The sequence below is a fragment of the Bos indicus genome, chromosome X (assembly GCF_029378745.1).
Source record: "Bos indicus isolate NIAB-ARS_2022 breed Sahiwal x Tharparkar chromosome X, NIAB-ARS_B.indTharparkar_mat_pri_1.0, whole genome shotgun sequence".
NCBI lineage: Eukaryota > Metazoa > Chordata > Mammalia > Artiodactyla > Bovidae > Bos > Bos indicus.
This window is the reverse complement of record NC_091789.1, coordinates 10,480,211-10,552,299: the sequence shown is the minus strand read 5'-3', so window position 1 is coordinate 10,552,299 and position 72,089 is coordinate 10,480,211. Positions and strand designations below refer to the sequence as shown.

Sequence of the window (72,089 nt, the reverse complement as noted above, 5' to 3'; positions counted from 1 at the left end):
AAAAGCATCAATTCTTCAGTGCTCAGGTTTCTTTATAGTCCAACTCTCACATCCATACATGGCTACTGGAAAAACCATAGCCTTGACTAGAGAGACCTTTGTTGGCAAAGTAATGTCTCTGCTTTTTAATATGCTGTCTAGGTTGGTCATAACTTTCCTTCCAAAGAGTAAGCATCTTTTCATTTCATGGCTTTAATCACCATCTGCAGTGATTTTCGAGCCTCCCAAAATAAAGTCAGCCACTGTTTCCACTGTTTCCCCATCTATTTCCCATGAAGTGATAGGACCAGATGCAATTATGTTAGTTTTCAGAATGTTGAGCTTTAAGCCAACTTTTTCACGTTCCTCTTTCACTTTCATCAAGAGGCTCTTTAGTTCTTCTTCACTTTCTGCCATAAGGGTGGTGTCATCTGCATATCTGAGGTTATTGATATTTCTCCTGGCAATCTTGATTCCAGCTTGTGTTTCTTCCAGCCCAGGGTTTCTCATGATGTACTCTGCTTAAGAGTTAGATAAGCAGGGTGACAATATACAGCCCTGACATACTCTTTTTCCTATTTGGAACCAGTCTGTTGTTCCATGTCCAGTTCTAACTGTTGCTTCCTGACCTGCATACAAGTATCTCAAGACGCAGGTCAGGTGGTCTGGTATTCCGGTCTCTTTCAGAATTTTCCACAGTTATTGTGATCCACACAGTCAAAGCCTTTGGCATAGTCAATAAAGCAGAGAAAGAAGTTTCTGGAGTTCTCTTGCTTATTCAATGATCCAGCGGATGTTAACAATTTGATCTCTGGTTTCTCTGCCTTTTCTCAAACCAGCTTGAACATCTGGAAGTTCACAGTTCATGTATTGTTGAAGCCTGGCTTAGAGAATTTTGAGCATTACTTTACTAGCGTGTGAGATGAGTGCAACTGTGCAGTAGTTTGAGCATTCTTTGGCATTGCCTTTCTTTGGGATTGGAAAGAAAACTGACCTTTTCCAGTCCTGTGGCCACTGCTGAGTTTTCCAAATTTTCTGACATATTGAGTGTAGCACTTTCACAGCATCATCTTTCAGGATTTGAAATAGCTCAACTGGAATTCCATCACTTCCACTAGCTTTGTTCGAAGTGAAGCTTCCTAAGGCCCACTTGACTTCACATTCCAGGATGACTGGCTCTAGGTGAGTGATCACACCATCGTGATTATCTGGGTTGTGAAGATCTTTTTTGTACAGTTCTTCTGTGTATTCTTGCCACCTTTTCTTAATAACTTCTGCTTCTGTAGGGCCATTCCATTTCTGTCCTTTATTGAGCCCACCTTTGCATGAAATGTTCCCTTGGTATCTCTAATTTTCTTGAAGAGACCTGTAGTCTTTCCCATTCTATTGTCTTCCTCTATTTCTTTGCATTGATCGCTGAGGAAAGCTTTCTAACCTCTCCTTGCTATTCTTTGGAACTCTGCATTCAAATGGGTTTATCTTTCCCTTTCTCCTTTGCTTTTCACTTCTCTTCTTTTTGCAGCTATTTGTAAGGCCTCTGCAGACATCCATTTTGCTTTTTTGCATTTCTTTTCATGGAGATGGTCTTAATCCCTGTCTCCCATACAATGTCACAAACCTCCACCCATAGTTCATCAGGCAATCTGTCTACCAGATTTAGTCCCTTAAATCTATTTCTCACTTCCACTGTATAGTCATAAGGGATTTGATTTAGGTCATACCTGAATGGTCTAGTGGTTTTCCCCATTTTCTTCAATTTAAGTCTGAATTTGGCAATAAGGAGTTCATTATCTGAGCCACAATTATCTCCCAGTCTTGTTTTTGCTGACTGTATAGAGCTTCTCCATCTTTGGCTGCAAAGACTATAATCAATCTGATTTCAGTGTTGACCATCTGGTGATGTCCATGTGTAGAGTCTTCTCCTGTGTTGTTGGAAGAGGGTGTTTGCTATGACCAGTGCATTCTCTTGGCAGAAGTCTATTAACTTTTGCCCTGCTTCATTCCGTACTCCAAGGCAAAATTTGCCTGTTACTCCAGGTGTTTCTTGACTTCCTACTTTTGCATTCCAGTCCCCTACAATGAAAAGAACATCTTTTTTGGGTGTTCATTCTAGAAGGTCTTGTAGGTCTTCATAGAACCATTCGTCTTCAGCTTCCTCACCGTTACTGCTAGGGGCATAGACTTGGACTTGGATTACTGTGATATTGAATGGTTTGCCTTGGAAATGAACAGAGATCATTCTGTCGTTTTTGAGATTGCATCCAAGTACTGCATTTCGGACTCTTTTGTTGACTATGAGGGCTACTCCATTTCTTCTAAGGGATTCCTGCCCACAGTAGTAGATATAATGGTCATCTGAGTTAAACTCACTCGTTTCAGTCCATCTTAGTTCGCTGATTCCTAGAATGTCGATGTTCACTCTTGCCATCTCCTGTTTGACCATTTCCAATTTGCCTTGATTCATGGACCTAACATTCCAGGTTCCTATGCAATATTATTCTTTACAGCATCAGATCTTGATTCTATCACCAGTGACATCCACAGCTGGGTGTTGTTTTTGCTTTGGTTCCATCCCTTCATTCTTTATGGAGTTATTTCTCCACTGATCTCCAGTAGCATATTGGGCACCTCCCGACCTGGGGAATTTATCTTTCAGTGTCCTATCTTTTTACCTTTTCATACTGTTCCTGGGGTTCTCAAGAAAAGAATACTGAAATGTTTTGCCGTTTCCTTCTCCAGTGGACCACATTTTCTCAGACCTCTCCACCATGACTCATCTGTCTTGGGTGGCCCCACACGGCATGGCTTAGTTTCATTGAGTTAGATAAGTCTGTGGTCTGTGTGATCAGATTGGCTCATTATCTGTGATTGTGGTTTCAGTCTGTCTGCCCTCTGAGAGGGCATCAGAGGACCACCATGGAATTCCCCATAATAAGTTTTTTTTTTTTTTTTTTAAGTTTTAGATTAAATATAAATTCCAATATTTTCTTCCTACATTCCAGCTGATCATCTTCACTGGGCCCTGAAATGCCTTCAAACCAAATAGAAACCCAAGGGGATGTGTGTGTGTGTGTGTGTGTGTGTATCCCCATCTTCCCCTTATCCCCCAATCCTCAGCAGCTTACAGCTAACTTCCTCTTGTACACCCAGCCTGGTCAAAGCATTTCCTCCAAACTCTGCCCTTTCTCCCCTCCAACCCTTTATTTTGCAGTCTACTTCCTCCTACTCTGATGATAACATACACCCCTACTCCAGTGCTACTAACTCAGCCCCTACAGTCTTTCAAGCCAAGTGTGCAGCCTTACACCCTCAGAGCCCACTGATAGGCTGCACATCCCCCAGCCTCAGAGGTGAGCATCCCTCCCCATTTCCTGAGTCTGTCAAGGCTGGGGTCCAGGCCAGGCCTCCTTCAGGCTGCATCCCTTGCAGAGAATGAGGGAAGTTGCCTCCATGTTCACTTGAGTCCTGACTGGGCCTTTGTTGGCATTATCCAGCATTGGAGACTTGAGGAAGAAGCTATACAGCATGCTCTATTGGGACACAGGGACAGTGTAGGCCAAACACTCTGCCCCAGTGAGTGACTAGAGAGAGTCCGGGCATCTTGACTCTTTCTGTAAGTCTCTCAGTCTGTTCCCAGATAGTGGGCCTAGAAACGAAAAATAACTGGTAATTGTGACTCTCAGGCCTTTCAGACTAAGTCATATACTGGAATGGCTCTTCATAGGACTTGTTCCTATTGATATACCTTGACAATCTCCAAAAACATATGCAATTTTAAAAATCTGTTGTATCCAGGTTAGCCTTTGTAGATAACGGTTTTGAATGGGCTAACATTGTGTATCACTTGTATGTTTGAATTCTGGTGTGTTCTTTAAGAAAACCACACTCGTTTCTTTATCTCTGTTCACTCTACCTCCAGGTCCATACTACTACTACTAAGTTGCTTCAGTCGTGTCCGACTCTGTGCGACCCCACAGACGGCAGCCCACCAGGCTCCGCCGTCCCTGGGATTCTCCAGGCAAGAACACTAGAGTGGGTTGCCATTTCCTTAAGCCTTATATATTCTCAGAGGAATCAATGGTTGGTTAGGTGTATTAATTAGTCAAGAACTAATGGCTTAGTGGCTACCAATAGCATTTCATTCATTGGTTACATCAAAAGAATACCTGTCAGACACCGACTCTCAGAAGATAAGCACAGTACAAGAATGACTGCCAAGGTGAACAAATATTTCATGGATGTCACTAGCTTACTGACTGGCTGCCTGCCTGCTTTTCCCTGGATTCCTTTTTCACCTATGAAATTTTTAAAAATGCACCAGCCAGAGTTAAACAGACTCAAATTGTAACTACTCAAATGTATGGGACTACTGAATATGTGAATATGTTTAATGCTGCCACAGGGTCACAGCTATGTACAGAGCATCCTTTGTTTGCACCCTTGTCCCCTAAAACCAGAACTGCATAAATATAATTTTTATTTTTATTCTAGAAGTAGAAAATAAATAAATAAATATATAAATATATATATATATATATATATATATATATATAATTCTGGGGGAAATAATGAATATTTTTAAGATTATATGTATGTATACACACACACACACACACACACACATTCCAAGATGAATATACCAGTGGCATAAACACAGGTTATATAATCAAGGAAACAGTATACAGAAAAGAGAGTGAAGATTGAAAACCAAACCAAATCAATCGATAATTCCCTGCAGTAACTGGCAATCAGTTCTTAAATTCTACTCTTCTTGTATCCTTGAGCCAAAAATAACTCCCAGGGCAGGAAACTAAAGATTTTCCTTTTTCCTTTTATTTTCTCATGTTGTATTTTCCTGTTTCTGGGCCAGAACTGCTACTAAGAATCATTGACTGAAAACACTGAAGGGCAGCCATTACAATCCTTCCATCCACTAAACTGTTCTTCCCTTGGATCCCCAATGGTTCTTCATTAGTTTATTAGTTTCCTAGGGCTGCCATAACAAAATACCACGAACTGGGTGACTTATAAGAGAAATATATTGCCTCGCAGTCTTGGAAGCTAGACGTCTGAAATTAAGTTGTTGGCTCCTTCTGAAACCTGTAGATAAAGGAGCCTCCCTTTCTTCTTATAACTTCTGTAAACCCCAGAAGCCTCTTAGCTTCAGAAGCTTAATCTCAATCTCTGCCTCCATCTCCATCTCAGTCTCTGCCTTCATCTCCTTCAAAGATAACTTTTTCACATGGCTTTTCCTCTATGTGTGTCTGATTTTTTCTTTTTATAAGGACATCAGTCACACTGGGTCCACCCTAATGAACTTGTTTTAACTTGATTACCTCTGCAGAGACCCTACCTCTAAATAAGGTTACATTCTGTGTATGGCTGGGTTAGGACTTCAGTATGGCAAACTTCATTTTATTGAGCTTTGCAGATACTATGTTTTTTATTGTGTTTCTGGCAACCCTGCTCAAGCAAGTCTATCAACACTAGTTTGTTAACAGCATTTGCTCACTTTGTGTCTGTGTGTCATATTTTGGTCATTTTGTAATATTTCAAACTTTTTCATTTACTATTATAATTGTCATGGTGCTCTGTGATCAGTGATCTTTGGTGTTCCTACTATAACTTGCTGAAAGCTCAGATGATGGTTAGCATTTTCAGCTGTAATTTTTTAATTAAGGTATATATATTATTTTTTAAGACACAATGCTGTTACCCAGTTAATAGACTACAGTATAGTGTAGACATAACTTTTACATGCACCGAGAAACCAAAAAATTCATGTAACTCACCTTATTGTGGATTTCATGTAACCTTATTATTGCAGTGGTCTGCAAATAATATCTCCAAGGTATGCCTGTACGTCTTTTTTTTGAAGGGAGACACAGTTCAACACATAACAAGTGGTGCCACCAGGTTCCCTTCACCATTCACACCACCCTTGTCAAATGTCCCTTCTACAGCACGATGTCCATGACTGAGTACTCTACTACACAGAAGTTTAGCCCATACAGTGGACTGATGCCCAACCCACTTTAGTCTGAACATTACATATTTATTTTAGTCTGGACACTACATATTTATCAGTACAGGCAAGGATGGTACTGACTTATCTTTATCAGTTTGTGTTTTTGAATCTGAGGTCTTTTGCACAGACTACTGTCAAGCTAGGCCTTTTCCACCAAAATACACGACGTTCACTTTTTCATTCTTTTTTTTTTAAACGTTTTTCCTTGTGAAATTGTCTTTTAGTGTTATTTTTGTCTTTAATTTTTAGTCCATCACTCTAGCCCCTGAAAAAAAGTGATGAAAGTGCTAGTCATTCAGTAGTGGCTGACTCTTTGCAACCCCATGAACTATAGCCCACCAGGATCCTCTGTCCATGAAATTCCAGGCAAGAATACTGGAGTGGGTTGCCATGCCCTCCTCCAGGAGATCTTCCTGATCCAGGGATTGAACCCAGGTCTCCTGCATTGCAGGCATATTCATTACCATCTGAGCCACCAAGGAAGCCCTGTGGGCTAGCCTCTGAAGTTACACACAAATAGTGTATGTATAAAAGTATCTCTTTCATCACCTAATCAGAGGATTTTGACAGCTTTGTAAATATTCAGTCTATCATTTAACATCTAGTTACCACTCCAGGTTTGTGTGGAGATTAGATAAACTGGATTCTGTTAGCTCACTGAAATTATGATACAAGTTTTGACCAAGATAAGACCAAATTCAGAATGTGGCAACATGGGAGGAGACCTCCCCATAAACTGACACTGATCTATTGATCAGCACATATGAAAAGGAATACAAATTTACCTTATTCTACTACCAAGCATTCATCATGGTAACTATTCCACAAACACCTGTAAAGGAGCCACATGTTCCAGTCACTGTGTTAGCTATTCAGAAGCACCTTATTGTGAAAGAAGACAAAAATAGCACAGTAAGCGTGAACAAACCAGACAAATGCAGTAAGATACAAGCAAGACAACAGATTTTAAGAGGTGGGATATGAGAGCGAAGGGAAACAAAAGCAAAGATTTGAGAAAACATCAAAGTCATCTTTTAGTATTTTGAACAGTAATCTTTTCAAAAAAAAAGTACATCTCTTGCCTCATTCTCTTCACCTAATGATCACTTCTTCATTGCTTACAACCAGTCTCCCACTCTTTACAACTCTGGTGGATGTGTGTTAAAGGAGGTCATGAAGTATCTCTTCTCCATCTTTGAGATATTTATAGCTAAACTTATCCTTCATTATCAAATCCCCTCTTTCATTCACCTCTTAAACCCTTGGTTCTCTTCCCACTTCTGTGACCACATCTTACATGTTTGCTTTGTTGCCTGATATTCCTCCTTAACATGGGCATTGACATGCTCTACCCTCAATTTTCTCTAAAGCTGATAATGTATGGGGAGGGAGGTGGGAGGGGGGTTCAGGATTGGGAACATGTGTACACCCGTGGCAGATTCATGTTGATGTATGGCAAAACCAATACAATATTGTAAAGTAATTAGCCTCCAATTAAAATTAAAAAATTAATAAATAAAAGATGACAGGAAACCTATAGATCATCTTCAATCTCCTCATGAAGAAGAAATAACTTTCCCAGCCAATCTTTCCATCAGGAAAAATCTGTTTCCTCTTTTGCATATCAAAATATTATATGCTGCACAACTCTACTCTGCCTTCTTCAAATGGATGTGGATCATTCACAGGCTTCAGTTTATATATATATATATATATATATAAACTGGAGTGGAGGCAACCCCACTCCAGTACTCTTGCCTGGAAAATCCCATGGACGGAGGAGCCTGGTGGGCTGCAGTCCATGAGGTCTCGAAGAGTCGGACACGACTGAGCGACTTCACTTGCACTTTTCACTTTTATGCATTGGAGAAGGAAATGGCAACCCACTCCAGTGTTTTTGCCTGGAGAATCCCAGGGATCGGGGAGCCTGATGGGCTACCGTCTATGGGGTCGCACAGAGTCGGACACGACTGAAGCGACTTAGCAGCATATATATATATATATATTTATATTTATATTTATATTTACCATATATATATATATGGTAAATTGGTATATATTGGTATATATATATACCAATATATATATATATATATATATTTACCATATATACATATATGGAAATTACTTTCCAAAATTTGTCTCTAGTCTATGTCTTTCCAACATCCAGTCTCACATTTCTGTTCCCATGGGAAGTTCTTATGTATCATCTCTTAATCCCCAAGTGTCTTAGTCTTTAAAGACTTTTCAGGCTGCTATAACACCATAGTTCACACATGTTAGCTCATAAAGAACAGAAATGTGTTTGTTAAAGTTCTGGAGTCTGCGAATCTAAGATCAGGGTGCCAGCATGGTCAAGTTCTGGTGAAGGTCCTCTTCTGGGTTCCAGGCTGCCAACTTATCTCTGTGTCCTCACATGGTAGAAGAGGAAAGGGATCTCTCTAAGGCAGGAGCCGCCAACCCCCAGGCCATGGGTCAGTACCAGTCCATGGCCTTAGGAACCAAGCAGCATAGTAGGAGGTGAGTGGCAGTCTAGCAGCAAAGCTTCATCTCTATTTACAGCCACTCCCCATCACTTGCATGACTGCCTGACCTCTGCCTCCTGTCAGACCAGAGGTGGTCTAAGAAATGTAATGCATTTGAATCATCTGGAAGCCACTCCCCACTCCTGGCCCTCCATGGAAAAATTGTCTTCCCTGAACCTGGTCCCTGGTGCCAACAAGGTTGGGGACCACTGCCCTAAGGTTTTATTTATAAGGGAACTAATTCCATTCATGAGGCTCCTACCCTCATGACTAATCAACTCCCAAAGGCACACCTCCTAATACTATCATGTGAGGGATTAGGACATTAACAAATGGATTTTAAGGGACACAAATATTCAGACCATAGCATTAAGATTAGTTCTTCCTTTTGAAGAACCTATCTTTGTCTACAGAGAACTGACTAAAGCTGCCAATTAATCAGGAACAAAGCTTGAAATTATTTTGAATTATTTAATCTCCCTTATTTCCTATATCTAGTAATCATTGTTCCTTATCTTTATCTGGATGGTTCTTAATCTGAAGTTTAAAAGCCCATGGATAATAGAAATGGAAATAATAAGTATATATTTTCACTAACTTCTAATTGAGCATTTTCTTCAATAATGAATGTAAGTGGCTTCTCTGTAGTATTTCAAATATCTAGTCCACAAAATCTGCCAATTTGTTAGTCCACAAAATCTGCCAATACTTTCCTCAGGACATTATTGCTATAATATGGGTTTACAAATATCTGTTCAAGCCTCTGCATTCACTTCTTTTGGGTATAGATGCAATATTGGAATTTCAGGATTATAATTCTATATTTAATTTTTTGAGGAAATGCCATAATGCTTTCCATAGTGGCTACACTATTTTACATTCTCACCAGCAGTGTACAAGAGTTCGAACTTTTCCACATTCTCACACACATTTCTTATTTTTTTGTTGTTTGTTTTTTTTTTTTTCTTTTGGAATAATAGCCATGCTAATGGGTGTGAATTGGTATCACACTGTGGTTTTCATTTGCATTTCTCTAATGATTAGTGGTACTGAGCATATTTTCATGTGTTTTTGACCATGTGTATATCTTCTTTGGAGAATGTTTATTCAAGTCATTTGTTTACTTCTAATAGAGTTTTTTTTTTTTTTTTAAGTCTTGAGTTATAGGTACTAAATATCAATCTCATTTTGAAATGGGATATTAATCCCATTTCAGATACAAAATTTGCAAATATCTTTGCTCATTTCATGGGTTACTTTTTAACTCTGTTGATAGTGTATTTTGATGCATGGAAGCTTTTGATGAATTTCAACTAATTTTTTCTTTTAGTGATTGTATTTTGGTGTCATATCTGTGAAATTATTGCCAAATCTAATGGCATGAAGCCTTTTTGCTGCTTTCTTCTAAGAGCTTTATAGTTTCAGCTCTTATATATATGTCTTTGATCCATTTTCAGTTAATTTTTGTCTATGGTATGTGTCCTATTTCATTCTTTTATACATGGATATCAATTTTCCCAATACAATTTGTTGAAGAGATTATCTTTCCCTGGTGAATGGTCTTAACACTCTTGTTAAAAATCCTTTGACCATATTCCTGGGCTGTGTATTCTATTCCATTGGTCCAAATATCTGTCTTTAATATAGTACCACTGTTTTAATTACGGTAACACTGTAGCAAGTTCTGAAATCAGGATGTAAGAGATCTCCAACTCTGTTCTTCCTTTTCAAGATTGGTTTGGCTATTTGGGGGCCCTTGAGATTCCATCTGAGATTTAGAATGAAATTTTCTATTTCTGAAAAAGCAGTCATTTGGATTTTGAGAGGGATTGCATTAAATCTGTAAATCACTTTGGGTAGTGTTGACATCTTAACAATATTGTCTTCCAATCCATGTACACAGATGTTTTTCCATTTATTTGTATCTTTGAAATTTCTTTTGGCAAAATTTTGCAGTTTTGTAGTTTTTAGTTTATAAAATTTTACCTCCTTGGTTAAGTTTATTCCTATTTTTTATTCTTTTTTGATGTTATTATGAATAGAATTATTTCTTAATTTCATTTTTGATTATTCATTATTAGTGTATAGAAATGGAACATGATTTTTAGTATAGATTTTTATATTCTGCTACTTTGCAGAATTCATTTATTAGTTCTGGCAGGTTTTTTCAGAATATTTATAGAGTTTTCTACATAGAAGATCATATCATCTGCAAATAGAGATAATACTTCTTCTTCTGTTCCAATTTAGATGCCTCTGCAGGTAACTTTTAGGGAAAGTATTCATCATTAATTTCTAGATTTCATCCTCAAATACCTTGAATACCTCTTTGTGGTAATGTGTCTACATTTGCTTCCACGCTGCTTTCCCACATTTATTTGCATTATCAATGTCTCATTCATTGAAGAAATATTTGGACTTAAAAGGCTACTATGTGCCAGACATTGGGACTCTCGGATAAATTAGGGTCCTCTCTCCTCTTCTGGAATCTACTGCACACATTCACTCCCTAGAGAACAGCAGCACAAAATTTGAACAATATGATCTTGCAGAACCTCAAGACAATAAGTTTTTCATGATTATTGTGTGATTGACAGCCAGCTTTTATTGACACTTGAATAATAGAAATACAGTTTTGTTTATTGTAAGAATGGCTTCCTGGTTATATCTAATTTTGGTGCTACAACATTACCAGTAATTTCATTTGTCAAACACAAACTGTATACTTGAAATGGATGCCTTATTATATCTCAATAAAGTTGAAGAAAAAACTTATTCTCAATAAAGAGAACTCCTTTAAGTGAAGGATGGTGCATACTAGAATCCTACTTAGACTGAATAATTCAAGCTAAAGTTTATTTGCATTAGTAAGAAAGACTGAATTATAGCAATTTGAAATGAAATATATATATATATATATATATATATATATATATACACACACACACACACACATATATAGATAGATATAGCTATATACAGATAGCTTTAGGTACATATACCAAACTGTTTTTATTAAAAAGATTTACCTATAAGCCCTATAAAATCTTAGTTCAAAAAGCAGACAAGATTCAGCTACAATTGACCTGTTTACTTGCAAATTAATGATCCACTTAAGACAACTGACTTTTATTTCAAGTAGAGTAAATAATTTTCTTTCTGTTTTATTCATACTTTTAGTTTGCTGAAATAGGGTCCTCATTATTGAAACACAATAGTAATTGATTTATTGAGATCAATTGAGATCTGTGATTAGATTAGTAACTGAGTCTATGATCTCAATTTGACCTAATAAAGTTGAAAAGCTCAAGTGCTGAATTCACCACTTGCCAGCTATTTGATCTTGAGTAATTTATTTACCTTGCTGTGTCTCCATTGCTTTCCTTATAGAATCAGGAAAATGATAGCATCTACTTCACTAGGTCTTTGAGATACTTAAGGGAAGGGATGAATGTGAAGCACTTCAAAAACAGTGACCAATACATAGTAAGTACTCAATAAATACTAACTGCTATTTCTGATGATTTCCCAGCTTTTTGAGATTTTCCAGCTTTTTGAGAGTAATTATTTGAGACTTATTTTTGGTTCTGTCCAGAGAGAGGAAACCGAATATAGTTTAATAATTTATTGTGCAAATAGCTTTAGAGTTATTTTAGATACTTTTTCAGTCCATGGAATGATGGAAAATGCAAAGATTATCAACTTTGTACTCATTTTTCCCTCAGTTATTATTTTAATATGTGGTGTATTAGTTTTGAAAATTAAGATTGTCTTGTCTTTTAATCACTTGAATAATGTGGTTAAGACATTCAACCAAATATCTTCACTTTGTTGGCTATAACGTTAATTTTTTTTTTTTTTTTTTACTGATGATCAAACTGGATTAGCTCTACTAAAAGACCTAAATAACTAGACTCAAACAGTCTAGTTACTACCTTTGGACTTTGGAAAGAACCAAGGTGATAAACAAGTTGGACTTCCTTGGTGGTTCGGACTTCCCTGGTGGCTCAGACAGTAAAGAATCTGCCTTCAATCTCTGGGTCGGGAAGAGCCCCTGGAAAAGGGATAGGCTACCCACTCCAGTATTCTTGGGCTTCCTTTGTGGCTCAGCTGGTAAAGAATCTGCCTGCAATGAGAGAGTCCTAAGTTCGATCTCTGGGTTGGGAAGATCCCCTGCAGAAGGGAAAGGCTACCCACTCCAGTATTCTTGCCTGGAGAATACCATGGACAGAGAAGCCTGGTGGGCTACAGTCCATGGGGTTGCAAAGAGTGGGATATAACTGAGCAACTAACAGTTTCACTTTCACTTTCAATGTGATAGACAAATTTCTTTGATAGGCATTGAAAGATCATATTTCCTTTTAAGTTTTAGTTATTTAGCTTAAAATTAGCAAAATTCAAATAAAAACATCACCTTTATAATTTAAAATGTTTTTCTGGCTCAGAGACTGGGCATTTCTATGAATCTTTAGAGTCACATTTCCCAGAATGTTAGAGCTGGAATCAACCTTAGATTCCAGTGGCACCCACTCCAGTACTCTTGCCTGAAAAATCCCATGGATGGAGGAGCCTGGTAGAGTCCAGTCCATGGGGTGACTAAGAGTCCGATATGACTGAGCAACTTCACTTTCACTTTTCACTTTCATGCATTGGAGAAGGAAATGGCAACCCACTCCAGTGTTCTTGCCTGGAGAAGCCCAGGGACGGGGGAGCCTGGTGGGCTGCCGTCTATGGGGTTGCACAGAGTTGGACACGACTGAAGTGACTTAGCAGCAACTCTAATTTATGTTTGAAACACTGAGATCTACAGAGGCCAAGAGCAAGTTCTAGACAAAATTTATGTCTCCCAGGAGTTAATTTTTAAAACATCTCTACCTTTATAGGTCTTTGATTAGGAAGCTGGAAAACATATATGTGTTTATGCATGTATGTCTGTTTTGTCTTCATAATCATTTTATAGGTTTCTCAAATTCTTATGACTCTAGTATCTAGATTCAGTTCAGTTCAGTCGCTCAGTCATGTCCTACTCTTTGGGACCCCATGAATCACAGCATGCCAGGCCTCCCTGTCCATCACCAACTCCCGGAGTTCACTGAGACTCACGTCCATCAAGTCAGTGATGCCATCCAGCCATCTCATCCTTTGTCATCCCCTTCTCCTCCTGCCCCCAATCCCTCCCAGCATCAGAGTCTTTTCCAATGAGTCAACTCTTCCCATGAGGTGGCCAAAGTACTGGAGTTCCAGCTTCAACATCATTCCCTCGAAAGAACACCCAGGGCTGATCTCCTTCAGAATGGACTGGTTGGATCTCCTTTCAGTCCAAGGGACTCTCGAGAGTCTTCTCCAACACCACAGTTCAAAAGCATCAATTCTTCAGTGCTCAGCCTTCTTCACAGTCCAACTCTCACATCCATACATGACCACAGGAAAAACCATAGCCTTGACTACATGGACCTTTGTTGGCAAAGTAATGTCTCTGCTTTTGAATATGCTATCTAGGTTGGTCATAACTTCCCTTCCAAGGAGTAAGCATCTTTTAAATTCATGGCTGCAGTCACCATCTGCAGTGACTTTGGAGCCCAAAAAAATAAAGTCTGACACTGTTTCCCCTGTTTCCCCATCTATTTCCCATGAAGTGATGGGACCAGATGCCATTATCTTAGTTTTCTGATTGCTTGTTTTAACTGAGATTAATAATTATTTGACCTATGAATAAAAAAAGCTGGCTAGGACACATAATCTGTATTTTTCTTATGTTTATGTGTGCTTCTTTTGAAAGACCATTTAGAAATTTAAAAAAAGTGATAAAATGTGTGTGTTAAAAAATGTGTCTGCTTAAAGCCAACACTTGGAGCTTCCCTGGTGGCTCAGAGGGTAAAGCGTCTGCTTGCAATGTGGGAGACCTGGGTTCGATCCTTGGGTTGGGAAGATCCCTTGGAGAAGGAAATGGCAACCCACTCAAGTACTCTTGCCTGGAGAATCCCATGGACAGAGAAGCCTGGTAGGCTACAGTCCATGGGGTCGAAAAGAGTCGGACACGACTGAGCGCTACAATCCATGGGGTCGCAAAGAGTTCAGACACGACTGAGCGACTTCACTTCACTTCACTTCAAAGCCAACACTCCTAGTTTTGTGACAATAAACCAAAAGGAAAAATAAGAAAAGAGCCTTTATACTTATGAATATTTCTTCATGAATTCTAATGAGTTATAATTCTGTCACACCTATGCACATGTGAACAAGAAGTACGATGAAAAATAGAGCATTTGTTTAGTAACAGGCTGATTCATGTCAATTGGTTATCTAGTGTGTTGTACAACCAACACTGAAGATACACAGTAATTTCAATATAGTTTAAGAATGGGGCTTCCCTGATAGCTCAGTTGGTAAAGAATCCACCTGTAATGCAGGAGACCCCTGTTCAATTCCTGGGTTGGGAAGATCCACTGGAAAAGGGATAGGCTACCCACTCCAGTATTCTTGGGCTTCTTTTGTGGTTCAGCTGGTAAAGAATCTGCCTGCAATGAGAGAGTCCTAAGTTCGATCTCTGGGTTGGGAAGATCCCCTGCAGAAGGGAAAGGCTACCCACTCCAGTATTCTTGCCTGGAGAATTCCATGGACTGTATAGTCCATGGGGTCGCAAAGAGTTGGACACAACTGAGCAATTTTCACTTTTTCTTCACTTCTTATAAACCGTATGGTTGTGGTTTCCTACCACATCAAAGCAATCAACTCTAGTCAATTCTGCCTCTTAATGTATCTTGAATTTGTCCCTATTTCCATTACTCGTACCAGTACTTTTAGGTAAGACCCTCATCAGTTTCATTTGGAATTTTGTAGTTGTCTAACAACTGTCCTCTTCATCTACAGGCTTTCTCCAATTACAATTAACCCTGTACTCCTCTACTAAATTAATTTTCTTAATAGATACAATCAAATCATCCTTGTACCCCAAAACCTTCACTAGCTCTCCACTGACTACTAAATAAGCCCAAGTACCTTATTTTGTCCAAGAATGTGGACAATATAGCCCTAAACTACGTCTGCACTCTTACGACTTACATTTTCCGTGTTACTATAGCAAAAATTGTTAATACACAAACAGTACACTCTTTATGCCTTCATGTCTTTTCTCTTATTCCTTTTAATTCAAATACTGCCCCTTAATTTGGTGAGTATTTCCTTATCTTTTAAAACCCAAGTCAGGTGTCGCTTCTTCTCAGAGTTATTCTCTGGTCCTGTTAAGAAGTATCAGGTGTCCCACATGTATGATTATATTAATCCAAACCTCAATGACTGAACTTTCCATATTTAATCATAATTTTCTATTACTGAGACTTTCCCCCTTATTAGACAATTAGCTCCCTGGAGCAAGGGACTGTGTAGTATTTACCTTTATACCTTTAATGTTTGGTATATCTTAGATGCTCATTAAATGTTAACTGAATGAATGCAGATGCTTCCCACATCTGTTAGCAGCCTCGAATTCTCTGGACACCAGTTACACTTTTCCATATGCCTGCAGTACGAATTTAAAATAAATCAAATTTACTTCCTATCCTCCTTTTTAACATCTACTAATTAATTTTCTTATATTTCTTATATTGTTAATGGCAATACTACCCTCCTGGTTCCCCAGGATCAGCATTTCAGAGACATATAGTTATTTGTGATGTACCTAGAAAAACATTTTCCACATCTGTTTCATCTCTTTAATTTCTCTTGCTTCTATCCTAATTCAGGTCTTATAATATCTCTCATACGGACCATCACAATAGCCTCCTAACTGCCTCCACACCTATCATCTATTTTCAACTTTTGAATTCATTATTCATGCTTCTGCCAGATTAATCTTTGTAAAACAAAATCCTATCACCTCATTCCCTTGCTCAGGAAAAACTTCAGCAAGTCTTACCGCTTAGGGAAACAAATTCCATTTCCTTAGGCTTATCCTTAAGTCTCTGCATCATCTGACAGTCATCTATCTTTCAGGCCTTACCTCTACCACCTCAATACAAGTTCCTTGTAATTCAGCTAAATAAAGCTGCTGACTAATTTCCAAATCTGCCCCTCACTTTCCCCTTAGACTCCTTTTCACATACAGTTTTCTCTCTACCAAATGTTTTGTATGACCTTTAATTGCTCAAATCTTTTAAAGACCTGCAGAAATGCCACACAGTCTACAGAATCTTCGTTGATCCTCACAGTTGGAAGCAAACTTTCCTCCTCTGAACTTGCGTAGCTTTTTTGCTCACTGTGTTTTTTCATGATATTCATCATCTTTTTTTAGTAATGAGTTGTCATCTCCCTTACTAGACTATAAAGTACCCTGAAGGAGTGATCATGTCTCTTTCACCTTTTTATTTTACTTCATTGTATTTTGTATGACACTTAGTAGAGTATTTTAAGTGGTCAATAAATATTTGTTGCAAGAATGGATCTGAGTGTGTTTATCAAAATGCAAAGTATTATTGGGTTATTAAAATAGTATATAAGAGACAGAAGATAGGAGCAGAGGAGAATTTCAATCCTGTTGATAATCTTTGGGCTACATATTCTCATCAGAATATGATAGAAAAAAGGCGGTAGAGTAGCAAGTTATAACTGATAGAATACACTTGAAAAATGTGTGGCCTTTGAAATGCCAATAGCATAGGCTTTGGATTTCTCTGCATTAAGGTTTACCAAGCAAATAAACCATTTGAAATCAAAGCAACAGGAGAAATAAAGATGATTTTAGGTGTTTATACTATGTATAATTTTTCATTGTTTATATTTACTACCAAATAGTAAAACGTGGTACATAAAAGTGACATGTGCATCTCTTTACAGAACATAGTATAGGAATGTAGTATGTATCTTACATATACACACTCATCTTAATACTTATAAAAGGGAGAAATGTGTTCTTTACAAAAATAAACTCCTACCCACTAAAACAGATTACTGAAGACAATTATATTGTGTGATAATATGCCATTTAAATGGTAAATCATTACCATAGAATCATTACCCCCAGTATATATATGGGTTAATCTGTACTTGTAATATTTGCACTTGGTTCCCTCAGCTAGATTTAAACTCTTTAATATGAACTATTTTTGCATTACTCTTAAGCAAAAGTTGGTCTACAGTTTCTCAATAGTTAGTTGACCAAATGCATAATGAAGTGTCTTTTAGATAGAAGCCTAAATCTTGTTCCTGCAATTTATCATCTGGATTTTTATTTATATAATGTGCCTCAGTCACATACCTGGTATAACCTATGACTCACTGGAAGATTGTTTTTAAGGTTTTCTTTAATGCGGACATTGTAATTAGTCTTTGAAAGTCTCTAGAGAAAGGCCATTTCACTCTAAACTTTCATCTATGTGGCAGATTGAATTGTTTAACACTGTGCCATGGTTTTGCCTGGGTCATATTGAAATACTTCTGTAGTACTTCCAGGATTGCTTTAAGTAATGAATGTACTGTAATACTGTAAGGAAACATGAGGATTAAGGTTGACATAAAAAATGCTAACGTTTGTAAAAGGAAAATTGTTATGGATTTCTTATTTATTTCTTGATATTGGGAACTTTGAAAGGGCTGGGATTTCATTACATAATCTTAATGTGGCATGGATAGTGAATTTTAGCTTTCACAAGTATGTCTATAGAATCTTATAGGAAAAAATAATGAAGGTTTCCTAGCATAACACATATCAACATAGAGTCTTCTGGGAAATACATTTTATTAATGATTTAACTTCTTATTTTTCCACAGGATTTGAGGTTCCAATTAAAACCCTGTTTGGACCATTGAGTTACTGTCTGCAAGTGCTTAATCTTCACCGAAAGCCTCATCGCTTATCTTAAAACAAAAGAAGAACGTGGTAAGGAGAAAAGTAATGAAATGCAGCATAACACATCTTTCAAAGTAAGGGGAAGTAGCTTTTTAAAAATGATCTAGGATCAGTGACATTCAGAAATTATTTGCTGTACACTAAATGTGCTCAAGTGTGGCATCTGAATTCCAAGGACTCTGTGTCTTCTATTATGAAATGAACCACACAGTGTTATTTTTTTCTCTTTGCTGTTGCAGTAGCCTAAGGTAATAATTATTAATGTCACTGATATACCACATATGGTAATATGGATTGCAAAATGAATATTCTTCTTTAATAGAGATTCTATGATGCTCTGATGTTAAAATGATAAGTATAACTGACAACCTTAAATGTTATTTTTTTTTAAGTTCACAATTCTAGTATTATTCTCAAAAACAGATGTCTATACTTACTCATATCTTGGGTCATATTTAACAGCTTTCTGTCCAATACATCATGATGTCTTTTAATTCTTATGTTGTTAATCCATCATTTTTGAAATACTTAGTCTGATGGTTCTTTGAAGTGTTATGTTGTACTCAGTAACATTGCCTATATCAGAGGAAAGATATAATCGAGATGTCATTGAAATATTCAATGAAAGTGAGTGTCAGTCACTCAGTTGTGTCCGACTCTTTGCGACCCCATGGACTGTAGCCACTAGGCTCCTCTGTCCATGGGGATTCTCCAGGCAAGAATACTGGAGTGAGTTGCCATTCCCTTCTCTAGAGGATCTTCCCAATCCAGAGATTGAACCCACATTTGCAGGCAGATTCTTTATCACCTGAGCCACCAGGAGAGGCAATATCAATTCCCAAATTTAAATCTAATGAAATATTTAGATATTAAAAGATAGTTGAAAAGTATTCACACTTCCCCCTAGTAGTCTCTAATAATGGGATGTTTTTCCTTACATTAAAAATTTGAATAAACAAATATTTGCCACCAAAGACAGATCACTCCCAAATGAATTGACATGAAACATTTATATTCACAACAATTGGAGCTGACTTATTGAAGATGACAATTATTAATTCTGGATTTTCAAAGTATAAACATGTTAGGTAGTTAGAATAGGAAAAAGGAGTCCAGAATGATGGTGGCTAAAAGACAAGGAAGGGAAAAGCCTGTGAAAACAGAACAAAGGAAGGTCCAAGGACCGGAGTGAGGACCTCAGGTAAAACAAACAGCACTCCTGGCTAGCCCAATTTACACAGAGCAGGCCCAGAGGTAGGAGAAAAAACGTATAAAAAGAGGAGCCAAAATTGGGCTGGGGGCCTCTCTTCTCTTTGCGTCTTTTGGGTCAGAATGCTCTCATGATTCCTGGATGTATTTTCCTTTACTTTCTAAATAAAACTGAGCTGTAACATGGAGCTGTAATACTGGTCCGTTCGAGGGCTGAAACGCTGGTCTGTCCGTCACTTCAAATTTTTGTTGCGATGAGACAGAACCCAGGAAATTACAAACTCCCCCTACAAAGAGGTAAAGTTATGGCTATAGTAGTGGCAAAGTTGCTAGTTTTGTTAGACCTGTTAGCCTTAGAATGAAGAATACTTTCAAGTGTCTCTAGAACTTTCATTATGGTTGATAAGATTCAGGAACTATGTATTAATCTCTGAATCTCAACCCTTCTTTTAGCGTTTATCAGGATGCCTATATTTGTTGAATGTTAGGAAGTAGAGAGCAAGGGAGCAAGGGAGATAAGAGTTATGTTTCATAGCAGCCAAGAAATTGGTCTACTGCCCTGTGTAAACATAGTTTGCTATTTGGTGCTAAGGATTTTTATAAAATACTTCATTTGGATTCTCTTTCTTATAGTGGTCTCCACTTAAGAGTTTATTAATGAGCTATGCCCATGGTCCTCATTAATTCATCAGCAGCTTCTTTAGTATATTTAGCTTTCTTTTAAGCCCCAGATCGTAGCTGCTGAGAACACCAATGGGAAAAGTTTAATAGCCAGCATAATATGCTAATCTCTTTTCAATAAGATTTTATTTTATTTTACTCGATTTGAATAGTTGACTTATGTATGAGATTCACCCTGTAAGTTCACTATAACCCTTTTGCTGCTGCTGCTGCTAAGTCGCTTCAGTCGTGTCCAACTCTGTGCGACCCCATAGATGGCAGCCCACCAGGCCCCGCCGTCCCTGGGATTCTCCAGGCAAGAACACTGGAGTGGGTTGCCATTTCCTCCTCCAATGCATGAAAGTGAAAAGTGAAAGTGAAGTCGCTCAGTCGTGTCCAACTCTTAGCGACCCCATGGACTGTAGCCTACCAGGCTCCTCCGTCCATGGGATTTTCCAGGCAAGAGTACTGGAGTGGGGTGCCATTGCCTATTAAAATACATCTCTGTGAAATATAATTTACTGTTATTGGAAATATCAGTGCTCATATGTTTATTAGGTAAATGGTAGCTGGCTTATGTGCTGCATTTTTGTATATTACCTAGTCTTAAGACCTCAAACTAATAGTTTGACTCACTAATTCTCATAGTTTTTTTTATAGTTACAAATAAGTAAGAGGAGACTGCCCTCCTTTTAGGATATGGTAAAGGAATACCCCAAGGTTACCTCTGCATTGAATCACCGTATAAGTTGTTTGTCAAATAAATATTGGTCACATTCCATTCCAGGCAATATCTCTAGGTTTATAAAAATTAATAAAACATGACCCTTGTTTACTCAGATCATATAATGATGGATGAAGCCAAGTATATACATCATTTAATATAAACTTTCTAGCATTCTGAAATATGTGTAGGATGATAGTAAAATCCTGAAGAGGGACATTCAAATCAGCTTGAAGAGGAGGTTAGGCCAGTGAAGAAATACTTAAAGAGATAATTCTTAATCTATCAAAATATGAGTAGAAGGCAGTTAGGCTAAAAAAAAAAAAAAAAGATGTGGAGTTTCATGGGGCAGCAGGGAGAGGAGGTGTAAAGTCACAGATCTGATTAAAATGAAGGTCACCTCTCAGTGGATGATATGACAGTGAAAAAAGAATGCTTCCTGAAGAAAAGAGGCTTCCTGAATGAGGTAAAGGTTGATAGAAGTCTGGAAGCATGAGTAAGTCCAATAAAGAATTGAGAAAGAATGTTTTCTAAGCAGAAAGGATAACATCCAAAGACTGTGTTCATAAGCTTGCTTGATGTCCATTTGCATGCCATCAGTGAAAATAAATTTAAGAATCAATGGTCCTTTTTCTCTCATTCTCTACATTGTTAAGTAGTCAGTGCATTGATTTCTACCTCTTTGAACTCTGAGAAAATCATATAAATATAAACATGAAATTACAAAACTGAAGGAAATGTAGTTTATACTTCATTCAGACTCTCATTTCCTAGATGAAGAAATTGAGGAAGCTCCAAGGAGTCTTACGACTCGTTCAAGGGTGAGCTGTTTTGTTATTTTCAGAGCCTCAGAAAAATCCAATACCCCCATATAAGCAGAAACTTAAAAACTGAAGTATTTTAGTATTGTTCCCCTCAATTCCAGCAGATTGCCATTAGGGGCAGTAAAATGTAGAGCTTAAAAGTGTCAGCTCTAGAGTTAAAATATTTGCTTTCACAATGTACACATTAAGTGACTTTAGGCAAGTGATATAATCTCTTTTTGCTTCAGATCTATCATCTATAAAATATGAAATAATAATGCAAAATGCTTAGATCAGTGCCTAGCTCATAATAAGCACTCCACAAATGTGCTATTATCTGTCATTAGGCAATCAAGCATTAGCATTCATGCACAGATTGTGCTATGGGCACTCTTGAAATTGATTTGATTATCCAAATCATTTTTAAAATTTTGTTATAATAACTGTCACATCACCAATTTTACCAAAACCTTTCTAATTTATGTTTTAGAACTGCCACGTACAAAAAAAAAAAAAAAAAAGAATCCAAATTATATGATTTTAAATTATTATCAATGGAAAATATTAAATTTTTATAAATTAAGCAATATGAAATACCTGTTAAGGGATAGTCAAGTAAGAATTGGAAATCTATTACTTTGAAATGTGAAAAACATTCTTATTCTAAGCAAAATTGTCCATGAATCCGTTTCTCATATGAGAATATAAGAATGGCTATATAACCTTGCATTTGATCACAATCTTATGTTCAAGTACCCCTACTATATAAAAAATACAACAGATTAAACCGGAAAGCAAAGAGTATAAATTCCATACTTCATGGAATAAAAAGATTGGTACTGTCCTGCATGTCAGAAGGATGATGGCCTTTGTTCCTTTGGCAAAATCACTTTAAGGACATTTTTATTCTTAAAATGTCTAATATAAATTTCCTACCCAGTGGATATTAGACTTTTGCTGCAAGGCTTTTGGACATTAGATAACTATTTATGACACGAGACACCTCAATGCTTCCAAAGTCATTATATTCAGTGCTAATGAATTGAAACTTTTAGATCTATAGTGTGGTTCATAAATCGAGACAACATTTTATACACATTTGTGTGATCTATCTTTATGCACAAAGAAATTAACTAAACAGAACTATTACCATCTTGGGAAAAACATGAATTTGTTTTGCAATTACAAAGATTTTTAAAAATAATTGTCTGTGTTTGGAGAAATAAGTAATTTATAAAATGCAGAGGATATGATTTTAAAAATAGAGGTTTACAGTACATGACCTACAAATAAAACTGTTACGTAAAATACGCAATGAGGAGGCAGTCACATTTCACAAATCATAGAATGCTGGGTTTTCTTAACACAATGATATCATCAGTGTTGCTGTATTATGGTATAAGTTTCTATATACTATTATGAGAAACATTTATTTTCTGCTATTTAAAAACTATAGTAGTAATAAATGTTCAAAGCTTACAAGTTTAGATTACATTCTTTAGGGAGCAGAATTTGACAACTCCTTTCTCTCCTTTTGGAGAAAGAAACACAAAGGAAACCAGATATTAAGAATCTGTTTTAAAAACATACTTTCAGATAAAAGCTGGAGTGTATTTTCTCCCTCCACACTGTTCTACTATGAGAGCTACTATGTAAAACAAATTTTCATGTAGTCCATGGTTTACATTTATGACCTGATTTATTTTATGTCCACAATAACTTAGCAAGGAAGGCAAAGAGGCTATACAATTCAGAAAGGTATTCATTAAAGGCGGGATAGAATCCACCAGGGAAACAAAATGGTCCTGAGCTTTTCTTTGCTGGAAGTTTTATTCAATGTCCTTTAATGCTCATTCACTGTCCTTACTCATCTGCTCAGATTTTCTATCTCTCCATAATTCAGTTTTGGTAGGATGTATGTTTCTGGGAATTTATCCATTTTATTTTCTAGGTTACCCAATTTGTGTGTAATTGTTCACAGTAGTTTCTTATGATCCTTAATATTTATGAGGTATCAGTGTCATATCTCCTCTTTCATTTCTGATTTTATTTGAGTCTTCCCTTTTTCTCTTAGTTTAGCTAAAGATTTGTCAATTTTGTTTGTTTTTAAAAACAAACTTTAATTTCATTGATTTTTTTCTATTGTTTCTTTAGTCTCTAGTTTGTTTGTTTTCATTCTAAACATTATTTGCTTCAGTGCTAATAACTTTGGGCTTAGTGTTTCTTTTTCTAGTTCCTGAAGTGTAAAGTTGGGCTTCCCAGGTGGTGCTAGTGGTAAAGAACCTGCCTGCCAATGCAGGAGCCACAGGAGATGTAGGTTCATCCCTGGATCAGGAAGATCCCATGGAGGAGGGCATGGCAACACACTCGAGTATTCTTGCCTGGAGAGTCCCATGGACGGAGGAGCCTGGTTGCCTACAGTTCATAGAGTCACAAAGAGTCAGACACAACTGACAAAGCACACATGAACGAGGTGTAAATTAGATATATTGTTTATTTGAAATCTTTCTTTTTGCCTAATGTAGGGGTTTGTCCCTCTCAGAACTGCTTTTGCTGCAGTTCATAAGTTTAGGTATGTCTTGTTTCCATTTCCTCAAGATATAGTTCTTCTTTGACCCATTGGCTGTTCAGGAGCATATTGTTTAATCTCCATATATTTGTCAATTTTTTCAATTTTCCTCATTACAGTCTGTGTAACATACATATATATAGTTGTATACTTTAAATTTATTATATTTTTGTCAACTGTACTTCATTAAAGCTGGAAAAAATACACTTCACCTTCTCGCATTAAAAATAGAAATAAAAATGGTATTTTTAAAAAGTTCTTCAACATCTGAGATTGAAACAGGAGATTTTCTTCTTAAGACTTGGTCAATAAAAACAAAAGCAAAAACCAGCAGCAAACAAAAACTAAAACCTGCATTCCTCAACCATTCTTATTAATTGAAGTTTTACTAAGTTCATTATATTTTAAAGATGTTTTAAGTGTGCATTTTCATATCAGAACTCAGCCTTCAATTTTAACCATCTATTGACAGCTAATTTTCTATGCCTATTATTCATGATGTTTTTACTTTCTTTTGTATCACTATATAATATCCTCCTAAAGCTATTCTGTCTCAAATTTTTAAGTTTAGACATGAAACTCTTCTTTATTTTGACCAAAAGTGACTAAGTATTACATAGTGTAAACATTGTCCTCACAGCAACTGGTTTCCTTGAAAGAATGGTACACATGAGTGTGTACGTGTGTGTTTCTGTCTGTGCCTGTGTCCATGTGCATGTGTGTGTCTGTAAACATGATAGAGGGAAGGAGAGAAAGAGGGAGAGATGAGAGGGAGAGAAATCACTAACTTTTATTGAGGAGAAAATTCAAGTAAGTTAAATAAGTGAGGTATACTAAAATTCAAGGAAGGGAAGTAAACAGTAATTCTTCATTCCTAGCCTAACCACCTTTCTCTCTCTCTCTCTCTCTCTACATATATATATACATATACATATATATTTTAATGAGACTTCATTAAATTTTAATTTGAGACTGGGTTTGGGAAAAAATTTCTATAGCAAACAATAAATTCATAGACATATTAAAAGTGTAGTTTATTTCAAGTATAACTGAATTCCTCATAAATGGAACAACTTTTGGAAAACAGTCTTTATTACAGCTGATATAATCCAAAAAAAGTTAATCAATTTTTAAGGAGTGCAAATTTTGTTTTTTTTTCCCTGACCTTTTATTCCATTTCAAAACCCTTATTTGGGGTTCTTTTGTTGTTGTTGTTGTTGCTTTGAGTTGACTAAAGATGCTTTGGGGCTTCCCAGGTGGCTCAGTGGTAAACATAACCCTGCTGATGCAAGAGACGTACATTCAGTCCCTGGGGATTGCCAATCAATAGATGCACATTTGATCCCTGGGTCAGGAAGATACCTTGGAGAAGGAAATGGCAACCCACTCCAGTATTCTTGCATGGGAAATCCCATGGACAGAGGAGCCTGGCGGGCTAGAGTCCATGGAGTCGCTAAAGAGTTGGACGCGACTTAATGACTAAACAACAACCACAAAGATTCTTTTGCAGCATTGTATTAAAGACAAAAGAACATTAACTTCCTTTCATTGGAAAATTAAAGTTATTCCTGCATTCAGAATTGTTTTATGGGAGCATTCTCTTACTTTAGCAAACGTGTTTTTGTTTGAACCATTAACTGTGAGTCATTTGGATCTATAGAAAATGAATTGAATGCCTGTAACTTACATATTTATTTTCACTAAGGCCTCATCAGTAAGATGGAAAAATAATGCAGAAAAAATTCTAGCTCCTGGATTTCTTCTCCCTCTCAGTAAATACAGCCATCTCTCAGTAATATTTTCCATTTTGGATGTACATCACCAAGAAGGTAATTTGTGGAAGGTAATTTGTCAGACTTTGTGGTTACCTATTTCTTAGACACATTTTATTTCCACCAAAGTCTTTCTCCCTGATTTTCTGGCTTTAAGATTTATTTTCAAATTCCTTTTGTATTTACAAATAACGTGCTTGACAGATATGTTACAAGGGTTGTTATACATGTAGTAGAGTGTTTAAAAAAATTACTCTCTTTGCTTATAAACCAATTTATTGTCCTTTGTGCAAAGTAACAAGCCATTCTGTCATGGATGAAAGATCTTGATTTGACTGTTTGCAGCGCACAACTCCTTCATGGCTGAAAGCTTCTAGTGATTTCAATCTTTCTGTCACCCATGCAAATCCCCTATCTACATACAGTTTGATTACAATAGATAAAGATTTATTTTGCAGTTACTAATTGCAATAGTTTCTTGATTAAATGTCTCTATTACTAACTGTTCCATCCTTTCATGACCTCTACCACCCCCTCCACCACCACTCTTCACCCAGCTGCCATCACAAAATTCATTGACAATAAAACACCATTTCAGATTTTTGTGTGAATCAGGGCTCTCTGTCAGCTTATTTTAAATTAATTCTTTGATTTTTAGCTTATCACTCAAGCTTAAAGACATTATCATGACAATTCTTAATGTCAATTCTACACGTAAATGATTATACATTTAGAGAATTTTAAGGTTCATACTTGGGTGTTATTATCATGAATGAATAAGTCAGATTCTTACAATGGAAAAGCTACTGCCTGGGAGTGAACTACTTTTATTGACATTTTGGAACTATGACAGTTCCATTTAATAAAATGTTAACATAGTATTATAGTTTAACAGCAGGGGAAACTCTGATTCAATGCCTTTCTTAGCCAAAGAAACAGATTGGATAATGAAAACTCCTTATTGACAATAAGAAACACCCTGTTACATTTGCAATTACAGTGTTTCTCTTAATTCAGTATCTCAGTATGTGTTATCACCCTTGAAATCCTTATATTAATCTGCACTAATTGGAGTAATTCTTGCTCCCATTTTGAGAACTAGGAAACGAAAAAGTAATTTTTTTTCAAGATCACGTATCACATCTGTGATAGAGACCGAAATAAAAATTTATCATTGCAGATCATGTGTGATGTGTTTCTTAAGCAATTTCTGTCATTATTCTCAGTCAATTCTCTTAACCATGAAATAACTGCTTCTGACAAATCAATGAAGACCAAGTCAAATCTAACACATGGAAGGTAGATTGTGGATCTTGGCACTTTACAAAGTATTTTCACACCCATTATCTCATTTTTTTTTTCCTTATAACAAACTTAGAAGCAGGTAAGGTAGGTATTTTATTCTCATTTTAGAGATGTGGAATGTAAAACTCAGAGAGGTGAAATTACAGAGTTAGGAAGTGGAAGAGCCAGGATTCTAATGTATATCTTTTGTTTCCAAACACAGCAATATCAATACTAAATATAGTGCCAGTCTTAACACTATAGTGCCATCCAAAAACTTATAATTTGTATCTAGACAAATATCTAAGCATTCTTGTCAAAACACAAACATCATTTATCAGATAATTGCATTTTAGTTAAGTATACCTTATTCACAAAACTATGAATGTTATGAAACAAAATATTCAAAAAACATAGATTTAAGAAACTGTTGTATCTAAGTATCTGTTCTATTCAACTATTTATACACCAAAGAACTTTCATATCTGTTATTTAGTTATATGAGTATGATTAACCACATTTCATATGTGAAGAAACAGACTCAGAAGAATTTAATAACTTACCTCATATTGCAGTTTGTAACTTGGTAGAGCCAGTATTCAAACCAGTAGATATCTTGTTCTCTAAGGCTTTGCTTTTTCCTAAGTCATGTAAACAATCAAGAAAGAAAAGAGCTATTTTATTGATGGCAGGAATCCTTTCTCAACATTCACATATATCAAATCATTTCCAGTTCAGTCACTCAACAAGTCTGACTCTTTGTGACCCCATGGACTCAAGCATGTCAGGCTTCCCTGTTCATCACAAACTCCCTAAGCGTGCTCAAACTCATGTCCATTGAGTTTGTGATGCCATCCAACCATCTCATCCTCTGTCATCCCCTGCTCCAGCCTTCAGTCTTTCCCAGTATCAGAATCTTTTCCAGTGAGTCAGTTCTTTGCATCAGGTGGCCAAAGTATTGGAGCTTCAACTTTAGCATCAGTCCTTCCAATGAATATTCAGGACTGATTTCCTTTAGGATTGACTGGTTTGATCTCCCTGCAGTCCAAGGGACTCTCAAGAGTCTTCTCCAACACAACAGTTCAAAAGCATCATTTCTTTCGTGCTCAGCTTTTTTATGGTCCAACTCTCACATCCATATACATGACTACAGGTAAAACCATAGCTTTGATAAGATGAAGCTTTGTCCGCAAAGTAATGTCTGTTTATTAATATGCTGTCTAGCTTTGTCATAGCTTTTCTTCCAAGGAGCAAGCCTCTTTTAATTTCATGGCTACAGTCACCATCTACAGTGATTTTGGAGCCCCCCAAAATAAAATCTGTCACTGTTTCCATTGTTTCCCCATCTATTTGCCATGAAGTGATTGGACCAGAGGCCATGATGTTAGTTTTCTGAATGTTGAGCTTTAAGCCAACTTTTTCACTCTCCTCTCTCACTTTCATCAAGAGGCTCTTTAGTTCTTCTTTGCTTTTTCCCATAAGGGTGGTATCATCTGCATATCTGAGGTTATTAATATTTCTCCGGGCACTCTTGGTTCCAGCTATCAAATCATGTAGTACACTTTAAATATAGTACAATTTTATTTGTCAACTATACTTCAATAAAGCTGAAAAAAGTTACTTTGATACTGTAGCCTTCCTTGTATAGGAATTATTTGTATATTTCACATATAAAAGTTTTTGTTAAATATATAGCCAACTATAACTGCGATGGACATCACCAGATGGTCAAAACTGACTATATTATTTGCAGCCAAAGATGAAGAACCTCTATACAGTCAGCAAAAATAAGACCAGGAGCTGACTATGGCTTAGATCATGAACTCCTAATTGCCAAATTCAGACTTAAATTGAAGAAAGTAGGGAAAACCACTAGAACATTCAGGTATGACCTAAATCAAATCCCTTGTGATTATACAGTGGAAGCGACAAATAGATTCAAGGGATTAGATCTGATAGAGTGCCTGAAGGACTATGGACGGAAGTTCATGACATTGTACAGGAAGCAGTGGTCATGACCATCCCCAAGAAAAAGAAATGCAAAAAGGCAAAATGGTTGTCTGCAGAGGCCTTACAAGTAGCTGTGAAAAGAAGAGAAGTGAAAGGGAAAGGAAAAAAGGAAAGATATACCCATTGGAATGCAGAGTTCCAAAGAATAGCAAGGAGAGATAAGAAAGCCTTCCTCAGTGATCAATGCAAAGAAATAGAGGAAAACAATAGAATAGGAAAGACTAGAGATCTCTTCAAGAAAATTGGAGATACCAAGGGAAAGTTTCATGCAAAGATGGGCACAATAAAGGACAGAAATGGTATGGACCTAACAGAAGCAGAAGATATTTAGAAAAGGTAACAAGGATACACAGAAGAACTATACATAAAAGATCTTCACAACCCAGATAATCATGATGGTGTGATCACTCACCTAGAGCCAGACATCCTGGAATGTGAAGTCAAGTGGGCCTTAGGAAGCATCACTATGAACAAAGCTAGAAGAGGTGATGGAATTGCAGCTGAGATACTTCAGATCTTAAAAGATGATTCTGTGAAAGTGCTGCACTCAAAATGCCAGCAAAATTTGGAAAACTCAGCAGTGGCCACAGGACTGGAAAAGGTCAGTTTTCATTCCAATCCCAAAGAAAGGTTATGCCAAAGAATGCTCAAACTAGCACACAACTGCACTCATATCACAGGCTAACAAAGTAATGCTCAAAATTCTCCAAGCCAGGCTTCAACAATACGTGAACTGTGAACTTCCAGATGTTCAAGCTGGATTTAGAAAAGGCAGAGGAACCAGAGAGTAAATTACCAACATCCATTGGATCATTGAAAAAGCAAGAGAGTTCCAGAAAAACATCTATTTCTGCTTTATTGACTATGGCAAAGCCATTGACTCTGGACTACAACAAACTGTGGAACATTCTTAATGACATAGGAATACCAGACCACCTGACCTGCCTATTGAGAATTCTGTACGCAGGTCAAGAAGCAACAGTTAGAACTGGACACGGAACAACATGTCCAAATAAGTTCCAAATCGGAAAGGAATACGTCAAGCTGTATATTGTCACCCTGCTTATTTAACTTATATGCAGAGTACATCATGAGAAATTCTGGACTGGATGAAGCACAAGCTGGAACCAAGATTGCTGGGAGAAATATCAATAACCTCAGATATGCAGATGACACCACACTTATGGCAGAAAGTAAAGAAGAACTAAAGAGCCTCTTGAAGAAAGTGAAAGAGGAGAGTGAAAAAGTTGGCTTAAAGCTCAATAATCAGAAAACTAACATCATGGCATCCAGTCTCATCACTTCATGGCACACAGACAGGAAGACAATGGAAACAGTGACAGACTTTGTTTTGGTGGGGGCTCCAAAATCACTGTAGATTGTGACTGTAGCCATGAAATTAAAAGAGGCTTGCTCCTTGGAAGAAAAGCTATGACCAATGTACACAGCATATTAAAAAGCAAAGACATTACTTTGCCAACAAAGGTCTGTCTAGTCAAAGAAGCTGAGCACCAAAGAATTGATGCTTTTGAACCATGGTTTTGGAGAAGACTCTTGAGAATCCCTTGGCCAGCAAGGAGATCCAACCAGTCCGTCCTAAAGGAAATCAGTCCTTAATATTCATTGGAAAACCTGATGCTGAAGGTGAAACTCTAATACTTTGGCCACCTGATGTGAAGAACTGACTCATTTGAAAAGACCCTGATGCTGGGAAAGATTGAAGGTGAGAGGAGAAGGGGACGACAGAGGATGACATGATTGGATGGTATCACGACTGAATGGACATGAGTTCGAGTAAGCTCCGGGAGTTGGTGATGGACAGGGAAGCCTGGTGTGCTGCAGCCCATGGGGTTGCGAAGAGTTGGACATGACTGAGCAACTGAACGGAACTGAACTGGGATTCCTCAAATACTTAAGAATTCAAGATCAGAGATATCTTGAAGAGGTTAAGGGTTGTAGGGAAGGACTTAAAGATAAGCTTGAGATGTATTCATACTTCTATTCTATATTTTAGAGTAAAGGTAGAATAAACTCTTGGCGAAGATTTCTGTCAAATAATGTCCTGAACTGTGGGGATAGAGAGATGTTTAAATCATGGCTCCTTTCCTTTAGAAGCTAATGGGAAATTCATTCATTTATTTATTCAAGAAGTATTTATTGAGCATCTAATAGAAAGATAGGAACAAAGAAAGAATTGTGTATACCTACTTAAACAGTTCAGTCACTCATAAAATAGGAGGCATTAACTTTCTGAAATTCTCCAATCATTCTAGTTTTTTCATCTTTAAACTTCCATGTCAACTTAAAAATATTAGTTAAAAGAATCACTTTCAAATGCTCCCAAATAACATTATTTATACTCATTCATGCTGCATAACAAATGTATATTGAAAGTCAGCATTTGCCCCAGTTTTGCTTAGTGACAAAGTGTTATTAAGACTGTTAATTATCAAAATCAGAAAGGTTTTTGGATAGTTGAACTTCAGTGTGATACCTTGGGCCAATTTACATATTATAGAAAATATAAGTGAGTCTTAATGATATAAGTATGTGGTCATTTGGACTTATCCAAATAATCTCGATTTATCTGGTCAAGCAAACAAAATAACTCTGTGAAATTGTCTGCCTTCATGCCCCAAGGTTCGTAAATCAATTAGTCAATAGCTCAAAGGGGATGAAATTAATCCATGATAAAAGCACAAAGCTAAAAAAGGCAAATAAATGCCTCTTATATCCCTCTGTCTGTATAATATTTTAACCTTAGTCCTCTTTCTCTATTTTGCTGGCAGAGTCTGTAAAATTAGATAATTCTTATCTTTATATGCTTCCAATAATAATACTTTTATTAGTATGAGAATTTCAAGACACAATGAGTAAACCTTATGACATCCTATCATCTTTTCTTTACCTTCGCTGGTGTCAATGTGTCAATAAAAGTTAGAATGTCTGATTCCTCCTAATCCTCAAAAGCTGATAAAGTGACACATTTTATTTACACTTTTAAAATGCATATTTAATTCTTTTCTTCTGTGAACATCAATATTTTTCTGCTCAGTGGATGAATATTGAGTAGGGCAACTTGCCAGCTCTCCATTGGAGAACTGGGATCTGGCACTCCCTCCACTTTCAAAACACGCTCAAGCAAGGCTCCTTGTTCACATAGGGCTCACATTAAAAAGCAAACTCAAAATATCTTCAAACAACACGAAACACCCTGCTTTATGTACTTAGAGAAGGTCAGTAGTCTTTCTCATGCCAAGGAAAGCATATGATTTAAATTTCAGAACATGATTTCATCTAAAACTTGCAAAAATGTTTTTATTTGACTGGAAAGTTAAAGAAGAAAGGAAAGTTGTTGCTGTTCGCATATGTTAACTCAATACCTTCAGTGACATTTCTCTAACAACCACAAATTGTTGCATTCTCTATGGCGGGCAAATGTAATTTTTTAGTTATTAGGCTTTCGAAATGACGTTTTGTACTTTTGTGATAAATTAGCTTGTCTACCAACCAAATAAAGAGTTTTTGAAACTTCATGGCAAATCACAGTAGGTGGGGTGGGGGGGAACAACTTAATGAACATATTCAAGAACAGCATGTTTAAGCTCTTAATTTTATTACTGTAAATTTATTTTGATTTGTCTCTGGAACACAGCAGGAACAGAAGGGGGAGATTGCGTGCAAGAGAACAAAAATAGCTCATTTAAGTGCATAAGTTCTGTAGATGTAAATTAAGCTCTCTTTAGTTTCAAAGCTTAGAAAGTTTTAAAATAAATCATTAGATCTCTCTCTTGTTACCAGTGACATGTTTCTATCTATTACCTTATTTTCATTCTTTGTACTCTTGAACATGCCAATTTGTACAAAGATAAAAGAGACTGAATCAAATTTTTAGAACTTGAAAGTTCTTGTCCAAGTCCCTTTGTGTAACCCAGGAGTCAATAGCTAGTCCAAACAGGAGGCAGGGTGTCCCAGGTTTTTCTTTTTTTTAATTTCTTTAAAATTTTCTTTTCTGTTATTTTTAAATGAAAAGTGTGTATGTCTAGCATGTGCAACATGATGATTGATAAATATATACACAGTAACAGGATTACTACTATATTCACTGCAGCACTCTTCACAATAGCCAATGCATGAAAACAAACTATTAGTTGATGAATAGATAGAGAAATTGTGGCATATATGTGCAATGAAATAGTATTCAGCCTTAAGAAAGAATGTGATCTTGTCGTTTCTGACAATATAGATGAACTTACAGGACATTACACTAAGTGCAATAAACCAAACACAGAAAAACTGTTCACTTGTATCTGAAATCTAAAGAAGTCAAATGCATACATCAGAGTAGAATGGTGAACACCATGGTAGGGAAGTGAATCAGATGTTGGTTAAAGATACAAAAAAAGGATTTTGGAGGTGACCAGTATAAACAATTAGAGTTGTCAATATTTTGCCCAATGGGTTATGAAGTTTAACATTTTATTAAACCACTAGCATCATTATTCATATTTATTGAATAGCTACTGTGTGCAGTGCATTAGAATCCACTCCAGTCAAATATAGCATCAAACTGGTCTGAACGCACTTTTATTGGAATTTTCAACCAGTAGTTTTGACGTAATATAGACATGAACCAAGTTCTAGAAGTTCAGATTTCTTGAGTTTTTTCTTATTTTTTTCTTCATGTTTTCTTGTCCCCTTAACAATTTCATAGAACATTTGGACATGAAAGAATACAGTATTTACCTTCAAGTTTCCCATACACATATATAGGATGCTTTTGCAAACCACGTCAACTCCTTGTATTGCCACTATCATTTGGGCACAAGTGAGATTATACACACCTGCCTTCAAAAAGCAATGATGCTGGGACTTCCCTGGCTGTCCAGTGGTTAAGACTCTGAGTTTGTAGTGCAGGGGATGGATGTGCGTTCAATCCCTGACTAGGGTACTAAGATCCCACATGCCACGTGGCAAAAGAAAGAGAAATGATGCTGAAGGCAGTTGTTTTTATAAGTAGAAAACAGTTTTCCTTTCCAAGATAAGAGAACATCTGGATGAGATGAAATGACAACCAGCACTCAGTCTACTTTTCACAATGCTCTCTCCACCATCCCTCAGTATTATCTTTTACTAAGTTTCTAAAGAATGGGAGTTATCATGGTGCTACAGCATTTTCTGTTTTCCCTAATACCTACCACCATATTTTGTTTAGGAATTCATAATGTGATTTTTAGCATTTAAAAATAACAAATCCTAAAATTTACTTTATCCTTTATACCTTCCAGTATAAGAAACCAAAGAATACTAAGGTCTTGTATTTGTGACTGCTATTATGAGGAAATCAGGAGAGAGAGATGTCTCAAAGGAACTTTTCAAGTTAAGAGGAGGATGTATTTCTTTCATTGCTTTTTTTTTTAATTGAGCCATCTTAAATTCACTTGTTCAATACTGAATTGATTCATTCAATACTGAATGAATCCACATCCTCACTTTCTTTGTGTTCTCCTTTAAAATTTTGTTTCCTCTGTCAACTCTCAAGCTCAGAATTTTGTAGCCACTTGACTACTTCTCCATCTCATCTGCCCAGGCAATACACAAGTCTTGTTAACATTATTTAGACATGTTTATACCTTAAATTTCATTTCCAGAAAATATGTCATTTTAAAACACTATTCCCCTGTGAATGGATTATTACAGCCTACTTGTCTGTACAGTCTTTTTTATCCCTGATTAAGCCCACTCATAAACCATGGCTAATCTAATTTCCTTTAAATGATATACCCTTCATCTCATTCATCTTCTCAAAAACCTATGGTATTTCCCTATTTACCAGTTCTACTCTGCATGACTTCCAAAGCCTTCTATAATTGGATGACCCTTAGTTTAATGTTCAAGTCAATTTCCCACTTTTCCATAACACAATTACTCTGCTTTCATCAGGCTATTTTATACACTGTGCTGCTCATGTTATCCAGATAAACTTCAAGGTTCAAGAAGGTCACAGCTCCTCCATGAATTCTTCTCTCTGTGCCCCAGCCTATACCGAGTAATTTTCTTCACAATTGTCCTATCAGTATAAGACATTTTATGACTCCTTTATGACTACTTATGTTGGTACTTAATTTTATACTTGTGAATTTTAAAAATTATTATAAATTTCATGCTATTTTCATCTTACCTTTCTAACCAAAGTAGGATGGCATGAGACATTATTTGTTATTTCTTGCAGATGTTCTACACAACCAAGGATATCATTACATATGTAATATATCCTCAATGAGTATCTGTTGATAAAGAGACTGTTAATATTTATTGATAAGGAGAGTTGAATGAGTTAAATCTCATTTCTGAATTTTTTACTTACTGCCATCACACAATCCACCCAGTAAATGAGAATGCTTGCCATACATACCTTCTTCCATCATTTAACAGGAGAACAAAAGTGGTTCTTTGTTTAACATAGCCTGTCAATTTATAAAACTTTACCAAAATCGAGCTAATAATTTATGCTTTAAAAAGATATTTTGGCAATTTTGTAATTCTGTATATTGTGTAGATAGACAGTAATCATGTATTTTGCACTGTGGTAGTCAACATTTCTGTAGCATACAGATCAGCCATTATTTTTCTTTTCATTGTCACATGTATAGCCTCCACATTCTGAAATTCACAGTTTACAAAGATGCATATATATATATATATATATATATATATATGTATATGTGTGTGTATATATATATATATATATATATATATATAAAACATACTTACATTTTTCAGTTAGTCTTAATCCAAAACTTTCAGAGCATGACAGAACCTTAGAGTTTATCTAGTTCAAATGACCAATCTAAAGCTTGAATCTCTTACATGAAATTTATTCAACATGTAGTCATTGAACACCTAATATGTACTAGTCACTCAAGCAGATACTACTTGACTACATGTAGTAATTTGCAACTCTCAACAGCATGAAGTCACCAATTCTATCAGATAATGTCTGACTGGAGACATCTCTCTTGCATTTCACTAAAATCTGCTGTCTAGAATTTTCTTTCTTTATCTCATTTTAGTTATTGGGACATCATAAAACAACTATAGTATCTGTTCTAAAGGACAAGGCATCAGTATTTAAAATAACTCTCATGCTGCTGCTGCTGCTGCTGCTAAGTCGCTTCAGTCAAGTCCGACTCTGTGCGACCCCATAGACGGCAGCCCACCAGGCTCCCCTGTCCCTGGGATTCTCCAGGCAAGAACACTGGAGTGGGTTGTCATTTCCTTCTCCAATGCATGAAAGCGAAAAGTGAAAGTGAAGTCTCTCAGTCGTGTCTGACTCTTAGCGACCCCATGGACTGCGGCCCACCAGGCTCCTCTGTCCATGGGATTTTTCCAGGCAAGAGTGCTGGAGTGGGGTGCCATTGCCTTCTCTAACTCTCATGCTACCCTAGAGTAATATTCCTCTTCTCTCTGTCACACTACTTCACTTCTTTCCAGTTTCCCAAATGATTTGTTTCCAAGTCTCCTCACCACCCTTGCTTGTTCTGCCCTAAATATGTTCCAGTGCTGTTCCTATCAAGCTTATCAGATTTAATGACCATATTTTGCAACAACCCCTTACTGAAATTAAACTCATAGATAATAGAGCCTCTTACACACATCTATTACAAAAATCTATATAATTCTTGAAATTTAATATAAATGAGAAATTCAATGAAATAAATTTATAGTAAATAAAATAATTTGCAATGTGTAAGTTACAACTAAGAACTTTGTTTTTTAATACAAAAAAAACACCCCCACAAGTTTTCAAAGTTTTTCTGGGGGGCAGTAGCCAACCCCACAATGCCGTGATAACATATTTTACCAGTGGCTCCAAAGTTCTTTAAAATAGGTGACTAATTTGAATGTAGCCCTTCAGAGGTAATCTATCCTATTAATAAAGAGTAAAACTTGCTTTTTATATGTTCTGCACTTCTATTATTACAGTCTAAAATCAGAGGACCTTTCTTATTCACTCTTTGGGTTTATTATTAAATAAAATCCCAAAGTCCTTTAACATGGATTTCCCAGTGTGAAGCCATGCCACTTTCCTTTTATACTTAAAAGTTTAAAATATGGAAAGACAGCACATGTTCCAATTAAATGTAACCATGCTAGATCTGGAATGTAGCCCCAATCTATTGATATCTTTGAATCATGTTTCTTATGCATCATATTTGTTCTGCTTCCCATTTTAATTTCATCTATAAATTTGATCAATATTCCTTTTATGTCCTTTTCAAAAAAAAAAAAGACTGGGAGAAAGAATCACTTAGGTAACCTCTAGGAAATATACTGAGAATATATAGCACAGTTGAGACAAGACGGCTATCTATTTAAGAATGCTTACTCTAGAGTCACAGTGCCTGTGTGCCTAGTCACTTCAGTCGTGTCGGAATCTTTTTGATCCTGTGAATTGTAGCCCCCTAGACTCCTCTGTTCATGGGATTCTCCAGGCAAGAATACTAAAGTGGGTTGCCATTCCCTCCACCGGGGGATCTTCCTGACCCAGGAATGGAACTTGCGTCTCTTATGTCTCCTGCATTGGCAGGCAGGTTCTTTACCAATAGCGCCACCTGGGAAGCACACAGTAAGACTATCGGGTAAGAATCAAAGCTTTACTACCATATTGGCTGTGCAAACTTGGAAAATTCTGTTCCTCGGTTTCCTTATCAGCAAAATGGGACTGAATACAGTATATCCATCCAGTTGTTTTAAAGAACTAAGATAAACTCCTATGGGTCAAGTACTTGGTAAATGCTCAGTAAATGTTTTAATGTTTCAAGAACTCAAATCATGTACTTGTTGCCATGTTGAGTCACTAGCCCAGCCATTGTTTTGGTTGAACCAACCATTAAGAAATTTGGGAAAAATTTTCCCCTAGTATATGAATTGTCTATTGCTATGGAAAAATTATCCCCAAACATAATAGCTTTAAAAAAATAAACATTTATCTCAATTTGTGTAGATTAGAAAAACCTGGGCACAGCTATATGTGAGCTTCTATGGCTCTGAGTGTGTCATTAGGCTACAATCAAGATGTCAGCCTGGGCTGTGGACTCATCTCATAGCTCACTTGCGGGCAGGGTGGGGGAAATCCACTCCCACTCATGTGGCTGTAGGCAAGCTGACACCAGGTCCCTTACCAAGTGAGTCTTTCCAAAAGGCAACACAGCAGCTGGCTTCTCCCTCAGAGTAAGTCAGTGATAGATCAAGGGGGAAGATGGACATCACAGTCTTTTGTATTGGGTTGGCCCAAAAGTTCATTTGGGTTTTTCCATAAGATGCTACAGAAAAACCTGGATGAACATTTTTGGCCAATCCAATAAATGACTCATAGACATCCCATCATTTCTGTCATATTAAGGTGGTTAGAGTCAAGTCACTAGGCCAGTCCAGTGCAAAGGAGGGGATTATATAAGGGTATGTAAACTAGGAGGCAGAGCTCATTGGGGACCACCTTAGAGGCTATGTACACAACTGGCACGATGCTGGCAGGGCAAGATATGAAGGCTGGGGATCATCCAGGTTGGGGTAGCTCTCCAAATCACTCAATGGCCAGGCAACAGGACTGGAGCATATTGATTTACCTTGTGCCACACCCAGTACTTTTTTGGTACTGGGAAAGATCCAGAAAAGAATATTGTAATGGACACAATGTGATGGGGGAAAGGACACTGGCCAGTTGGAATCAATCTGGCCTCTGTCACTTACTAGCTAATCACCAAACCGGAGTGTCTTTATCTGTACAACTGAAAGAATGCCCTCTGTTACACAGAATTGTTGTGAAGAATACAGATAATATATGCAAAACCTGTTGTGCAACATAGGTAATCAAACACTGGAAGCTATAATAAATATAATAGATATAATATATTTATGATATATTATATATATATTTAAATAGATGCAAATATACATAAAGGCTTCCTTGGTGGCTCAGCATTAAATAATCTGCCTGCCAATGCAGGAGATGTGGGCTTGATCCCTGGGTCAGGAAGAACCCCCTGAGAAGGGCATGGCAACCCACTCCAGTATTCTTGCCTGGAGAATCCCCATGGACAGAGAAGCCTGGTGGGCTACAGTTCACAGGGGCACAAAAGGGTTGGACATGACTAAGCGACTAAACAACAACAAAATATATGTTAATAATAATTTTTAATCTAAAAAACATACACAACGTACCCACACGTCCTGGCAAAGTTCCTGATACATAATAGTTATCCATGTGTTTGGTGAATGAGTTTTGTCTCCTCTCTTTCCAGTCTGTCTTTTTGTCACACTGTAATGACTATTTGTTGAAAGACTTTATGTCTCATTAATCTTTGTATTTCCTAATATCTAATGCCATCTAGCATATCATAGGCATGTAATAAATCCTTGTTGAGTAAATACAACCATTAATCATTAATCATTCACACTGCAATCTATCTTATTGTCCAAGGATATTTCCCATTTATTTTCCATATTTTTTTCACAATCATATCTGTGATCATTTTAAAAGCATGTTCCATAATAGGAAGTCTCTTTAGTTAGAGAACATATTGTAAAGCAATTGTTTCTTCTGTATTATATCCTAAAGAACAGTATGATATGATGTACCTGAAGGAAATTAGGATTGTGAGCCAAATCAGTAATCTGCATTCTTTCCTTAATTCCAGCTTTTTTCTTTTTAAAATATTTTTACCATTTTCTCCCCCTTCGATTCATTTTTTCATGCCTTTTTCTTCTAAGCAATCCTTCTTGTCTTTAATCCTATTATTTCTGATGACAAATTAGTAATACTTTAATGCATATTTGTGTATTTACATTTCAAAAGTTCCATTGGGAGAGGAATCTCTAATGGTGAGATTTAATATATTGTGGCACCTAAAAGGGGGGATGTGTAGAAATACTGGGGTGTCTTCTCTGTGCCTTAAATCTCAACATTCCCTACACTACATTAGTCTATGATAATTATAACTTTTTAGGGTGTCTAACTAATGGAGATTTTGTTGTTGTAGTTCAGAGTTCAGAGGTAATAATCCTTTTACACAGTTTATATGCATTATTTCCATAATGAAGTAGTTTTAAGAATAAAATTTAAAAAAAAATCAAAATCAGGTCAAGAAAACACGGAAAGGTTGACATAGCTGCTACAGTTAAGTATCACGTTTGTCTCTGTGCTTCCTAGCAGCCAAGGGGAAAAATATTAAATGATTTTTATTGTATACTGAACACATATTGTGTGCCAGGAACTTTGATAGCTGTATTGACTTTATATCTATCTTCACTACAGCCATGGAAGGTAGGTGTTATAATCCTCATCTTGCGGGGAAAGTTCCTGAAGTTGGAACATTATCTTGCCAAGTGTCACAAAACTAAATCCTTAAGTGGAGCAAAGATTCAAATCCAAGGACTCTCTGACTTCATAGTCTGTTCTCTTATCTAATTCTCATGGTCAGAAAGGAGGAAATATAATGATTCCAGAGATAAAGACTTGTCATTATATTATAAAATTAATTTTCTGTGTGACATTGTATAAAGGGGACATTGAGCAATGTGATGAATGGTGCCCTTCATAACAGATTTACAATAAATGCAGAAAGAATATCCATATAGCTGTTTGGCTATTTTTAATGACCTTTGATAACTGTCTAAAGCATAACATTAAAGTGCAAGTGAGTAAAACTGATTCAGCAAATACTAAGCTAATACGATCCTATGGTACAGTCTTCTGGTGGTCCAAGGTAATTAAAAAATAAAACTGAAAATACATGAACCAGACTTCAGAATGCTATGATATTAGCAAGGGTTTTGACAGAGACCAAATTCAATTGTTCATTCATTCAGCAGAAGATTATGGGCCATCTATATGCCAGGCACTGTGCTGGGTTCTGGATATTCAAATATATTTTAAAAAAATATTTATACTTCAAAGGGTCTTGCACTTATTTTAGAATTAGGTGAGCCAGTGCCTGCAATGAAGTAAGTTAATTGCTATAATGGAAGTGTGTACGTATTGTACAAAAAAAGATGCCCTTAGACCTACCTGGAAGAATCAATGAAATAAGCACAGTGGAGGAGTTAATGTTTGACTAGAAGGTAGCAAAAGTTCTTCCCTTCCACACTGTGTTCAATTAGAAGTGGTTGATCAAATAGCATGAAGCTTTGGGTTCTGATGTACCAGTTAAAGATCTGAGGCCTCTAAAATTTCAGTCAGTATTATTCAACAAATATTGGCTGACTATTTCTGTGACATGCTCAACACTGGAGTTACAGTAGTGAGCACAACAGATACTGCCTCTGTCCTCATGAATTTTTCATTTGATCTTTTGGTAGATACAGACATTAAACAAAGAGTCACAGGAGTATCAGTAGTCATGCCATTTCACCTGTGGTAAATGACATGAAGTAAAGTTAAGGGGCTCTCCATGCATAGAAGATCAGACCTAGTCTGGGTGGGTCAAGGAGAGTCTTTATAAGAAAGGGATAACTTAACCTAAAATCTGAAGGATAAGAACTTAACAAGGTCAAGTACCTATGGGAGGTAAAGGTGGGAAGATCTACAGGTAGAAAGCATTCCAGGCAGAGAGAACAGCATGCAAAAAAGGATCTGAGGCATGAAGTTATGTAATGTCACAGAGAAAATTAAGAAGGGCCAGTATGTCTTGAGCAGAAAAAGCAATGAAAAGAAGATAGTAACGTAGCTGGAGAACCTAAGAACATAAGATCATGCTGGGTCTCGTAGGCTATGTTAGAGATTTTGGTCTTTATTTTAAGACAGTAGGAAAATATCAGTTTGTTTAAGTCAGATCAGTGACATGACTATATTTGCATTTTGAAAATATTACTTTGGCTGCATTGTGGAGAGTTTAATGGAGGAGACCAGAAGCAGTTTCAGGAAAATCAGTTATAAGGTTATTCTAGGTGTCTGGTCAAGACCAAACAGTGGCTCAGGAAAGAGTGGCTGCTGTGGAAAGGATAAAAAATGAGTAGATTTGAAAACTGTTAGAAGATGGATTTTGGACCTGAAGATGGGGAGCACTGTGTGTCAAGGACAATTCTTAGGACTCAGTTTACTCGGCTGAATGGACGATGGTGCTATTCATTAAGATGGGAAATGATAAAATATCAGGTATGTGGGAGTCAAAGTTAAGATCTTGAACTTACACGTGCTGAGTCTGAAGTTCTGTTTTGATGTCCGAAATATCAAGTAGATAGTTGGCCATGTTAGCTTCAGACAAAGAAACTAAAGATGAATTGCTTCATTTTGGACAAAGAAACTGAAGTGAGGTTGAAGCTAAGTGTAAGTGGGTATCTAAGTTAGGGAAAATAATAACTGGTATCTCTATCCAGTTAAGACACGACAGAACATGGAATAGAACTGTTTATCACTGAACTTCATAGGCTTCCTTTATGTATCTATCTGATATTACACTACGGTCTGTATACTTTTTTACAGTCACTTCTGTCCAATTTAACTACTATCATCAAGTGGCAATGGTAGGCAATGTCCTCAAATGAAAGAGAAGATCTACTTTTTTGCACAGGAGTTCATATTTATTTTGACATCTATTAGCAATAGGAACTCCAATCCGGCTGGTTCATAGAATGAAACCTTCCAAACTATTCCTTGATCAACTGCTTCTTGTTTAGTCGCTAAGTCATGTCTGACTCTTTTGCGACCCCATGGACTATAGCCCACCAGGCTCCTCTGTCCATGGGATTTCCCAGGCAAGAATGCTGGAGTGGGTTGCCATTTCCTTCTGCAGGGGATCTTCCCAACCCAGGGATCAAATCTGTGTTGCTTGTCCCTTCTGCACTGGCAAGTGGGTTCTTTACCACTAAGCCACCACGGAAGTCCTGATCATCTACTAGCATACTATCAAGTTGTTTCCACAATAAATTCTTCCCATATGAATGCTTATCTATAACCCTATAGATAACCCTAACCCTGTAGATTAGACAGAATGTTTATCTATAGATTGGACAGATAGTCGAGATTAATGAGCTGCATGTGAGCAGACAAGCAGCTACCTCTGCAAATATTTTATCCCTGTGTGTACTAGTTTTTAGTAAGGGTGTTTAAGTGTGCATTGTATTGCAGTGCACACTCAAAAACTCCCATTTCTGAGACTTCCAAATTGTCTTTGTAACTTTAAATAAGGCAAAGGAGGGAAAGTCATTAGGGTTTAAGAGAAATTAAAAACTTCTAATCTTCCACACTGTTCTTAGTGTTTTTTGTGTATTTAATCATCAAAACAACCCAAGAGCATAGGTGTTATTATCCTGTTTATAGATAATGGAAAAAGCCCAAAGAAAGTATACTAACTGACCCAGTTCCACAGAAACAGAATTCAAACCATGCTATGCGGCTCTGAGGTCCACTTTCTTAAGCAACACACTGTTGTGTGTGTGTGCGTGTGTGCTAGGTCACTTCAGTCGTGTTCGACTCTGCGACCCTAGGGACTGTAGCCCACCAAGCTCCAATGTCCATGAAATTTTCCAGGCAAGAAAACTACACTGTTGAGCCTCCCAGAAAACATACAAGCAGCTCTGAACCTACCCTCTCAATAAACAAAGCCCAAGCTTGGGCTCTGACGCATTCTTTCCGCTTAGAGGAGATAGAGAGGGAAAGGGCAAGGAAGAGGTCATGGAGTCAAAATTGCCTCTTTCCCTATAATTCTGTTTCTAGTAAATGAAATTCTGTGATAAATCTTTCCTTTATTTCCCCATCTGACAGAATATGCCTTTAGTCGTGCCTTTGTCGGGGGAAACATAGCCTGCTGAGTCATCCCTACCAGATTCTGCTTCATGAGGTTTGGAGCAAGTCTCTCATCTGACTACAAACCAGGTTCACAGCTGCTTATCTTAGGAAACTTGACAAGGTCACAGCTTGAAATGCTATGGCTGTATTATAATTAGAGATTAAGTGACAATTTATTCAATTTAATAATTCAAGAATAGTTTGCCTTGTCTGTTATAAATAACAGGCTATCATTATCGTGTATTATTTTAAAAACAAGCCTAATTAACTACATTTCTTTATTTTTTACTGTCTTATACTTGTGGATAAACATAATGGAAAGGTATACATATAAATATAGACAAGATGTCAAAAATATTATTGAGGATAGCCTTGCTTTACATCTGTAGACTATGTATCAGAAAGAATTATATAACCCCATTTCTGAAGACAGATACCTTTATACCTAAGAGTGTGCTCCAATCTCTAAAGCTTCTAAGATCTATTTTTTCATGCAAGAATACATAAAAGAAAATTTAAGAACACTTCTTCAAAAACACTTGTTACTAACCTAACAGTTTTATTATTACCCTGCCTTTCTTTTTCAGTGCCTTTGTTCTGAGACAAATAATTTAACAATCAAGCTTCTGTTCATGATACCACAGTGAAATCTTCTCCCTAATTTTAAATTGGTAATCTAACTTGCTTTTTAGCTAGACAGATCCTTTTCTTTATTCATAGATTAGAAAGGTGGACAGACACAGTTGATAAAATGACCCAGGAGGCTGAAAAGCACCATATATAAATATAGAGAGATAAAAAGATATAGATGACAATCCCACATAACTTGTTTGAATATATGTAATATATAGATCAATGCAGATAGATATCTATATTGACATTATATATATATATATATATATATATATATATATAAAACATCAAGCAAGTTGTGTGCCAATATTACAAATCAAATCCTTCACTTCCCCTGCTCAAGTAATTTGATTTTGAAATATCTTACTTGTAATTTTTTTGATATTTAATTTTGTTTTCTCTCCTTTGTTCTTTTAGTTTATCAATAGTAAAAGCAAGTTTTACAAACCATTTAGTGTATATCTGGAAGGATGTGATGAAGGGGAAGAAGTACTGATCCCTTGAGGAGTTTACAATCTGATTAAGAAAATAACATTTAAACGGATTAAGTGATTAGAGAACAGGGATGAGACAGTGCCCTGAAACCATTCATATAAGCCCCTAACCAATGGAGGGGAATCTGGTGTAGGGAAGATAGGTGAGGCCAATACAAATTTACTCAGAGATATGTTAGTAGCACAAAGAAATAATGTATGTACAAATAGACTAGTAAGGACTGACAAGATGTTGTCATACATACAGTGGCTCTCACAGGTAACAAAATATAATGGAGACCCTGATACTCAGAAGGCTATGCAGACATCTGAAATTTTATCTTCAGGCCTTTACATCTACTGCTTTAACAGTAAATGCACTTTAACAATAAATGTGTGTAAACTTATATATTACCAGACATTGCGTTTTCCAAAAAATGGAAGCAATCAAATGTAAATAAAGGTTCAATTTTGTAAACTAAACAAAACTGTAAATCTCTCAACATAACTTGGCTCTGGTCTGGAAGCTTTACATCTTGAAGTGAAAAGCTCAAAGAAATCTGATAGTATAGACATAAATAAAATGTGTTTCATGTATTCTAGATGAAATTAACACAACTCATTTACAAATAAAAAATAGTAATCTGTACATTGTCTAAAAACACATCACTATACATAAATATTGCATATTTATATTATCAAAAAAGTAGAGAGACATAATACTAGGACTATTTATATGGGCGTTATTTTTACCAAACAAAAACCAAACAAATGTAGGCATATGTTATTACATTTTATAAATATTATTTTAAAAGAATTTGTAAAAGAAAAAGTGTTTCAGACATTCTATTTTTGCCTTTAAATATCCTATGAAAAGTGTTATACATAATTTGCATTCAATATTTATTCATGCATTTTAGAAATTGTGGCTGTCTTTCGAAAGTGCACAAGATGCAACAACTGTAAAATTTCCATGATGGGGTAGTTGACATGGTTTTTAAAGGGATAGAAATAGAAAAATTGTATTTCTAAAATAATGAGTAGTTGTTATTTACTCCAAGTAAAAGCCTTGGAGTCAGACAGGGATTCACAATCTGACTTTTCCATTTACAAGCTGTGTGACCATGAGGGAGTCATCATTACTCTTTCCAGGCCTCAGTTCTCTCATTTTAAATTATGGCTATAAAAATAGAACCTACCTCACAAAGTCATTGTGAGACCGAATGCACGTAAAATATTTGAAGTGTTTAGCACAGCCCTCCAGCACATGACACAAATACACTATCAATAAATGTTAGTTGTTATAAGAATTATTTTTACAATTGAAATATATCTGTATTTATCTACATATATTTGTGTATACATATATATGTATATATATTTTTTTCCAAAATGTTCAGCCTATTTTGTTCTACCACAACAGGAAAAAGTATGCCATGAAGTCTTATTGTATAATATCCATTTTTATGAGGTGGAATCAAAAAAAAAAAGGAAAGCATTATGGTGTTATGGTAGGTTAAGTTAAAGGAATTTGCAATCAGTTATTCTCTAGCAATGTCAGTTCTAACTATGAAGTTGTCAGCACTCTTTTCATTGTCAGGTCTCTCCCTATCTACCATCCTCACCCACCTCCTGATATAGCATTAAACATGGAGAGGAATATGAGGGAGGAGTGGGCATTGTGACTTTCCATTTGGACTGGAGTGGTGGGAAGGATCCACGGTCGATAGTTAATTCACTTCCCTTCCCCAAACGCACCCACTGAGCAAACATGGCTTTAGATAAGATTGGGGTGAGTGCAGAGTTGGTTTCGGCCGCCAGCCACGTGTATCTCTGCGTAATTGAGCACGTCTGGACATACTGCTAAACCTATGCTCTGAATTCCTGTTCTCCATCATTGTGTCTATGTGGTTTTATCCTTCTGGAAAGTTCTTCATTATCTGTGCTTCTGGAAATCCTGTACATCCCTCAGGCCCTGCCCCAACTTCCCACCGGGCCTCTCACACATGACAAGACTCCACCTGGGATCCCCAATCCTGAAGCTTCAGTCTCGACCACAAGACCCTAACCCCACCCAGGCGGGAGGTGGAGCCTGGGGAATTACATTTGGAATGCACCCCTGAAGGATGCTGGTGCCTGAGCTCAGGGAACTCAATTTGAGAACCCTGGGGGTGGGGTGGGGGTGTGGAATCGGTTGAACATTTTTAATAGACTTCAGTAGAGTGGTCAAACAAGAGGGGCCACAGACAGCCCTAATGGGGAGGGTCCTTGCCTCTGCCAAACACCACTATCCCTGGTCAAGTTCACTAACTGCAACAAAGACGTTCCACAAATCGCACCAACTGCACATTTGTTTCAACAGATAACTTTGAGCGCTCCTTCTAGCCTCATACTTGACTGTACTTTAGCTTTCAGAACTATTTCAGTAAGGATTTTATGAAGGTTAGTTGGTTGTTGCTGTCCTGAGGGTCGTGAAACTCCCCAAGTAGGCGATCAGGGGGCTTGGGCAGGCAGTATTAGATGTATCTGCTCGGAGACCGCTAGGGAATACCAGAGCACTGGTCCTGGGTGAGTCTCCCCCGGCGGCGGCTCCATCCACCCCTCCCTCCTGCCCCTTCCGACCCCTCCTTCCTGCCCCCTTCCGACCTCTCCTTCCTGCCCCCTTCCGACCCCTCCCTGCCCGGCGCGTGCTACCCTGCACCCCACACCCGCCCCTCCGGCGGCCTCCGCCCCCTCGCCCTCGCCCCCAGCGTCGTCCTTGTCCCACACCGACTTCGCTCCCGCAGCCCTCGCCGCTGGCCGCACTTCCCGCCCTCGCCTGGATCCACGTCGCCGCCGCCCTCGCTGCCGCGCGCCGCCCCGCGCTCCGCTCGCCTGGCCGCCTCTCCTCGCCGGGCCGCCCGCCCTCGCCTCCGCCTCCGCCTCCGCCGCGCCCCGGGCTCGGTCGGCTCCGCGCCCCTGGCCGCCTCGGCCCCCCGCCGACCCTACCGCTGCCACGGCCAACCCGGGAGCCACGCGCCGCCGCCGCGCCGCCTCCACCCGCCCGCCGCCCGGCATGGCCCCGCAGCAAACAGGTAGCAGGAAGCGGAAAGCGCCCGCGCTCCAGGAGGCCGCCGCGGGCTCGTCGTCTCAGGTCTCCGCGGCGGTGGACGGGGACGGGCCGCTGCCGCTCAAGAAGCCCAAGCGGCCGGCGGCTCCGCGCTCGCTGGTGAACTACCTGAAGGGGCGCGAGGTGGGCGCGCGGGGCCGCGCCAGGCTCCCGGGCTTCGATGGCGAGCTGCGCGGCTTCGCGGTGCGGAAGCTCCCCGAGCTGCTACGGGAGCGCGAGCTGTCCCTGGGCACCCTCAACAAGGTGTTCGCGTCACAGTGGCTGAACGCCAGGCAGGTGGTGTGCGGTACCAAGTGCAACACGCTCTTCGTGGTGGACGTGCAGTCGGGCCAGATAACGCGCATCCCCCTTATGCGGGATCGCGGGCCTCCGCCGGCCCGCGCCCAGCCGGGCTGCGGCATCCATGCCATCCAGCTGAATCCCTCCAAGACCCTGCTGGCCACCGGGGGCGAGAACCCCAACAGCCTTGCCATCTACCAGTTGCCAACGCTGGACCCCATGTGCCTGGGCGACCGCCACGGCCACAAGGACTGGATCTTCGCCATCGCCTGGATGAGCGACACCGTGGCCGTGAGCGGCTCCCGTGACGGTACCTTGGCGCTCTGGAAGATAGACCCCGACATATTCCAGGGCAGCATTGCCTGGCACAGCGATGCAGGGCTCCCCGTGTACGCCCACATCCGTCCCCGGGATGTGGAGAACATCCCCAGGGCCAGCACCAACCCCAGTAACCGCAAGGTGCGGGCCCTGGCCTTCAGCGCCAAGAACCAGGAGCTGGGAGCCGTGTCCCTGGACGGCTACTTCCACCTGTGGAAAGCCCGGAGCACCCTGTCCAGGCTGCTGTCCATCAGGCTGCCCTACTGCCGAGAGAACGTGTGCCTGACCTACTGCGATGAGTTGTCCCTCTACGCGGTGGGCTCCCAGTCCCATGTCTCTTTCCTGGATCCGCGGCAGCGCCAGCAGAACATTCGGCCCCTGTGCTCCCGCGAGGGCGGCACGGGTGTGCGCTCCCTGAGCTTCTATGAGCACATCGTCACCGTGGGCACCGGCCACGGCTCTCTGCTCTTCTATGACGTCCGCGCGCAGAAGTTCCTGGAGGAGAGGGCCTCGGCCAGCCCGTACTCCTCTCCAGGGCATGCAGGGAGGAAGCTCAAGCTGACCTGTGGCAGAGGCTGGCTCAACCATGATGACCTGTGGGTGAACTATTTCGGTGGCATCGGCGAGTTCCCCAACGCGCTCTACACCCACTGCTACAACTGGCCGGAGATGAAGCTCTTTGTCGCTGGCGGCCCTCTCCCTTCAGGCCTCCATGGGAACTATGCAGGCCTCTGGAGCTAAGGATGGCCGCCCTGTCCTCAAAGTGCCCAGATTTACCTTCCAGTCCCCTCCCACTTTCCTCTTTCACTCTGTGTTTGTGCTTTTGACTCTGTGTGGCTTTTATCTTCCAGGGGGAAGGGGTCCAGTTTACCTCTGCTTAGTTTATTATGCAAAGAGAGAGAAGGCAAAAGTGGTCCCTGGGGCAATCAACACTTGGCTTTAAGATTTTTCTGCACCTCCTCCAACCACCATCTCTTTTGCCTCTCACATAGAATTTTGGCTAATCCTTAATTGTGTTCTCATTGAATGATTCACACATGCTTTCTCTTGGCTCACACAGTCATGGTTCCTACTATAATTCACTACTTTAGTTTAATCAATGTTTCAGTAGTAACTTCAGGTCTTTTACACATTTCAGATATATTGTGTTTCTGGGAAACGTGTGCTATAAAGTGTCTTTTGGGCTGATCTGAGGAACTACCCATCATATAACAGAGCAGGTTTATAGCCCTACTCCAATTAGAAAATTCATTTCAAGTTCTAGATTGTCACCATTTGGGGTATGTTTCATTTGGATGTTGGAAACTGTGTTTGTTGTTTGTATATTGTTGGTGTATAAAATACTTTAAAATATGTTCTCTTTTAAAAGAAATCTTATAATTATGTTCATCCTATTAATCACAATTTTGATTATTTAGTAAAAAATTGAAGCATCAGTACCCCCAGGCCTTCAGTCCTCTTGTCTAAATCCGCTATATTATGGCCTGCTTACTTGGGTAGTATTTATGCTACAAATTTTAGAGCTAATCAGAACTGACCTCTATGTGGCAGGACAATCAGGGAGGTACTTTTTGCGGTGAACATTTCTTTACATTTTAGGTAACACTATCCAGGCAGCCATTTACAGAGAAAGGCTGACTGTTGTGTTCAATGTAGGTGGTGGTGACCATATTTTATTGTAAATGTGGATAAGCCTTTTATCTGGATTGAGTATGTGGTGTACTGCAGGAAAGAAAAATAAAGTATGTTCAGCATTTTGGCAATTAAGTGCTACGCTAAAGTTTCTGAATGCTTAAACATATACTTTATTTTTTCTTAATTGTCCTTCTAGGAATTAAAGTCAAAATCTTCCAGAAGAGAAACAAGGTGAAATATCACCTATACACATAGTACTCTGTATGTTTGTTTTTGAAAAGCACACTTATGCTATTATCTTGGGTTAAAAGATTCAGTGACATCTTGAATACCTTCAGGTCAGTTGCTCAGTCATGTCCCACTCTTTGCGACCCCATGGACTGCAGCATGCCAGTCTTAAATACTTTATCTAAATATATTTGCTACCAGTTAGGACAGTTAGGTGTCTTGTGTTTTTAAGATGATTTAACACACTGGTTTTCATTTACACAACCATACATATTGTGCTCATAACCACCTACTCACATATACTATGTACTTGGGTATGTGTATATGTTACTTCCCACATGAGGAAAAGGCATAAATATATGCAGTTTTACATATGAAGATATTTCATATATTTTAAACTACATCTATCAAGACTTCCCACATTTTGTTTTAACTTAAGTAACACATGAATGTGAAAAAAGAATTATACTTTATAAAAGTGTATAGTGAAAATTTAGTCTCATACCCCAAGTTCCCTGATTTGCCTCTGGGTCAGAAGAGTACATCCTGTGTGTCTGTCCACTTAGAGATAGTCTGTGTGTGTGTGTGTGTGTGTGTGTGTGTGTGTGTGTGTATGAAAGTATATATGTATGTGCGTATGCAATTTTTATACAAATGATAGCATGTGTTTTACATATCTGTGCCTTTTATAACCAAATCTTAAAGATTTTCTCTCATACATATCTACCTAATTCATTTTAATTGTATGCTGCTGCTGCTGCTAAGTCGCTTCAGTCATGTCTGACTCTCCGAGACCTCACGGACTGCAGCCCACCAGGCTCCTCTGCCCATGAGCTTCTCCAGGCAAGAGTACTGGAGTGGGTTGCCATTGCCTTCTCTGTTTAATTGTATAGTAGTCCCTAAAATATGGTTTGGACATATTTTATTTTTTCATAACATTTTTGATGAGCATTTATATTGGTTCTGATTTTGTTACTATGAACTGTTTTACAGTGATTACTTAGGTGCATACATCTTTATGCACATGTGAAAGTATATCTGCAGGATAAATTCCTAGAAGTGGAATTGCTGGGTCAATTTTATACTTAATAGCCATTGCCAATTTACCCTCCAAAAGGGTCCTACCAACTTAATCGCTCATAAGTAATGTATACACGCCTGATTCACCGCACTCTTGCTAACAGTGTGTCATCAAATTCTGTACTCCTTGCCAATCAGATATCCACTTAATCTTGATCCTTTGTTTCTAAGCCACTGTGGCCGAGTTAATTAGATTTGTGGTCAGAGTAGCAAGTAGGTTCTGAAATAAAGATCAAGAATATGAGGAAATGAGGGCAAACAATAAAAATATTGTCAAACCAAAGGCAGAGAACACCTGCAGTTCAGGTTCACGTATCTGCAAATGGATTACAGAAAACTACATTTCTTAAATGCTCAGCGGGACCTAGTAGGGTTTCCTGGTTTATTGTACCCTGGCTTCACTTGGATTCAGTGCATCACATGTTACTGAAGAAAATCCAAGGAGATGATGAGAGCCTGCACTAGGATATTTGAGGTAAGTGTGGAGAGGGAGGGAAGTATTGGAAAAAATGAGGGGAAAATTAAGTGAACAAGCAGTATTTGGTATTTCTCTTGAAGGGTAAATAAAACCAGAGAATTTAGGTGGGCTCTAAGACTCTGGGATTGAATGTCAGTGAATAGTGGCAATAGATGAATACAGAAAATAGAGCCACAGAGGGTATGTGTGGAGGGTGATTAACTCAACTGGGGACACGTGGAATTTGCAGTGCGTTTGTGGCACCTTGAGAACATACCCAGTAAAGAACTGGTTACATATTCCAGAATGAGATTTCTCACTGCTGGAAAGGTGAGTGATATGAAATGCTGGGAAACTCTCCCTTTTAGGGGCAAGCAGAATAGAAAAGCCTTTAAAGGGGTGGGTAGGGCAGAATATAAAATAGAAGAGGCTTATTTTACCCACATGCAAGGACATCATCAGCATGAGACAACACATATTTCTAATTATTTTATAATTATAATCATTTGTAGTATCCACCTCAGTCAAAAAGGTCAGTTTTATCTCTGAGATAACATCCCTAAATATTTGCCCCAGGATCTCACATTGGTCCACTAATGAAGCTTTATCCTTGGTCAACTGCTGGTACCTTCTTGGAGAATGAAAAGTCAGACTTTGGTCACAAAGCAGGACTTCACAATGATTGCTGTACCACTTAACCTGCTGGTCTGAGATGTCTCCAGCACTCTCAACAGCCTGCTGGCACTGGCAGGCTGGCAGATATGCCAAAGCCCTGGCAGCCTCACAGGTGGAGTATAACCAGCTGCTAGTAGCCTGTGTTTGAGTTCCTGCCTCAGTGCCACAGGTGCAGGGCTCTGCCACTTTTCCAAGGCTACCAAAGGACACGGGGTATCCAGCGGAGGATGCTCATTTCCTTGGAATTACAATCACAAAAGCACACATACAGAGAATTTAGAGTGAAGAAGAAGAAACAACCACAGGCACAGATTTATTTATAAGGTGTGCATGCATGCTCAGTTGCTCAGTCGTGTCCGACTCTTTGCCACCCCAAGGGCTGTAGCCAGGTAACTGTAAAATCTGAGTGAAGAAATTACTGGAAGATACAAATAACTAAACTTTTTCCAAGAATAGATAAGAACAGACTGTTAACTCTAGAAAACTGTGAATGCTACTTTGTTTACGTACTTGCTTTCCTCTAAGAAAATCACACATATAAACATATAATTATACACATGTGATAGGCATGCTAACCCTGATGATCTCACAAAGAAATTATTTCCCATTGTGAAGGAATATTTCATTTTGAGCCACTTCAGAACCCAAAGAGAAAAGTTTCCTTTCTCTATAGGAGGGCAGCATAATACTGATTTAAAAACTTTACTAAAATTGCACAAAATGAGACTAGTTTTACATATATAGATAAATAAATGCAATGTGTTTTTCAAATATAGTGAATTTAACCCATCAGTGTATTAAAGGGAAACCATACCATGCAAAGTGAAGCTAATTCTTTTTTTTTTTTTTTACTTTACAATATTGTATTGGTTTTGCCATACAGCATCATGAATCCACCACGGGTGTACACGTGTTCCCCATCCTGAACCCCCCCTCCACCTCCCTCTCTGTACCATCCCTCTGGGTCATTCCAGTGCACCAGCCCCAAGCATCCTGTATTCTTGAATGCAAAGAGTGTTGCACTATTGAGAAGTCTATTATTTCAATGTATCATGTTAACACATCAAATAAGACACATGATCATGTTAATAAATTCTAATAAATAATTTAATAAAACCCTACTACAATTCTGATAAAGTCCTTAATAAAGTATGAAGAAATATAGTTTTCATATGGAGAGTGTGTTCATGTGCTGTGTTTCAAACTTGAACCACAGTCCTCTTTAATGGTACAACATTGACTAGAATTAAATAGAACAATAAAATTCCTCACAGAGGAATTCCTATGAAAGTAAGAAACAAAACAAGGATTCTAAAAGTCACCACCAGTATTATAAAAATTCTAGATGTGGCAGCTTTTAAAGATAGGAAAATGAAAGATAAATATTGGAAGAGAAAGAAGTTATAATTACTTACAGATGATATGACTAAAAAAAATTAGAAATCCAAAAGAACATTGATAGCAAGAGTGATTTTTGAAATGGCAAGCATGCTTGGAGGACTGTCCATGGATATGCTTGGCTAGTTAGATTGTTCTCCAAATGATGGGATACTAGAGAGCTGTTAAAATTCTGGAGTTGATTATTTACTGACATGGAGAAGTAGCTTTGATAATGTTAGATGAAATAAATAAATTGCAAGCCAGAGGCATACTATAATCCCATCTTTGTTTAAAATTAGGAAGGGGAAGATGAAAGGAATAAGCATACATTATATATAAGTATATATAAAAGGGTTAACTGTGTGTCTCTAAGACGTGGTATAATATGGGACTTTTTTCTTATTTTATATATTTATGTAATGTTTGAACAGTTTGTACTGACATTGATTTCTTTAGTAAACATAAGGGAAGAAAAACAATGAAGACATATTTTAAAAGGCCTGGTTGGGGAAGAGAGGAAATGAAGAAAGCAATGATCAATGGTGCTCAGTACAAGAAGAAGCTAAAGATGAGACAAATCCATTTTCATGGACTATGGGAGTCCACGGAGACCTTTTGCCAGAAGAGTTGCAATAGCAATCAACTGAGTGTTCTCCAAGAAGGATAAAGGTTTCAGTATGTCTCACAATTGACCATGGGATCTTTGGTCCCATTAACACCTGACATACTGTGGTTTTCTATTTATTTCGTCTCATCTCCTCAAACCAGTTGATTTAGAACAAGTAGTGTGAGAGTTGCATAGGTACCAGCTCACAGTGTCTGCAGAATAGTGATGTGAACATTCTTGATTCAGATGCGAAGACGACATGACCTAGCACTTACCAATTTCAAGAATCTGTGTTGTACTTTAGCCTTTCCTGGTTGAAGTTTTAATATGTTATAATAATAATTGCAATATATATGGACTATATATACATATATGTGTGTGTGTGTATATATATATATGTATAATTCATAGCCAGAGGCTAATTTGAAGAACCTGTAACACTAGAGACTTTCAAGATTTTGGATACTCACTTTTCTTTTCAAAATATCTCTGCTTATTTTATGACTGTAATTTTACTTTGAGTCTTCACACCTAAACGTCCATTAATCTTCTCTATTCATGTTTCCAACTACAATTATAGATGAGAGGTGAATTTTAGCTTTGAAACAGACCAAGGTGTATTCTCAGTAATTGCTGTAACACTTAAATCCATTCCCATCTCTGATAACTTTAACTGATAATAAGGCCAGTCCAAGGAAATGGCAACCCACTCCAGTATTCTTGCCTGGAAAATCCCATGAACAGAGGAGCATGGTAGGCTACAGTCCATGGGGTCTCCAAGAGTCGAACATGACTGAGCGACTTCACTTCATATTAATCTGTGCTGTGCTAAATTACTTCAGTCATGTCTGACTCTTTGTGACCCTATTGGACTGTAGCCTACCAGGTTCATTTGTTCATGGGATTCTCCAGGCAAGACTACTGGAGTGGGTTGCCATGCCCTCCTCCAGGGGATCTTCCTGACCCAGGGATCAAACCTTCATCTCTTACATCTCCTGCATTGGAAGGCGGGTTCTTTACCACTAGCGCCACCTGGGAAGCCCCTACATAAATCTGACCACTAACAAAAAACGGTATTTAAGTTTTATTATTTGTAGGGAGCTAAGGCAATGGCACCCCACTCCAGTACTCTTGCCTGGAAAATCCCATGGATGGAGGAGCCTGGTAGGCTGCAGTCTATGGGTTCGCTAAGAGTCGGACACGACTGAGCGACTTCACTTTTAATTTTCACTTTCCTGCATTGAAGAAGGAAATGGCAACCCACTCCAGTGTTCTTGCCTGGAGAATCCCAGGGACGGGGGAGCCTGGTGAGCTGCCGTCTATGGGGTCGCACAGAGTTGGACACGACTGAAGTAACTTAGCAGCAGGAGAAAAATAATCACCAAATACTTTAAAAAGGTGTATAGAGTCTATAGTCACAGATGGGGAGAAACATAATTCATAAAGTCTTCTTTTAGTCTCAATATTAGGACTTGAGCACTAGTAACATGTGGGAACATATTTGATCTGATATCTAGACACTTTCACTTACAAAGGATTAAATATCATAAATATATAACATTGAGAATATAAAGCAAAACTGAGATATAATACATAATTTTGCTCATTTGTCTTGCTTTTCACTAGCTTTTACCCAGTAATTAGTCATGATATTGGCACACAACATAATAGCTGGTTGATATAACTATGAATAGATGAGTCGATTCATTAAGAAGCATTCAAACCAGTGATTTAGATTAATGTGGACCAAGCCACCAACTGAATGACAGTAATAATCTTTCTCACCCAGCCATCTAGCTGTTTTGAATTTGGCAACCTGAGAATATTATTCTGGAAAACCATATAAATATTCTCTGTAGAAGAAGATAAAAAATGGGCATTAAATACTTCTCTTTTAAAAGGCAGTTTCCCATAAGCAAATAAGCAGAGACATCATAGTAGGATCAGAACCTTCTGCTGAGACAGAACATTGGATAAAGACATATATTTGACCTTCAAGATCTCAGTAGAATAATGATCCTTGTGTCACATCTATATACATAAGTAGTAGCTGGATCATCGAAAAAGCAAGAGAGTTCCAAAAAACATCTATTTCTGCTTTATTGATTATGCCAAAGCCTTTGACTTTGTGGATCACAATAAACTGTGGAAAATTCTGAAAGAGATGGGAATACCAGACCACCTGACCTGCCTCTTGAGAAACCTATATGCAGGTCAGGAAGCAACAGTTAGAACTGGACATGGAACAACAGACTGGTTCCAAATAGGAAAAGGAGTACGTCAAGGCTGTATATTGTTATCCTGCTTATTTAACTTATATGCAGAGTACATCATAAGAAATGCTGGGCTGGAAGAAGCACAAGCTGGAATCAAGATTGCCGGGAGAAATATCAATAACCTCAGATATGCAGATGACACCACCCTTACGGCAGAAAGTGAAGAGCAACTAAAAGGCTTCTTGATGAAAGTGAAAGAGGAGAGTGATAAGTTGGCTTAAAGCTCAACATTCAGAAAATGAAGATCATGGCATCTGGTCCCATCACTTCATGGGAAGTAGAGGGGTAAACAGTGGAAACAGTGTCAGACTTTATTTTGGGGGGCTCCAAAATCACTGCAGATGGTGACTGCAGCCATGAAATTAAAAGACGCTTACTCCTTGGAAGGAAAACTATGACCAACCTAGATAGCATATTCAAAAGCAGAGACATTACTTTGCCAACAAAGGTCCGTCTGGTCAAGGCTATGGTTTTTCCAATAGTCATGTATGGATCTGAGAGTTGGACTGTGAAGAAAGCTGAGCGCCGAAGAATTTATGCTTTTGAAGTGTGGTGTTGGAGAAGACTCTTGAGAGTCCCTTGGACTGCAAGGAGATCCAACCAGTCCATTCTAAAGGAGATCAGCCCTGGGTGTTCTTTGGAAGGAATGATGCTAAAGCTGAAGCTCCAGTACTTTGGCCACCTCATGCGAAGAGTTGACTCATTGGAAAAGACTCTGATGCTGGGAGGGATTGGGGGCAGGAGGAGAAGAAGACAACAGAGGATGAGATGGCTGGATGGCATCACCGACTCGATGGACATGAGTTTGAGTGAACTCCGGGAGTTGGTGATGGACAGGGAGGCCTGGCGTGCTGCAATTCACGGGGTTGGAAAGAGTCAGACACGACTGAGTGACTGAACTGAGCCAGTATTTCATCTTTACTTACAAAGGGATTTTATTACTATGCCTGTTTATTGGGGTCTCTATCTTTGTTTGAGTGTTCACATATATAAACACTTACATCCAGACAGAGATAAACTATCTTCAATGTGAAGAGCTCAAGATAATGTCTTATTAAAATCTTGAATCTTCTTTATTCTACTTTATAACTCTCCGTAGGTGACTCACCCAGTCACAAAATGAAAAACACAAGTCAAACTAATGGCAGAGTACTGCAGTCACCCACGGCATCTGTTATTGTATTTTTTTCCAATTTGCTGGTATGAGCTTTGAGTAATGAATGATAACTTGGAACTACCATTCTTTGAGAATATGTAAAATTTTCTAAAAATCTCAAAAACTTCTAATCTATGTACTAACCAGTTCTTCATTTTACCTCGATATTTTAAGTTGCTGCTCAGATAACAGCAATTAGTCCTGACATTGTAAATGTCAAATATCAAGGCACAATTGTACACTGTGCTTTGTGCGGTGCTTATGGGAAATCAGATTCCGGAACTGACTACATTTCAGAATCTATACTACCAATTAAGCTTATCCCTTAAGGTCACTTCTTATTAAGTAAAAGAAAGTGGTATAAATAAATATGACAATTTATTCGTGTCATCATTAGAATGCACTTATCACAGAATATATGGTCAAGAATAGGTAGATGTATGTCTATACATTAAACATCGTATAGGATAACACTCTTATTTTTAAGGATCAAGGTATTTTTATAATGGTCATTTTAAAAGTATTCCTTGACTTTTAATTTTTAACATGACAAAATGTACACATAATGTAACAAAAACTCATGTTTCTGCCGTTTAGAATTAACTGACAGTAAAACCATGGATGAAGTAGAAGTCCTCCATGAACACTGTAATTTACCTTCTTGTCTCCCCAGAGATAAACACTCACCGTAACTGTTCAGTAAGTATCTGTCCAGTTAAAGTTTTATAGTTATCTATTTATATTTATTTAACAAATTCTTAAGTACTTAGTGTGTACTAGATGGTTAACATTTTCCAAATATTTTCTTATTTAATCCTCATATTTAATCCTACATTTTATGGATGATCATTTTACCAAGGAGTAATTAAATAACTTGCCCAAGGTCTTAAGAGGTAATAAGATGTTGAGTTATATCCAGAGTCAGTCTGTACATATTCATGTTTTTATCTATAATATTTAGAAAGAATTTCATTAATTTTCTATGCCTTATAAAAGTTACATGAATTATATAATAAATTTATTCAGCAATTTGTTCTTTTTTTCACTCAACATTACGTAACATATCTTCTAATATGTATATATATCTATTTAGTTTATTTTCACCACTGAATCATCTGTTACATGAATATACCAAAATAGATGTATTATATCACTGGATAATTGGGTTCTTCCAAAAGTGTCTGTATTTCAAACTATGTTGCAATAAACACATTTTAAAAAAATATTATGATGCACACATATGATAACTGCTCTAGATTTTTTTTTTTAAGAAGAGGACTTGTTGTTTTATAGAGTGTGTGCATTTTTAATTTGCTTCGTGCTGCCAAAACAGAACTCTTAAATGTTCTGGGGTAAAAGTAATGATCTCAAAGATGGCTGGCCCCAGGTATATATACACCTTCTCCCAGCAATACAAGAAATAATCTGAGTGATGCTGTTAAGGGACTTTGCAGATATAATTAAAATCCCAGTGGATTTTAAAATAGGGACATTATCTGGGGTGGACTTAATAATCATGTGAACTCTTTAAAGGGACTGGGCTCTTTCTGCAGAGGAAAAAAAAAAACACAAGAGGTTTTTGACACAAGAGATATTCTCTGTTGCTGGCTATGAATTTGGAGAAATGATATTAATAGGATCTGTGGGTAGCTTTAGGATCTGATAATGACCGCCAGCCAACAGTCAGCCAGAAAATGGGAATTTCACTCCTTCAACCACACACACACACACACACACACACACACACACATACACACCTGAATATTGACGACAACATAAACACGCTTAGTAGATTCTACCCCAGAGTCTCCTGACCAGAACAGAACAACCCAAAATCTTGATTTCATTCCTGTAAGAATCTAAGCAGATAACCCAGTTATGTTGTGTCTGGACTTTTAACCTACAGAGGTGTGAGGTAATACATGGATATGGTTTTAAGCTGCTCAGTTTGTGGTTATTTGTTAGGCAGCAATAGAAAACTAGCACTGTGTCACGTTTTACTCTTATAAACGGTATATAAAATTTCCTTTAGCTTCATATCTTCACCAACACTTGATATTTTTAAATACTTTAATTGTTCCAGTCTGGTGGATAAAATATGACATGTTATTGTTGTTTTAATTTGAATATCCTTGTTTACTAGCAACCACATGATTTTATAGATAATTAAAGTTAAACCAGATTGAATGTGTTTACTCTGTCATACAGCTAATTAAGAAGCAGACAAGGATTAAAAGTTTGACTTAATAAAGTGAGATATAACTCTCGTCTGAAAACCCACTAAAAAACTTTTGTCTCAGTCATTCAATAAATATAAAGAGAATGTATGTCTTACATCTGCATCCCTATACATTATCTTCCCTAGTAGCACAGATGGTAAGGAATCTGCCTGCAATGCAGGAGACTTAGGTTCGATCCCTGGGTCAGAAAGATCCCCTGGAGAATGGAATGGTAACCCACTGCAATATTCTTGCCTAGAGAATTTCATGGACAGACCATGAGGTCGTAAAGAGTCAGACACGACTGAGTGACGAACACACACACACACATTATCACTGTAATATAAATATATTCTACAGCTGAAAGACAATCTGAGAAAAACATGGTTGAGATGAGGAAAGGGATAATTATGTATTTCATTGGTTTTTCATAAAATGTGTCCTATTGACTAAATTTTTACTAATAATTAGAGCTGCCATTGTCAAAACAAACATGCACTGTTCCCTTATTCTTTTTCCATTAACAATTAAATAACATAATGACAGAACCTGACAGAATAAGCATGCACTATGAATTCAATACCTTTTTACAGTAGTTACTATGTAACTGCTACCCAAGATCCTGATATGCTCTGCAAATACAAAATAGTGATAGGAAAACGTATGCAGATTACAAATTCACCTCTGAAGTAAAAGTCACAGATTTTTATTTGGCTGTTTATTCGATATAGTAACAGCAATGCTTTGCATGTTAATTGTATTTTTCTAAAAATATTGAAAATTAAATAAAAAAATAAGAATAGCAGTCCTTAAAATAATAATGGTAACTGTTAAAATGTTCAAATCTGTAATGAATACACTTTCTCTACCAATGAATTCTAGGTTTTAGTTAACTGAATATTAGCAGAGTTTAGAGGAAATGCCTCTATGTGGCTAAACATTAAAAAACATGTTTAAGCATATGTATAATTATCCAGGCAAGGCCTAGACATAAAGCAGGGCTTAAGTCCTCCTAGACTCCTTGCTCTCCATTCCTCTAAATCATCAACCTATTTATGTCCAGTCTATGATGTCTCTTGGATTTTTCTCCTCAGGTTATCTCTTCCACTATTGGCTTAGTTCTGATCCTCATCTTCTCCAGATGGAATTTTTAAATAATTTCTTATCTTATCACCTGCCTATGTCTTCATTCTTTACCAATCCATATTTTAATATCAATATTTATCTTCCTAAACCCAGGTCTTCTTCTATACTGTCCAATATGGTAGCCACTAGTGAGATGTGGCTAGTAAAATTAAAATTAATTAAAAGGAAATAAAATTAAAATGTCACCACAGTTTCTACAAGGAGTAGCCAACAGCTACTACTTTGCACATTGCCAATACACACTATTTCCATTATTGCAGAAGATTTTGATAGGTAGTGAGGTTCTCAATTATTGGTTTATAATTTTACTAGGATATCAGATTCAAAATTTGAATCCACACAAAATTTGTACAAGAATGTTTATAGCAACATTATTCAAAATAGCCATTAGTTGAAAATAACCTAAATATCAATCAACCAAAAAAGAATAAACAATTCATGATATATCCATACAATGGTATACTATTCAACAATAAATTGAGAATAAAGTATAACACTTGCTACAACATGAACCTTGAAGATGCTAAGTGAAAGAAGCCAGACACAAAAGACCACATATTTTATTATTCTATTTATATGGAAGGTCCAGAATAAGCAAATCCGTGGAGGTAGAATGCAGATAGTTCTGATTTTTGTAACGCTCTGTAAATATACCATAACTAAAGAACTATGTACTTTAAAGTTGTGAATGTTATGATATGTGAATTGTATGTTAATAAAGATACAGTTGTTTTCTTATAAAGAAAACAAGAACAACAAAAAGAATTGAATTGTGGAGGTTTTAAACATCAGACCCTGGATCCTAACTCATTCCCACAAAATAACAATCTCTATGCAGGATATAGGAAGATAGATAGTGTTAGAAATATAATATATAATATCTCGATAATATATATCTATTTATCTATCATATATCATTTATCTCATCTATATATCTATATCTATCTATATATCTATATCTATATCTATCTATATATATATATCTAAATGGGTTATCCTGATATTCAAACAAGGTTGAGAACTACTGCTGTTCATTATGATTCCCTCAAGGGCAGGGACCATGTCTTACTGAGCTTTTGATACTCAAAAATACTATAAATGAATCAAAATGGAATTGTAAAAAATGTTCAAATAACCCACAGGAAGGCAGTAATAGTAAAACAGTCAAACAAATGGAGAGAATAAAAGATATAAGCAAATGAATACAATGGCCTTACCATATCAATAATGATATTAAATGTATATGACCTGTGCTGTGCTTGGTTGCTCAGTTGTGTCTGACTTTTTGAGACCCCATGGACTGTAGCCCACCAGGCTCCTCTGTCTATGGGGATTCTCTAGGCAAGAATACTGGAGTGGGTTGCTGTGCCCTCCTGCAGGTTGATCTTCCCAACTCAGGGATCAAACTCAGGTCTCCCATATAGCAGGCAGATTCTTCACTGTCTGAGCCACCAGAGAAGCCCAAGAATACTGGAATGGGTAGCCTATCCCTTCTCCAGAGGATCTTCCTGACCCAGTAATTGTACCAAGATCTCCTGCTTTGCAGGCAGATTCTTTGCCAGCTAAGCTACTAGGGAAGCCCATATGATCTAAATATACCAACTAAAACACAGAGATTATCACATTGGATTTAAAGCCTGACCCAACTGTATTCTGTCTACAAGAAACTCTCTTCAAATATAATAATATGGGCATGTGGAATGTAAATATATATATATATATATATATATATATATATAAATCTCTCTATATTTAAAACACAGAGATTACCACAATGGATTTTTAAAGCCTTACCCAACTGTATTCTGTGCACAAGAAGCTCTCTTCTGCTGTCTTGCATATAGGATCATCATTACCATCTTGCTAAATTCCATATATATGCATTAATATACTGTATTGGTGTTTTTTCTTTCTGACTTACTTCACTCTGTATAATAGGCTCCAGTTTCATCCACCTCATTAGAACTAATTCCAATGTATTCTTTTGAATAGCTGGGTAATATTCCTTTGCATGTATGTACCACAAATTTCTTATCTATTCGTCTGCCAATGGACATCTAGGTTGCTTCTATGTCCTAACTATTGTAAAGAGTGCTGCAATGAACATTGGGGTACAAGTGTCTCTTTCAATTCTGGTTTCCTCAGTGTGTACCCCTAGCAGTGGGATTGCTGGGTCATATGGCAGTTCTATTTCCAGTTTTTTAAGGAATCTCCACACTGTTCTCCATAGTGGCTTTATTAGTTTTCATTCCCACTAACAGTGTAAGAGGGTTCCCTTTTCTCCACACCCTCTCCAGCATTTATTGTTTGTAGACTTTTTTATAGCAGCCATTCTGACTGGCATGAGATGGTACCTCACTGTGGTTTTGATTTGCATTTCTCTGATAATGAGTGATGTTGAGCATCTTTTCATGTGTTTGTTAGCCATCTGTATGTCTTCTTTGGAGAAATGTCTGTTTAGTTCTTTGGCCCATTTTTTGATTGGGTCGTTTATTTTTCTGGAATTGAGCTGCATGAGCTACTTGTATATTTTTGAGATTAATTCTTTTCCAGTTGCTTTGTTTGCTATTATTTTCTCCCATTCTGAAGGCTCTTTTCACCTTGCTTATAATTTCCTTCGTTGTGCAAAAGCTTTTAAGTTTAATTGCTGCTGCTGCTAAGTGGCTTCAGTCGTGTCTGACTCTGCGTGACCCCACAGACGGCAGCCCATCAGGCTCCCCCGTCCCTGGGATTCTCCAGGCAAGAACACTAGAGTGGGTTGCCATTTCCTTCTCCAATGCATGAAAGTGAAAAGTGAAAGTGAAGTTGCTCAGTCTAATCGGACTCCCAGCGACGCCATGGACTGCAGCCCACCAGGCTCCTCCGTCCATGGGATTTTCCAGGCAAGAGTACTGGAGTGGGGTACCATTGCCTTCTCCGTAAGTTTAATTAGGTCCCATTTATTTATTTTTGCTTTTATTTCCATTACTCTGGGAGGTGGGTCATAGAGGATCCTGCTGTGATTTACATCAGAGAGTGTTTTACCTATGTTTTCCTCTAGGAATTTTATAGTTTCTGGTCTTACATTTAGATCTTTAATCCATTTTGACACAGATATAAAGAACAGACTTTTGGGCTCTGTGGGAGAAGGTGAGGGTGGGATGATTTGAGAGAATAGCATTGAAACATGTATATTATCATATGTGAAATAGATCACCAATCCAAGTCTGATGCATGAAACAGGGCACTCAAAGCCAGTGCACTGGGAAAACCCTGAGGGATGGGATGGGGAAGGAGGTGGGGGGGTTTAGGATGGGGGACACATGTATATACATGGCTGATTCATGTCAATGTATGGCCAAAACTACTACAATATTGTAAAATAATTAGCCTCCAATTAAAATAAATTAATTAATTTAAAAAAGCACATCATCAACTAATGCTGATCCATGTTGATGTTCGGCAAAATCCATCACAATATTGTAAAGTAATTATACTCTAATTTAAAAAAAATTAAAAGAATGAAAACACATGATCCAGAATGGATAAAGAAGCTGTGGTACATATATACAATGGAATATTATTCAGCTGTAAGGAATGCATTTGACTCAGCTCTAATGAGTTGGATGAATCTAGAGCCTATTATACAAAGTGAAATAAGTCAGAAAGAGAAAGACAAATATCACATGTTAAAGCATATGTATGGAATCTAGAAGGATGGTACCGATGAACCCATCTGCAGGACAGCAGTGGAGACACAGGCACAGAGAACAGACTTCTGGACTCACTGGGGAAAGAAAAGGGTGGGACAAATTGAGAGAGTAGCTCTGACACATATCCACGATCCTTTGTAAAACAGATAGCCAGTGGGAATTTGCTGCATGACTCAGGGAGCTCAGACCAGTGCTCTGCGACAACCTAGAGGGGTGGGATAGGGTGGGAGGTGGGAGGGAAGTTCAGGAAGGAGAGAATATGTGTATACCTATGACTGATTCACACTGATGTATGTCAGAAACCAACACAATATTGTAATTATCCTTCAATTAAAAATAAATAAATTTTAAAAAATCATCTATAACAAAAAAGTTCTCTTCAAATATAAAGGCATGTGGAATGTAAATACATATGTGTGTGTGTGTTATATATATATATATATATATATATATATATATATATATATGCATGCATGCGTGCTAAGTTGCTTCATTCGTGTCTGACTCTTTTGTGATCCCATGGACTGTGGCCTGCCAGGCGCCTTTGTCCTTAGAATTTTCCAGGCAAGAATACTGGATTGGGTTGTCATTTCCTCCTCCAGGGGATCTTCATGACCCAGGGATCTAACCTGCATCTCCTGAGTCTCCTGCATTGGCAGGCAGATCCCTTACCACTGAGCCACCTGGGAAGCCCTTAAAATACGATGCTACTTATAATTTCCTCAAAAAGGTGAGATATATCAGGGCTGTTATCTCTGTCTGGACAAGTCCACAGGCTTTGCTCAGAGTCTGGGCAAGGCCATAGGCTGCCCTCTGTTGTGAGGCAGAGCTGTAGAATGAGCTCTGCAGCATCCTGGTCCTCTGCCTAAGCTTCTTGGTTGAGCAGGACTGGAGACTATGCTCAACAGTTGGCAAGGGCTGCTCATTTGCTTCCCTGTCTCAGTTAGTCACAAAATGTGCTCCACAGCTGCCACACATCTATAGCCATGGTTCCTGGTGGGGAGGACCAGAGGTTATGCTAAGCAGTTAGCTGGGGCAGTAAACTTGCTTCCCTTCCTGGGGAGGAGTATGTATAGAATGGGCTCCATTGCTACTATGGTATGTTAGCTGCAGACCCATACTAGGCAGAGCCACATGCTGAGCTCCCCAGCATTCTCTGCTTGGGGACCACCACCTGCCAGAAATGGTCTGCCAAGAAGCAGCTGTATTCTCTGCCCCTACTTTCTGTTTATCTTTTATCTTTTTTTTTTTAATCTTTTCCCTAGTGGTCCAGCTCCACAGATTACCCCAATGATCCCTGTGAGATGAAAACCAAGTGATTCTCCCAGGAAGTGTCCTGCAATGCTAGAAAAACTGAATGTTTACCCTGGGCTCTCTTCTTCTCACTGGAGAAATTGTAAATTTTGCCACCTTTTTCCAGGACAACTCTGCAATATGCATCACACTATGTCTCCTTCTGCATCTACAAGTAAGTAAAATTGCATGAAAAAGTATGCAAAAATATGTACAAATATCAGCAGTCACAAAGTGGAAAGGGCTGTTGACTTTAATATTTAACTTTGGATGTAAAGGTCTGGAACTTTGTGCTGTGCTGGTTCTAGAAATGGACTGTGTACAATTATTGGAAGAATTCTGAGTGCTATTCCAAAATAGTTTATGGGTGACTTTGCACAGTGCCTGACATGTTTTCAATATGTTCATTCCAGTGGAAATAGTCTCTACAAATTATTGATTTAAAAAAGTGGTTCTAGGAGGGATAACACATAAACCTATCCATATTTAGAGTGAATGGGTTCCTCATCTAAATACAGAACACTAAAAGAAAAAAACTATTTAACTGATTCTTTTCTAAATTTCCCTGAAGATGGTATAGAAATAGAACCATTCTAGATGCACGAATATAGTCATTTCATTACATACAAGGACAGCCTTAGGGCATTTGTGCTTAATTTTAATTCTCTCTCTAGAACCCAAGTGAGAAATGGTAGCAGTTATTGATATGAAAATCAGAGAATAGGTTTCTAATAACCAGACCCTACCTGCACGTAAATGTGGGTAAGGGGAGAAGCAGGAGGGACAGACCTAGGACATGGGTATTATCTGGGCTACTTGGACTGATGTGGTCAGCTCTGCCATGGGGCCCTAAGTAACAAGAGGAAATTGAGCCCCGTCATTCATTTATCTGACAAATATTCATTTAGCACACAGACTCTGGTAGGCATTAATACAATAAAGGAAATAAAACCTAGTCCCTGTCTTCAAGACTATGCTAAGCAATTAGTTTTTTAAACTACATAATTGCTAAATAAAATAAATACTGAGGTAGAGGGATGGACTGTGATTTTGGGGTTGGTAGATACAAGCTATTACATTTAGAATGGATAAACAATAAGGTCCTAATGTATAGCACAGGGAAGTATATTGAATATCCTGTGATAAACCATAATGGAAAAGAATATAAAAAAAATGTATTTATGTGTATGACTGAGTCAATTTGCTGTCCAGCAGAGACTGGCACAACATTATATATCAACTATACTTCAATAAGAAAACAATTTTAAAAAGTAAATATTAATCAGTGTGTTAAGTGATTGTATTTGTTTTCTATTGCTATGCCACAAATCATCATATATTTAACAACTAATTACATTTCCATTTCTTACTTCATGGTTCTATAAGTCGGGAGTCCAGACACAGGTTGGCTGGGTCCTCTGATCAGGGATTGAACTATGTTTTGATCTGGAGCTCAATATTCTTTTCAAAAATCAGTCAGGTGGTTAGAAAAGTTAGATTCATTTGCAATTGTATGCTTGAGATCTGTTTTATTGCTGGCTTTCACCCAGGCATCACACTCAGTTACTAGAGGCCACTGTAGGGTCCTTGCAACACAGCATGGCATCTTCTATAGGCGTTCTCATACTTTTATGCTTCAGATCTTTCTCACTTCAGGAAGGGCTCAGTCCCTTTTAACAGCTCTCCTGATTAGGTCAGGCCATGCATGATAATATTCCTTTTGATGAACTCAAATTAAACTAATTCATTCCCTAATAATGGGAGTAATATGCCCATCATATTCACAAGCCCTGTCCACACTAAAGGGAAGAGTATATACACCAGAGTGGAAATCTTGGGGTCTATCTGAGAATTCGGCCTAGCACAGTGATATAAAATATATAGATAAATTCAATGCCCCAAACCACAGAGCAGGGGCCATCAAACACTGTTTAGGGCAGGAAATAGCAATATTTTGGAACAAAATCACTGTAGATGGTGACTGCAGCCATGTGGCAAGTGCTGTTGTCAGAACTCCTTTGCTAAATGGCTCCAGGCAATTTCTCACTGAACTGAAATATAGTTCAACAATCCATTTGTAACAAAACAAGTTGAAACTGCTTTCTCACTCTTAGCCTAGGGTAATTAGGTAAATTGTCCCAGAGGACTTGATGTTTGTGCCTTTAGGAATGAATACAAAAAATCATTATGTGAAAAAGCAGAGGAAGTACATACAGTTCAGACAGAAAGAACTATTTGTGCAAGAATATAAAGGTATAGCAAAGCATGGGATTTTCAGGGTAAATAGTTTCATGTTTCTGGAGGGTAAAGTTCAAGCAGAAAAGACAGAGTGGGAAGTACAGCCTGGGGCCAGGCTATAAAGAAATTCAGAAACTCTGTTAGTGATTTTATCCTATGGATAGGTTGACCATATAATATATCATCTAAACTGGAACATTTTTGAGATGGAAAGGTGAAACTATTAACGATAATGCCAGGACTACAGGTATAAACTGAAATTGCCCCAAGCAAACCCTACTTAAAGGCACTGACAAAACAAAGAAGGATTTTAATCTGGAGAGTAACCTTGAACAAGGGCATAGAATAGAAGGTGGTTGGAAAATCAAAGCCCTATTTTATTCAAATGTGGTTTCCCCCTTGGCCGTTCAGCTGATAATTGCACCGATTTGTTAGATGGTCCTGGCTTTTGGTAAAGATTTTCTTCTAAATTTTTCGTAATCTCAATGAGAGTCGTACTGGCTATTTTAGATTATTGCTAAATTACTTCTGGATGATGTGAAAAAGAATGTCTACCCTCCTATAACATTTAAGGCATCATGACATTGTAGTCAATTTAAAATTCAAGGGCAAGATGACGATAACTTAACACACAAACACTTGAAAAGTTTATAAAAGAATCCAAATTGGATTCTGATGGGTAGAAAAACCACACCAGGCTTCCCTGGCGGCTCGAGAGTAAAGAATCTGCCTGCAATGTGAGAGACCTGGGTTCGATCTCTGGGTTGGGAAGATCCCCTGGAGAAGGGCATGGCAACCCACTTCAGTATTCTTGCCTGGAGAATCCCCATGGACAGAGGAGCCTTGCTGGCTACAGTCCATGGGATCTCAGAGTCAGACACCACTGAGCGACTAAACATACACAATAAATACAAATTAGAAACCATGCTCAATTCTGGGATGCCGTTATTTTCTGTGTCATTTTGTGAAAACATAAGCTGAATAAATAGCTCAAGTCATATGAAAACACAGCAGGAAGAATGCTATTCCTCTGAATAAATACCCTTTAATGAACTGAACTCCATCGTGGTGATAAAACTTTGGATTCAACCATGTAAAATAGGTACATGATTCTAAATTACTCTAAAGTTTTTGATCTGGATAACAAATAGAAGTTTGCTTTTCTTATCTTTCATCATCTGGGATGACATGATGTGGTTAAATATCACTTAAATTCACCATGTAAATTGGATAGAGACTATTTTATAATGTGAACCATTAACAATGGAATGAATTCTAGCTATTTTCCCTAGGGTATGGTATCTCAGTTTATGAATGTATTTGTACTTCATAAATCATTCTCAAGAGCAAAGATAAAAAATGGAAATCCATTTTCTATAGACCCCATGGGTCTTCATTTAATTTTTAATGAAATAGGGAAGATACTTTATCAATGGCAACAAAAAAATAGTTTCAACATCAGCTTTGCAAAAAGACTTATTGAAAATGTCAAAGACCTTCCAAATATAATGGACTTGTAAAGGAAGATGTGGTGTGAGAGAAGAAGAAATATAATATTTAACTCTGAAAAGTGGAGAATGACTAAAATTTAACAATATATGATAGCATCATGCAACACTCCCCATTTCAGCAGGAAACAGATAAAGAATGTTGGATATTTAAAAGATCAATTAATTTTCCAAGGATGATAGTTGTCACTGTGCCACCATATTTTCCAAGAGATTTGCTCATTATGTGAAATCTATACTTTTGGATTGTGACAATCATCAATTTGTACTTGATATGTTCGTGTCTGCTTGACTGAATTTTTTAGTTACATCTTTCAAATTGTAACAAAAATAGGAGAGAAAAATTATATCTAATTACAAATTTTGTTGACCGAGTGAATACTTTTGCCCCTAATTTTCTTTTCCACTTACACCTTTTTATATTCATATATTCACTCATTCATTTGTTCATGCATTCATTATATATATAGGGACTATTTTATGCAATAAAACAGACAAGGTACAGTGATGGATAGCAAAATATGTATCTTAATTCTAATAAGATTTACATAAGCTAATTTAATACAAAACAAAGTTTAGGTTGGGTCAAGAGAACTACATATAAAGGGAAGATTCAGGAAAGGTGTGATAGAGAAGTTGACTTTTAACAAGACAAGGCAGGTTGTAGCAGTCAAGGTTTGAAACAATGAGTTAAGAGAAAGGATAGCAGATGCAAAAAATAAGAGTCTGAAAAAAAGGGAAAGAAGATAGAAAATATCAAAACAATAAATATTCATGTTTTCCTGGACATTTGGTAATCATTTCTAGTGTATGCAGGTCAGTGGAAGGAGAGAAGTGTGGAAACATGGGTTTGGCTGACATCGGGCAGTGACTTGAAAGGCAATATGAGACACAACTTGCTAAACTTGTGTATCATTTGGATTTCCCAAGTGGTGCTAGTGATCAAGAACCTGCCTGTCAATGCAGGAGACCTAAGAGAAGTATCAATAACCTCAGATATACAGATGACACCACCCTTATGGCAGAAAGTGAAGAGGAACTCAAAAGCCTCTTGATGAAAGTGAAAGAGGAGAGTGAAAACGTAGGCTTAAAACTCAACATTCAGAAAACGAAGATCATGGCATCCGGTCACATCACTTCATGGGAAATAGATGGGGAAACAGTGGCAGACTTTATTTTGGGGGGCTCCAAAATCACTGCAGAAGGTGATTGCCGCCATGAAATTAAAAGACGCTTACTCCTTGGAAGGAAAGTTATTACCAACCTAGTAACATATTGAAAAGCAAAGACATTACTTTGCCAACAAAGGTCCGTCTAGTCAATGGTATGGTTTTTCCAGTGGTCATGTATGGATGTGAGAGTTGGACTGTGAAGAAAGCTGAGCGCCAAAGAATTGATGCTTTTGAAGTGTGGTGTTGGAGAAGACTCTTGAGAGTCCCTTGGACTGCAAGGAGATCCAACCAGTCCATTCTAAAGGAGATCAGCCCTGGGT

At 37.8% G+C, this 72,089-nt stretch overlaps 1 protein-coding gene and 1 long non-coding RNA gene across 2 annotated transcripts; one reads left to right on the top strand and one right to left on the bottom strand.

Moving 5' to 3' along the window:
• Window positions 1-17,649: 17,649 nt before the first annotated feature.
• On the bottom strand, window positions 17,650-28,041 carry LOC139181387 (uncharacterized). The gene is made up of 3 exons (XR_011565362.1): window positions 27,961-28,041; window positions 18,814-18,952; window positions 17,650-18,384 (listed from the first exon to the last, which is right to left on the bottom strand). It is a non-coding gene; the product is annotated as an uncharacterized lncRNA (long non-coding RNA).
• A 20,219-nt stretch (window positions 28,042-48,260) lies between these two features.
• On the top strand, window positions 48,261-50,770 carry LOC109555010 (DDB1- and CUL4-associated factor 12-like protein 2). The gene has a single exon (XM_019955567.2). It carries the CDS (start codon window positions 48,357-48,359, stop codon window positions 49,746-49,748), a length of 1,392 nt encoding a protein of 463 aa, XP_019811126.2. The 5' UTR covers window positions 48,261-48,356; the 3' UTR covers window positions 49,749-50,770.
• Window positions 50,771-72,089: the final 21,319 nt, after the last annotated feature.

Coding starts and splice junctions, on each gene's coding strand:
- LOC109555010 (XM_019955567.2), top strand. CDS start 48,357: ATGGCCCCGCAGCAAACAGGTAGCAGGAAGCGGAAAGCGCCCGCGCTC.